The 70,699-nt window shown below is 43.9% G+C and overlaps 6 protein-coding genes and 1 pseudogene across 7 annotated transcripts; 6 read left to right on the plus strand and 1 right to left on the minus strand.

Moving 5' to 3' along the window:
* Window positions 1-5,636: 5,636 nt before the first annotated feature.
* Window positions 5,637-39,322, plus strand: sh3bp4a (SH3-domain binding protein 4a). Of its 2 annotated transcripts, XR_008384877.1 has the most exons (6): window positions 5,637-5,722; window positions 19,620-19,895; window positions 19,976-22,332; window positions 32,610-32,798; window positions 33,017-35,206; window positions 35,393-39,322. XR_008384877.1 is itself a non-coding variant. In XM_053616724.1 (5 exons), the coding sequence occupies exons 2-5, from the start codon at window positions 19,775-19,777 to the stop codon at window positions 33,239-33,241; spliced, it is 2,892 nt and encodes a 963-aa protein (XP_053472699.1). In that variant the 5' UTR covers window positions 5,637-5,722; window positions 19,620-19,774; the 3' UTR covers window positions 33,242-35,317. The 2 variants fall into 2 exon arrangements, 1 of the variants encoding a protein (XP_053472699.1); XM_053616724.1 differs by lacking the exon at window positions 35,393-39,322 and having other exon boundaries at window positions 33,017-35,317.
* A 1,590-nt stretch (window positions 39,323-40,912) lies between these two features.
* LOC128602743 (ADP-ribosylation factor-like protein 4C) lies at window positions 40,913-42,958 on the plus strand. Its single transcript, XM_053616725.1, has one exon. It carries the CDS (start codon window positions 41,612-41,614, stop codon window positions 42,188-42,190), a length of 579 nt encoding a protein of 192 aa, XP_053472700.1. The 5' UTR covers window positions 40,913-41,611; the 3' UTR covers window positions 42,191-42,958.
* A 6,376-nt stretch (window positions 42,959-49,334) lies between these two features.
* On the minus strand, window positions 49,335-50,407 carry LOC128602603 (hatching enzyme 1.2-like; the record flags this gene model as incomplete). Its single annotated transcript, XM_053616490.1, has 3 exons — window positions 49,335-49,843; window positions 49,970-50,087; window positions 50,176-50,407. Coding segments are annotated over 3 exons (738 nt in total), but the record flags the coding sequence as incomplete, so codon positions are not given.
* Window positions 50,408-52,136: 1,729 nt separating this feature from the next.
* On the plus strand, window positions 52,137-53,262 carry LOC128603108 (hatching enzyme 1.2-like; annotated as a pseudogene).
* A 5,414-nt stretch (window positions 53,263-58,676) lies between these two features.
* On the plus strand, window positions 58,677-59,054 carry LOC128602604 (keratin-associated protein 12-2-like). The gene has a single exon (XM_053616491.1). The coding sequence runs from the start codon at window positions 58,677-58,679 to the stop codon at window positions 59,052-59,054; it is 378 nt and encodes a 125-aa protein (XP_053472466.1).
* A 1,470-nt stretch (window positions 59,055-60,524) lies between these two features.
* LOC128603171 (hatching enzyme 1.2-like) lies at window positions 60,525-62,016 on the plus strand. The gene is made up of 4 exons (XM_053617423.1): window positions 60,525-60,936; window positions 61,037-61,177; window positions 61,266-61,383; window positions 61,509-62,016. Exons 1-4 carry the CDS (start codon window positions 60,819-60,821, stop codon window positions 61,894-61,896), a joined length of 765 nt encoding a protein of 254 aa, XP_053473398.1. The 5' UTR covers window positions 60,525-60,818; the 3' UTR covers window positions 61,897-62,016.
* A 1,857-nt stretch (window positions 62,017-63,873) lies between these two features.
* Window positions 63,874-65,279, plus strand: LOC128603170 (hatching enzyme 1.2-like). The gene is made up of 4 exons (XM_053617422.1): window positions 63,874-64,209; window positions 64,310-64,450; window positions 64,539-64,656; window positions 64,782-65,279. Exons 1-4 carry the CDS (start codon window positions 64,092-64,094, stop codon window positions 65,167-65,169), a joined length of 765 nt encoding a protein of 254 aa, XP_053473397.1. The 5' UTR covers window positions 63,874-64,091; the 3' UTR covers window positions 65,170-65,279.
* Window positions 65,280-70,699: the final 5,420 nt, after the last annotated feature.

Raw genomic sequence — 70,699 nt, forward strand, 5'->3', positions numbered from 1 at the left:
ACTTAGCATACTGATGGTTAGCCACTAGCTAGTTAATATGTTTGCGACTCATCTGATGTTTAATTCTATTGAGCTAGCTAAAGGATTAGCATCTCACAAACTAAGCATGCTGGATGCAAATGAATACTAAGCTGTCTAATACTATGTTGCCATTTTAATTACTAATTCATTTCTTTATTTTTTTACTAGATATTTAATATTATGTAAATCATTCCAGGATGCTTAAGGATGCTGAGGAAGTTAGCTATAACGTATAAGTTCAACTATCTCAGTAATACGACTCGTTTCAAACTCTCTGGAGACCAGTCTAGCATTGTTGCTGTTCAGTAGTGTAGCTGAGGATGCTTGCTAGTTAGCTAACAATTTGTTAACCATCATCTATCTATCATCACTAGGGAGCTAGGTGAAGGATTAGCAAGCTCACAAACCAAACACTGCAAACATGGAAAATCTTTCTAGCTAATTATGTCGTGTCACTTTTTTGTGTGTGCTAAATATGATGTAGTCCAAAATGATCAAGGCAACTAGAGCTAATGGCTAGCTTTATTACACATAAACATGCAGTTCGAATCACTGCTATTCTAAACTGAATTAAAATTACCATGTTTTTTTTCCTCATATAATTTATCGTTTCAGTTTATTAGGTTTGATTTGAGAGAGAGCGAGAGAGAGCGAGAGAGAGCGAGAGCGAGAGAGAGAGACACACATAGAGAGGGAGAGATGTGAATCTTTAAAGCTTGTCACAAAGGCCTGTTTTATGTGCTTACTTAGACATGACTGTTGCCATGTCAACCTGACCAGGCTTCCCCTTGATCTGAGTGTTGAGTGTGTGTGTGTGTGTGTGTGTGTGTGTGTGTGTGTGTAATGATGTCTGAAGAGTCTTGCTAGAGTGAGCACTGTAGGTGGAATTGATAGACAGAGTTGCTTCCTCTCCAATGCTAGCATTTACGTGTAGTCAGCATTCCTATGAGGTCATCACACGATGCTGGAATCGGTTATATATCGTGACAAGAACATGTTACTCATAATGCACTGTGAGCAATTTTTCATGAAAAGACGTATAAAGTTATCGTGATTCTCAGACATTTAAGAAGTGTGTTTTTAAGAAGCAGCACCCTGTCAGGATTTAGCTAAGCATCATCCTTTACAGTATGCAGAACACTAATCATCTACGCTAAGCACTATTTAGCAGATGAGCAAAGTGATTGATAGCTTTAGCTCTTTTCGAGAAAACTCTATCTTTCTCTCCCGGACAGTGTATTCCTTGCATTTCTTTTCCTCAGCGGACGTTGCTTGTTAGCGTAACTTTCCTGTCGAGCACTAACCTAGTGCCTGTATTTATTTAGCATCAGAACTGTTAGCGTAGGTAGAGTAACCTGCACCTTAGCTAAATTAGCTAACTAATTTCCTCTAAAAGCAGCTAGAGTAGCTTGCTAGATTAGACTGTTGACAAAGTCTCTAAGCAAAGTAGTTTGTCAGGTCAGTAAATCATGTTTTCGATTAGCCTGTTAGCGTTGAGTAGGTTGACTAGCATGTTAGCATTTCATTACTGATCCTCAGTGCATTCATGAGAAATGAAAGGGTACAGCGTATCATGAGCTGATAGTGAGACTTTTTTTTTTTTACATTTTCTAAGCTGTTAGAAACACTGTGTGTGTGTGTGTGTGTGTGTGTGTGCGCGCGCGCGCGTGTGTGTGTTATGGAATAATAATAAGCCAGTCGTGGTCACACAGGAGCCGATACTTTCTCTCTTTCTTCAGGTCTTTTATAGAAGCAAGTCGAGACTCAGAGGAGTTAAAAGTTTTGTTGAACCTTTAAGTGTGTGTGTATGTGTGTGTGTGTGTGTCCTTTAAAACTGTCACGGCTGTCGATGAAACTTTAAACTGTGTGCAGAGTTTCCTAAAGGGAGACGAAAAAACCTCTGTTTTCGCTCTCTTTATATTTTCTTTTTCTTGGTCTCTCAATGTTTTCTCTTTCTTCTTTTGTGTGTGTGTGTGTGTGTGTGTGTGTGTGTGTGTGTGTGGGAGAGATAGAGAGACAGCGAATACCAATGTTTATGCAAGCAGGTTTTTTTTCCCTGTATAAGGTTTGCATGCAAAGAGCCACAGTGTGTGTATGTGTGTGTGTGTGTGTGTGTGTGTGTGTGTATCAGTCTTTCCACTGCCCCTCGTTTCATTTGCATATGAACAGAAGCCAAAGCCAAATGAGGGAGCTCGTCTGCTCAGATTTGTTTCGCAGTTTACATCCGACCACACACACACACACACACACACACACACACACACACACACACACCATCACTTATCAGCTCTTTATCAGGATTCTGATGTGTGTCTCTGAGTGAATCACTTCCATGCTGAAACTCACTGTGTGTTTCTGGACTGTTCCTACTGTCTGTATCAGCACACACACACACACACACACACACACACACACACACACACACAGCATAACTCTGCCAGTAGTGATGTGAATTATGTAGTTCATGTTATTGCTGATTTTGAGCAGCAGGAGAACTTTTAGTACTGGAGAATCGCTGTTCTAGTGTTCTGATGTTAAAAGTTTTGGCACCTTCTTCAGTGACTCTCGGATTCTAGTTATTCAGACTGGTGTGTTTGTATTATTATTATTATTATTTTTACACATCTCATTTTATACGAACACACAAGATCTAATCTAGTTGTTTACCTCCTCGTTCAGTGAGCGCCGTCTCCGTGTTCTTTGTACTCAGGTGATATTTGTGATTTTTAAACGCTGCCGCGTCATAGGACAGTGTAACACACACACAGAGGACAGTGCTATCCGCCCTCTTCCACATACATGAGCTCACGATTGGCTAGTGTTGCTGGGAGTATGCCCCTCCCACCGACAATGCACAGCTCAGACTTCTTTCACCGGATTACTGTGGCATCGCCGGGATCCAAGCTTCCGATCTCTGGCAAATACTTTTCTGTTGTGCCATTCGGGAACCCAGCATTTTAGGGTGCGTCTCAACCAGCTCCCTAGTTCGGTAGTCCGCTCACTGAGCAAGGAATCGCCCGTTTTTAAGGGCTGTCTCAATCGCAAAATCTTTCCAGTGCACTGGAACTTTTGGTCCCTGTAAAAAATCCCACAATGCACTGGAAAAACCAGGAAGCATCGATGCTCCGTATATTCCCTTTACTGGAAAGGAAATGACGTCATGATTCGTGAAGCCTCTCAGCTCTGAAAAATAAAATGGTGGACGAACTCTCAGCCAACAGTGTACAAATGTAAGCAGCTTGTTGTTATAGTTGCAGCTCTTAAATCACTACCTACGTTAGCGAATTTTTACGTTATTTGCCGTTCTAGATAAGGTTTGTTTGAGTCTTAACAACTTTTAAGTGATGGTTTCTTTAAAAGGTTAGCCACTAGCGAGTGAATATGTGTGTGACTAATATTTATGATTACTCATCTGTCTATCTATCTATCTATCTATCTATCTGTCTATCTATCGATCTATCTATCTATCTATCTATCTATTTAGCTAGCTATCTAGTTCATAAGAACCAGTGGTGCTAAGAGGAAACCGGGTTTTTTCTTCGCAATATTTGGGCAAACATGTTATTCATTAACTTTAAATATTTTCCATTCCTGATGAAATCGAATGAAACACTTTCTTATCAGAGGTCACGCCACCTTTCATTCACACCCCTGAGCCCAGACTAAGGGAGTGGGAGTCGGCGAGGGGCTGTGTGTGTGTGTATGTGTGTGAATGAATGACTGACTGAGAGGCTGAATGAGAAGTGAAGCTCTTTCTCTCTCCTTTGCAGCTATATGAAAAGCAATACAGGTTGCCAGGTTTCAAATTTTTCATCTTTATTTACCAGATAAAAATGAAACGATAACTTCCATATCCATATTAAATAAATATGAATGGTTTCAGTCTAATTGATATGACATACTTCAATATCACTATACTCTGACAAACCTGATTAGAATATATTTAAATTCGACAGGGGGAAATCGGACAATCTGGCAACACCTGCATATTAACCATGTGAAATAAAGGCTATTTAAATCTGGAGTGGTGTCTTGCTCTCTCCCATTATCTGTCTGTCTATCTGTCTTTCTTAATTCCTCTCATTATTCTCTGTCTTTCGTTTATTCCCACTCTCGCTTTTTTTCATCATAGTCTCACTTTTCTATCTATTATTCTCCTACTCTACCTGTCTCATACTGTTCTCACTCTTTATCTTGTTATTTTTATTGTCTTGGTTCACTCATTATTCTGTGTCTCTGTTTCTCTCTTTTATATCATTTCATGTCACATCACAGATTGTTTTTATCTAGAAGACCTGTGTTATTAATCAGACGTGTAATATGTCTTGATATACTGTTTTTACTAACACTTTAAAAACCGTTGTTTGTGCAGCATCGGTTTTGGTAAAACGCATAACAGGACAGGCTGTGATTGTAACCGAATAGCTAACGTTAGACATTTAACTAACCAGCTAGTTATGTTAGTTCACTTGGGCTTTAGTACAAGAGCTAACTCTGCATAAAGCACCATGTTGTATTTGTATCAACGCTAATAAGTTAGCAAGAAAACAGGCGCTATGTTGCCATGGTTAAATTTAGCCAACAGAGTCAGTTAGTTAGCTAGCTCTGTTGTTTTTTAAAACATTTTATGAAAGCTAAAAAAAAGTGTTTGTCTTGTCTTAAACTGTGGCAATAAAAATGTGAAAAGTCAAGAGTACTATGTTTATTTAACTGTTTTTGTATATCACGACCATTTTCTGAAACGGAGCGACTTTAAAGAAGGCTGTAAGCTCCGCCCATTCATGATCACATTGTCATATATCCCTGTAAAGCTTGTTTGCCGATGAAATATACGTGTGTTCCTGTGCCATTATGACAACGTTACGTCAACGTTATAAACCACACTGATTTGAATGGAAATGTACTAAACTACTTTTCATTCTTCCTCAAAATATTTGTTTCTATGTTCAGAACCAAAAAAATCTCAGAGGAGCTTCAGTCATGAAATTTTCTATGTTTATCCCCGCCCCTAATTAGAAAGATATTACAGAGAAATTTCTCGAGATCATCACAGGATTTGATACTGAAAAAGGACCAAAAAATATATTTTTTATAACAACGTATGGAATGTTCTTGAATAAACCATACAGAAAAGGATTTCAGACATTTCTTCTTTCTGTCTTGGCACAGTGTGAAGTAAACCTTTGAATTGGTTTTATTATCTATGTATGTATATCTTTTATTTTTGCATATTTGATTAAACAAGTCCTCATTCGCATAAATACATGGAAGTTATTTCGGAAAAAAGTTTTATTACAAAAAACAACAACAAAAAAAACCCATAACATCAACAATCATCTGGTGCAGACAGTGAGGTAATATTCTTCCCTCACAATAAAATTAACATAAAGCAGAATTATTATTTTTTAAACATAAAAAAAGTTTTGTTAACTGCAAACAAACAAAACAGACGGTAACACTTCCATTAGCTTCTTTCTTAGAATTCAACAGTTGATGCTCATCTACCAGAAACAAGTGATTCGCCCCGCCCCTTTCTTCGTGACGTCACCCAGTGCCTGCTTTGCTTAGTGCGAGAGGAATCGGCTCGAGATCCTACAAAGGAGTGACCGACCAGAGTGGGATCAGGTCTCTCTCTCTCACACACACACACACACACACACACACACACACACTGGCTCTTCTCTCTCCAGAGCATATCAGGGTGAGTAAGCGAGCGTTTCTCTGCCTTTTATTCCGTTTTAGTTTGTTTACGTGTTTGTTTGTTTGCTCTTTATTTCTTTAGTAAACGAAAAGCGAACCGCGCACGAGCTCTTCTTTCCTCCTTTGAATGAAGGATATGCGCGCGCGCGCGTGTGTGTGTGTGTGAGAGAGAGAGAGTGTGAATGTGTGTATGAGAGAGTATGTGAGTGTGTGTGGCTTCATCAGGTGAAATAACAGTGTCGCGTGAAACTTTTACAGCGAGTTTGTAACTTGAAACCGAAATGGAGACTTAAACTGGAGAGGCATCTTAATACACACACACACACACACACACACACACCTACAATCCCGTGTTAACTACAAATATATCAGTTATTCTTCACTAAAGTATCAGGTTTGGTTGCTTATTTATTTTTGCATCACTATAGCGCGCGTGCGCATTGAAATCGGACCGTTATTCCCGGCGACCGTTCAATAAAAACCGTTTCTTTAATCAACATTTAAAAATTCAAACCTACAGCTTGTCGGTTTGAATTCATTCATTTCCTCTGGAAGCAGCTGTACTAGCCATGTTCTCTGTCTCTCTCTCTCTCTCCCTCCTCCTGCCCCAACCCCAGCCCTCTGCCTCCCACAATGCACTGCGCCTTGAATCCACCACCATTTAAGTGTGGATCCGCAGGTTATTAATGAGTGAGAACTCCTCATGTATTGGCTGGGGGGTTAGTGGAGTGCTCTAAAGGCTGTGTGATACGCTTACAAACATCATACCGGGATATCGCTGTACCATGACGTCGTGTAGGATAGTGTACATTAAACCGAGGGATTGATGCACGGGATTAAAAGTACTGCATTATTTGGCAAACACACATACACACACACAAATAGGGTTATGTGCGTAATTATTATTATTATTATTATTATGGATATTGATACTGGATATATCAGGTATCAGTCCAATACTGTGGTTATTTACTTGTTGTCATAAAATCACGCCAAAATACAGACATTCGATACCACGTGATACAACGCAACATACTCCCAGTGTGCGTTTTTGCGCTAGTGAAACATAACAAAAACAGCTCTTCGCTGTTTACGTTATATATATATATATATATATATATACACACACACACACACACACAGGTATTACTGGTCCTGTTAGTGTATTATCAGTGTAAACAGACCTGTTGTGATGTAAATGTCGAATTTGTATACAAGGAATGGACTCTGCGGACTCGGGACCGCGTACTACACCTAATAACACACGTAATGCACGCATCGTTCTGTTTACTGCGGGAAATTCCTACAGTAGCAAAACACATCTTTTTGAAAAATTCAGTTTTACAGAAAAAGCACTGCAGACATAAATGAAATAAAGTGTAAATATATTATATGATAAAAATCAATCCTAACAATATATATATATATATATATACATTCAAGTCTCATTGCTGTTCCAAAAAAAAGTCTTCTCCAAAACCAGATCCAATCATTATAATTTGTTACAGGATCCAATCAAATTTTTTGCTATTTTTATTATTTTATTTCTCCACCAAATATCTGATCCGCCAATTTTTGCTGGGTATCCTGGGAATCGGATTGGATTGGCGCAGTCTCTATTTCGTACACGTCTGAGAGTTCAGAAACGACTAAAGAAATCACGATTGACCATGAGTTCGCTTTCCAACAATACGACGGCCACGGGCGGTGCTCTCTGAGTGGGGGGGGGGGCGTACCTTGTCAGTCAAAGCAGCGCTAGCCAATCACGGGCGTCCGTGAGCTCGTGTATGCGGGAGAGGGCGGATGGCGTTTTCCTCAGAGTGTGAAGTTCTGTGTTTTTTTTGTTTTGTTTTGTTTTTTTTTTGCTGTGAATTCATGACTTCCTGTGGGCCTGCTCAGTGCTTTCATTTTAAGTTCCGAATGAAATGACGTGAGAGTTCAAACTCGGCGGTTAATGAGCATCGTGTCAGATTGAGCATCAGCAGCGAGAGAGATCGGCGTGACGCGGGCTTACAGGATTATGTTGTGATTTGAATATTTAAATATGGCTTTGTACGACTGAATGTGGACAGAAAAAAAAAACAAGTTTTGAGCGTGTCCCAGGTTTCCGTGTTTCACGTTTCATCGTTTAAGATAAACGAGTGTCTCTCGCTGTGTCTGAGTTCATAACACGCCGTCGGCCCGGCGTCGCCGTGTCTCCAGCATAAACACTCAACACTGCCATTGTGTAGCTGCGCTTGTGTGGAGCTAAAAAAGTCTGATTACAGACTCTCTCTCTCTCTCTCTCTCTCTCTCTCTCTTACACACACACACACACACACACACACTCTAACCTGGAATTATTCCCTTTAGCCACTTCCTGTCTGACTGACTGTGCCCAGCTCTGTGTGTCTGTGTGTGTGTGTGTGTGTGTGTGTGTGTGTGTGTGTGTGAGAGAGAGAGAGAGAGACTGGGATCAGGGAACAACAGATCTAAGAGGATTTAATCCACTCTATCCACCTCATTTACTTCACAAACACAGGCTTTTTTTAAAATATAATTGCCGTATTTATATGAGTGTAGGTTTAAAGCTAGACCTCATAGTCATTATTATTATTATTATTATTATTATTATTATGATCATTATCATTATTATTATTAATAATAATAATGATAATAATAATAATATAATAATTATTATTGTTACTATTATTATTGTTATTATTATTGTTATTATTATTATTGTTATTATCATTATTATTATTGTTATTATTATTATTATTATTATTATTGTTGTTGTTGTTATTATCAGATTTTAGGACAGATTGGATTTTAATCAGCTCTTAGACCAGATTTTTTAAAACCAACTTTGTGACTTTTTTTCTTCCTTTTTTTTTTTTTTTTTGTTTTTTTTTGTTTTTTTTTGTTTTTTAGATTGGGGAAAAAAAAATATTTAAATAAATAAAAAGGTTATTTCTCAAGACATTAAATGAAAGTATGATCATTTAAAAATGAATAAAATGCAGCACCGTTTTCCTGGTATATAACTATATATTGGGATGTGTGTGTGTGTGTGTGTGTGTGTGTGTGTGTGTGTGTGTGTGTGTGTGTTAGCATTGATGTTGAACTGCATTCCACACGGTCAACAGGAGCCACAGCACAGATACCAGAGAACTGTGTACAGGAACAGCAGAAACTACTCATCACCCAAGCATTTCCTCTCTCTCTCTCTCTCTCTCTCTCTCTCTCTCTCTCTCTCTCTCTCTCTCTCGCTCGCTCGCTCGCTTGCTCTCTCTCTCTCTCTCTCTGTGTGTGTCTCAGTAGGAAGCAGATGATCAGAGCAGGTCTGAATGTTAATGTGTGTGTGTGTGTGTGTGTTCTGTTGGACGTTTGGTGAGACTGCAGATTTAGATACACTCTCTCTCTCTCTCTCTCTCTCTCTATTCCTCCGTCTCGGTGTCTCTTTCTCTCTCACGTCGTTATCAGTGTTTTTGGGCTTGGGGAAGTGAGCCTCAGGCGACGCACGGTTGTTGATTGTGTTCTCCGAGCGTCTTGGCCCGTCATGAAAGGTTCCAGATAAATCGTCTCCGCCCCGGGAACAACGAGGCCTTCGCGGGGGAACCTGAGCACAAGACGTCCCGCGTACACGTGACCTCCCGGACGCCCGTGTCCGGCCTGCGTGTCTCTAAAAACACACTCGGAGAGTAAGGGGCGGGGCTAGTTCTGCCCTCTTTATCTCCTCGTGGTATCACCAGGATGTGAACCTGAGATTGAGTTTTACTGTACATCGTCCTAATACAGTGTGCGAGCGTATAACTATAACCCGCTGCTTCTCTTTCTCCCTTCCCCTTTCTATCCTCATCTCTCTCTCTCTCTCTCTCTCTCTCTCTCTCCTTCTACATCCCTCTCTCGCCCACTCCACCTCTCTGCCATCTCAGGTCTAATTTCCAAACGGATTTTCATGACATGGTTTGGAACGGGTTTCAGTGAGGTTCCTGCCCTCATTGCTTAGCTCTAACTATGTGGAGAATTGAGCTTTCTTTTCTCTCTCTCTCTCTCTCTCTCTCTCTCTCTCTCTTTCTCTCTCAATTAATTACATGTATTCGTCTGTTTTCCTCCTCTCCCTCTCATTGTCACGCTCTTCTTCTTCTTCTTTCTGTGTAGTACCATCCTGTCTCTAGACAGAACTGTACTGTAGCCTATTCTTTTTTGATCCCCCGTTCTTCCTCTCTTTCTTGTCCTGCCATCCCTCTCCCTGTGTAGGGGTGGTGCGGTGTGATTGATGTGAGGGCGGCGGCGTATTTGCTGCAGTCAGCAGGTGGCTGTAATTGGGCCGATCGGGTTTCCTCGTGGCGCAGGAGCGAGCGAGGGATTTATTCCTCCTCCGAGCGACCCGCAGCGATGCGAGAGATGAACACGTCAGCGGGATTAGTGGGGTACGATGAATGTCCTTCAAGAGAAATAAAAAAAAAAGACATTACGTTCAGCGGTTTAAAGTATAAGTCCGGGCGGACTGCGGCGGTGTCCGAGTGAATGGTATAAACATTACAAACTTGTACGTCCATACGGCCCTTCACCCCTTCACACACACACCGAGCTACCCCACCATGCGTGAGACTGCTTTCTGTTTTCGTCCCCACGTCGAGCGCCATGCTCGCTCCTGATTGGCTGAGCAGAAAGTCCACAGCTACTAGTGCAGAGCACAGAAAAGAGTAAAAAGACACGCTGTGGGAAAAGTCTAAAAAGTAGAAGCAGGCTGTAAAACTCCCCACAGTGACACGCACACACACACACACACCTGCCATTCTGGTATTGGAGTCAGTTCCCGAGTCCCAGCAGGCGAGCAGCGTCTGACAAAGAAACACATCAGAGACTTGAGAGAGAGATGACTGAACACACACACACACACACACACACACACACACACACACACACACACACACACACGCGCGCGCGTGCGGGCGGATGTGTTTTCTGACTCGGTATGACACACTGTTATCTATAAACATGGAAAAAAGGACATTCACTTCCATAAACATTGGTGTCGTTCCAGTCCACACCAGTATGACTCAGTTGGGGGGCGTGGCCTAAAGTCTGAACGAGGAATTGTATTTTAACTCGAGTTGTGAGATTCCTAGCGTATGCCTCCGTGAGCAGGTCGTACGCGATGCCAAAACCGCGCGTCTCGACCGCCGCCGGCGTACCTGTAGCTGTAGCCTCCCTCCCGCTGGCGGCTTTTAGACACGCGACTGACGAGAAGCGTTCGCGCTTCCGAGAGTTTAAATCAGGAATTTCTCACGCCGACACAGCTTTATCTCTGCTCGCAGTCATGTCCACACCTGCAGTCTGTAACCCGACATCCACGTTTATAATCCTGATCACCAGAAGGACAATTCGCAGACTTTACACGTCCACCTTACATGTCCACGTCACTGAAAGGTCGGGACGAATAACTGAACATGATCAAGTCTCTTTTAGAGTCTCTCTTTTTTAGAGCCTCTCTCTCTCTCTATTTCTCTCTCTCTTTCTATTTCGCTCTTCTTTCACACTGTTGTCTGTAAAGGTCTGAGACATTAGACCCTCGCGGCTGAAATTTTAAGGAACCGAGCTGAGAGGAACAAGGGCTGAATTATAATCTCTCTCTTTCTCCCAGTTGCTCTCTCTCTCTCTCTCTCTCTCTCTCTCTCTCCTGTCCTTGGCCTCTGTTTGAATCCGTACATCCCACACATTTTTAAAATGACTTGGGGCTGATGGGATACTGGAGGACTGTCAGTAGGATCTGAGACAAGCCCAAACACCATTTCCTGCCTGAAAGAGAGAGAGAGAGAGAGAGAGAGAGACCTCAGTCAGACAGCACATTGTTATTATTATTATTATTATTATTATTATTATCATTATTATTATTATTAGTGCCTGCACTTGTTTTTTTGTTGTTGTTGAATCTGCTGTGTTTACTCGTGAAGTTGACCTGAGACATTGGGAAAAACAGTGTATTTGTGTTTATTCTGTTTACTCATGAATATCATTACCATACAAACATCTTTCTCGACAGCGTCACACTGCACATGTATTTCATTTAAAGTTCACCGTATATAGAAAGTGCGAGTGCAGGATTTAACATATGCTGTGACCTTCACACTTAAAAAAAAAAAAAAAAAAGAACGTTCGAGACGCCAAACACAGTGAGACGTGCGGGTTCGCGTTTTTGTAGCTGAAATGTCTCATAGAGTCTCACAGAGACGCAAAGAGTCTCAGAGAGTCCCAAAGAGTTTCACAGAGACGCAAAGAGTCCCACAGAGTCTCACAGAGACCTAAAGAGTCCCAAAGAGTCTCACAGAGACCCAAAGAGTCTCATGGAGACCCAAAGAGTCCCAAAGAGTCTCACAGAGATCCTAAGAGTCTCACAGAGACCCAAAGAGTCCCAAAGAGCCTCACAGAGTCTCACAGAGACCCAAAGAGTCTCACAGAGTCTCACAGAATCCCACAGAGTCCCAAAGAGTCTCACGGAGACCCAAAGAGTCCCACAGAGTACCAAACACAGAGTCCCAAAGAGTCTCACAGAGACCCAAAGAGTCCCACAGAGTCCCAAACACAGAGTCCCAAAGAGACCCAAAGAGTCTCACAGAGACCCAAAGAGTCCCAAAGAGTCTCACAGAGTCCCACAGAGACCCAAAGAGTCCCAAAGAGTCTCACAGAAACCCAAAGAGTCTCTCAGAGTCTCACAGAGACCCAAAGAGTCTCACAGAGTCCCAAAGAGACGCAAAGAGTCTCACAGAGTCCCAAAGAGACCAAAAGAGTCTCACAGAGTCCCACAGAGACCCAAAGAGTCTCACAGAGTCCCAAAGAGACGCAAAGAGTCTCACAGAGTCCCAAAGAGACCCAGAGAGTCCCACAGAGACCCAGAGAGTCTCACAGAGACCCAGAGAGTCTCTCAGAGATCCTAAGAGTCCCAAAGAGTCTCACAGTGTCTCACAGAGTCTCACAGAGACCCAACGAGTCCCACAGAGACCCACAGAGTCCCAAAGAGTCTCACAGAGTCCCAAAGAAACCCAAAGAGTCTCGGAGTCCCAAAGAGTCCCACAGAGAGCCAAAGACTCCCAAAGAGTCTCACAGAGACCGAAAGAGTCCCAAAGAGTCTCACAGAGTCCCAAAGAGTCCCACAGAGACCCAAAGAGTCTCACAGAAACCCAAAGAGTCTCTCAGAGTCTCACAGAGACCCAAAGAGTCTCACAGAGTCTCACAGAGTCCCAAAGAGTCCCAAAGAGTCACACAGAGTCTCACAGAAACCCAAAGAGTCTCTCAGAGTCCCAAAAAGACCAAAAGAGTCTGACAGAGTCCCACAGAGACCCAGAGAGTCCCACAGAGACCCAGAGAGTCTCACAGAGACCCAGAGAGTCTCTCAGAGATCCAGAGTCCCACAGAGTCCCAAAGAGACTCACAGAGATCCTAAGAGTCTCACAGAGTCCCAAAGAGCCTCACAGTGTCTAACAGAGTCCCAAAGAAACCCAAAGAGTCTCTCAGAGTCCCAAAGAGTCTCTCAGAGTCCCAAAGAGTCCCACAGAGAGCCAAAGAGTCCCACAGAGACCCAAAGAGTCCCACAGAGACCCAGAGAGTCTCACAGAGTCTCACAGAGTCCCACAGAGACCCAAAGAGTCTCTCAGAGTCCCAAAGAGACCCAAAGAGTCCCAAAGAGTCTCACAGAGTCCCAAAGAAACCTAAAGAGTTTCACAGAGTCCCACAGAGACCCAAAGAGTCCCAAAGAGTCTCACAGAAACCCAAAGAGACCCAAAGAGTCTCTCAGAGACCCAAAGAGTCCCAAAGAGTCTCACAGAGTCCCACAGAGACCCAAAGAGTCTCTCAGAGTCCCAAAGAGACCCAAAGAGTCCCAAAGAGTCTCACAGAGACCCAAAGAAACCTAAAGAGTTTCACAGAGTCCCACAGAGACCCAAAGAGTCCCAAAGAGTCTCACAGAAACCCAAAGAAACCTAAAGAGTTTCACAGAGTCCCACAGAGACCCAAAGAGTCTCTCAGAGACCCAAAGAGTCCCACAGAGACCCAAAGAGTCTCACAGAGTCTCACAGAGTCTCACAGAGTCTCACAGAGTCCCACAGAGACCCAAGGAGTCCCAAAGAGTCCCAAAGAGTCTCATAAGGTTTCACAGATGTGGTGAAATTGTCGCACTGTTGATCCCTGCTGTGGGTTTAAGGCTCGTTGCTGTGACTACGGTTGCCGAGCGAGAGACGCAGGTAATTTCCCCCATTCTTTATGTGAAAGTGTACTGAGAACGGAATTCTGCCGTTTATAGCCTGCTGTGTGAGAAACGCTTTATTATTATTATTAACGTGTGATGCTCTTTAAAACCAGTACTGACAGCATCATAATGAACACCACCACACACACACACACACACACACACACACAGACTTCTATACACACACACCACTACACACAGTGCTATCTGGGACTAAAATTCTTCACTTGTTTACACAACTTATCATCAGACATGAAGTGCACACATACGTGGCCTATTATTGTTCCCAATCCCCTTTATGGGCTGTGTAAAGCTTCACATTCCGGTGTGTGTGTGTGTGTGTGTGTGTGTGTGTGTGTTCTCACTCTCTGTGTTTATTTAATCCCAGGCCACATGGGGTGTTAATTGTAGAACAGAAATCCAGCGTAGCGTTAACACACTTCTCGACAGCCCGCTCTACACTGTGTGTGTGTGTGTGTGTGTGTTTGTGTGTGATGTGGGAGGGGGCAATTAGGTTACGATTACCATGGTTTCGGTTGGCTTAGTCACAGCTGGCTCCTCCCACCCCAAGACCTCAATAACCACCCAAACAGACACCACACACAAATGCACTCACTCATATATAATATATATATATATAATATATATCTATATTCATAAAGAGCCAAACATAGAATAATTACAGCACAGACACAAAAGTGCCTGTATTTAAACACAGTCCTCCATCTCCCTCTCTCTTTTTCTCTCTCTCCCTCCCTCCCTCTCTTTCTCTCTCCCTCTCTCCCTCCCTCTCTCTCTCTCTTTCTCTCTCTCTCCTGCCCTCTCTCTCTCTTTCTCTCTCTCTCTCCCTCTCTCTCCCTCTCTCTCTTTCTCTCCCTCCCTCTTTCTCTCTCCCTCTCTCTCCCTCCCCCCCCCTCTCTCTCCCTCTCTCTTTCTCTCACTCCCTCTTTCTCTCTCTCTCTCCCTCCCCCTCTCTCCCTCCCCCTCTCTCTCTCCCTCTCTCTCCCCTCTCGCTCTCTGGGTCAAAGTGAATTTTTTGCCATTACACAATATATTGATGAAGTCTGCAGACATTCCTGAACTGAAATCTGTTCCTGTGTTGCGTGTTTCCCCAATCAGAAGTAAAGTTCCGGAAGGAAGTGACAGCGCAGGAGCACGGCGGCCGTTTTGACAGCCGCGATCCGATTCCTAACCAAATCGATCAGACCGTTGTGTGTTTCACTGCAATTTTCCGGTATTCCGGAATGGGCTTTCCCAGACCGACGCGCATTCGCCTAGCTTTCGTAACATGACTGTCCCACATATCGATTAATAACAAGAGTAACGAAATGTTGGGAGCGTGGCCCGAGAAACTTGTGTAATTATACCTGTTGGAGTCATATGACACTGGAGGAGGAGGAGGAGGAGGAGGAGGAGGAGGTATTTCTGTCTGCTTCGTTGTAATGATGAGACTGTGACCTCTGAACCTGGTGGCCATTGGGTGTGCACCTGCTCACTATCCGTGTCTCTCTGCGTTCTGTGTTCCTGACAGCGAGGAGACACTCGTCCCGTCGGTCCTGTCCTGTCTCGTTCTCGTAACGCTTCCTTCCTTTTAGCCTGTTTCGTATCCTATCCTCATACGCACCTTCACAGCCTCTGACCTTTAATTAACCGAAAGACAGAGCACCCCAGGCAGCTGTACGGCGTTTAGGAAAAGTCGGCGTGTGCTGATAAAAAAAAAATCCTCCATAAGGAACGTGTCATTTTTTTTCCAGAGGTAATATTTTTAACATTTCCTCATTCCAATCCTCTAATAAAGGCTCTTTGCGGTTTTCTAATTCCACCCACATGCCCTTGTTTGGTACTCTCGGTACCCTGTGTGAAGCATGAAGGATGAAGGGGAAAGCTAATGAGTCGTCTTGGCAGTGAGGAATAACGGCGTGTAGGATTTGTTGGCGTATTGCGTCACAGAGCGCAGCGTGGTGGAAAAGCACTACGACTTAAGTTTCACTTCAAATGTTTCCCAAATATGAGGGACTTTGCTTGATAAGCTGGTGTAAAACCATGCTGCTCTGAGACACTGACGTTAGTGGGGCCTCAAGCAACCTCTCTCTCTCTCTCTCTCTCTCGCGCTCGCTCTCGCTCTCTCGCTCTTGCTGTCTCGGAGAACAATACTAAGCCTCAGGCAGCAGCGTTTGTGTTTTTTGGTCTCTCTTGGGACTCGGGCCCGAAACACGCCCTGTCTCTGTTTTCCTCTCTCAGGAGGCTGGTGTAAGGCTTAAAACAAAAACACACACGTCATCGTTTTTTCTGGTTGTTTTTGTTGTTTTGTTTTTTTTTGCTTTTCAGAAAGCTGCGTTCCATTCCATAATTAATGGCCACTCGGGGCTAAGTCCAGTCCACAGTAATCCTCCCGGCAGCGTCGTCAGGGCAGCGGGGTGGGGCTTGCTTCTCAACAAGACTGCAGGGTTGGAAAAGTGTGTGATGAACAAGAAAGAGAGAGAGAAAGAGAGATGTGGTAGAGGTGTGAACCGCAGTCTCATCAGCAGTGCATTATGCATCGCTGGTAATTCTGCACACTAACCACATCATCAGATTTAGACCAGTCCAGTATGATGTAAAGAGATACATGGAATTGCAATATTTAAGAGACATTGCAGAGAGAGAGAGAGACAGATCACTAATGAGAAGGTTTACCTGCCACTGAAGGTAATTCACAGTTAATTTGTCGACAGATTGGATTAAGCTGCCGTTAAATCAGATCCTACCCTGTGTGTGTGTGTGTGTGTGTGTGTGTGTCAGTGTTGAGAATTGAATAGCAGTTCGAATAAACCGTCTCGGATAAACTAACTCCGGTTCATTTCTCACACTGAGGGTGATACCTGACCGCCGTGAGATCACCGTCTGGACGTACGCCGCGAATTCGTACGCTCTCTGCTGTAATGGCGGCCATGTTTGCACGTGTAGCAGCTGAGAACACACTGCAGTTGTTAGAAAGTTCCCTGAAGCGAGCGTGTGGTCTCTGGTGCAGAAGTGAGCACACCGTGTTTAACCCCCCCATTGCATTGTAGTTTTGTGTGTTTGTTGTGTTCCTCGTATCAAGATGCGATCTAAGAAGATATAAGAATCGGATCTTTTTGAAGGTTCCGCAGACGTCGGGAATCGTGACAGAAGAGCACCAGTGATGTCTCTTTAAATGCTTGGCAGCCATGCTTTTGATCGTGCCTTAATTATCAGACATCGGAATAAATATTAGCGGCATGGATTTCCCACTTTGTATCACGGATCCCGTGGCAACAAACGCCACGTTCTCTGCCATCGGTTTGTTACCTGTTACCCTAGTGTGTTCACCTGTTCTGTGTTTGTATACCCTGTGTGTTTCTTTGCAGCGATACGTCCAGGCCTTTCTCAAGTTTTCTGACTTCCGAGTCATTGTACGTCCCGTTTCAACATTCGACAGATTACCTTGTTTAACTTTGCCTGTATTTTGACCTCCGGTGTATACATGCATATATATATATATATATATATATATATATATATATATATATATATATATATATATTCTTACTACAGTTCCTGGATTGCTTATGATAAATATCTCGCTGAGCACTCGCGCTCTGCTCACCACACGTATCAGTATTTATTTATTTATTTTTTAAATACTAAATCTGATTCGGAGTTTATGGATGCGAACAATCCAAACAGCTGCAGCATTACAGCGATCAGCTAGAACTGCAATCGATCTGCAACCGCAGCAGCTCTTTAACTCGATTCTCTTCATCACTTACACTTTCTGCGCTCAGCACTAACGCTAATGAAATATTCAGCCTCGACAGCCACGATGTCTGCATTAGTGCTGTACCACCAACAATAACAACCACAACAACATGCACATCACAATGTAGGAAACTCACCACTCACCACTTTCTTTTCCTGTGTTTATAGAGCCGAGTTTCTCTTCGGCACGAAACTTTTCTCGCAGCTCCTCAAAGTCCAAATTATGAATCATATATGAACACCAGAGGAGTGCTTTTGGGCCGCTCTTTAAAAGACGCGTGCGGTTCTTCTGACCTACTTCGCATCCATTAATGGTCCTGCACACTCTAAACCTATACCTGCGTATTCCTGCGCTCAGGGTTTTTATTTTATTATTTTTTTTATGAGAAAGCTTTAAAAGAAACATGCCTGATAGAGGCACTTTCTTTGAAGCTCCTGAGTGCAAAACAGACAGATGAAAGGCTTTTCATGTCTTTAAATCTTTCATCTAAATGTAAATGTGATATTCAGGTACATAACATTTTAACTAAACTTCCATGGGAAAGGTGGTGATTAAAACAACAACGGAAAAGTTGGTCAGTATCGCAAAGAGGAAGACGCTGCGCGTTTTGGTCTCCTGAGAGCCGGAAGGCAATTTAAGAACATATGTCTTCCTATTTAGGAGAACTTAAAGTGAGAACAATAACTAAGGTTCAACTATAAGCAAGAGGAAAAAGTTCGATGTTGTCGCTGTGGTATAAGAGGAGTAAAACACTTGAAACAGCTTGAAAGTGGAAACAGTATCTCCAGTTCATCACACCACCATGCCAGTCAGTATTTCAGTGTAACGTCTCATCCCATCACGTTTTATTCCTTACTTAGTGCTTACTTCAATATACCATTCACAGGCAGTTTGAAGTTATAATATTGTCCACAACGTATCATTCTTAACGTACGTCGGGATCTCAGTCGAGTTCTTGCCACCTGAACGGACCCTTGGCATCGCCGTGACCTTGGACGAGCAGGCCGCTGATTTAGCCTGGCTAATTATAGCCTGCGTTATGTTGCGTTAGCGTTTCTGCATGTCTGTCACGTCAGAGCCAGATTAATAATAACGCTGATCCTCTCAGCCAGAGGTTGAAGCAATCACGCAGGAAAGCCGCAAGCTGTTCCTCCCCGGGGCCAAACAGCAGCTTACGCTAAAAGCTTGTAAATCGTGACAAGCGTGATGATGCTCAGAACCTGCAGCGGACTCACTAATGCGCCGGGGTCAGGAGAACAGCGGCCGAAACGTGCTGATGCAAAAAAAAAAAGTGTGCTGAACGTCATTAAAGATAGCAATATTTTCGATTTCTGACCCTTTTAATATAACAGTACACACAAAATAAAGACGTTGCACCAGCACCAGCAAGATTTTTAGAGACATGACAAACGTGTGAATATAAACGAAAACTCACATTCCATTTAGATGTTTATGAGACGAAGAGCAGCGCTCACGTTCGTTATTAAGATTTACCGTCTCATTTTATTCCTCATTAAAATGTAAAGAAGGAGACTAATGTTCCAGACAGGATTTGTAAGCCAGGGTCGACGCAACGCCTTTGAACGCGATCGAGATAAACAACTTTATCTTTGATGGGTCGTTTTAACAATGATATATCGGAGTTCACAGCTGAATGATGGATACGTTTAAGGGCTTTCCCTCTGTTCTTGAAAAAAAAAAAGGGCAGACAACAAAGCCAAAGGAATGCGCTGCCAAAACGAAAACCAATTAAGTGATGTGATCTTTTGCTCTCTCGCTCCCATCCGGTAGCACCGCCTTCATTATATTATATCGTCCCAGGTTGTCTTTGAAGCAATACTTCTAATTTCCCCTTCTGAAGTGTTCTCATCTTAATGACCATCTATCCTCACTGTGGCTTGTCTCCAGGGGTGCAAGCAGCGACGCCAAAAAAAACAACCCTGTCTTGGACTTTGGTTTTGTGCAGCTTTGTGCAACTTAATATGGACAGCTGCCAATGACTGAACTACACATCTGGGGCAATGGAATGAGTGTGAACAAATCAGAGCAAGGCTAGTAACAACATGGCTGCTCATCGCATCCGAGTGACCAACAACAACAACGTCCTCCCGCGATGCAAGTCAGAAGGCACGCTGATCGACCTCGGCGAGGACGTGTCTGAGGCCAGTCTCACGGAAGTCAAAGGTCAGTTTAAAAACTCACGAACTTGTCGAGTATACATGCTGTAATAATAATAATTTTCTTATCCCATCTGCTTGTTTTAGTGCCTTCACCCAGTGCCTTGCGGTTGGACACCACTGCATCTTTTGGGACCGCGCAAGAAGTAGTCGCCATCAAGGACTACTGCCCCTCCAGCTTCACCACGTTAAAGTTCTCCAAAGGAGATCGCCTGTATGTGTTGGATACATCCGGAGGAGACTGGTGGTACGCGCACAACAACACCGAGATGGGATACATTCCCTCTTCGTATGTCCAACCTGTTGGCTATCGGGACTCTTGTTTCAGTGACAGCGGAATGATCGACAACCTAGGGGACTCCTCGGACGAAGGCGTGAAGGAGTTAGACCTGCTCGGAGAGTGGACCGGAATGTCCCTGAAGCTCCCTTCACCTTACAACAGCAAAAACAACCCATTTTCTACAAATCCATTTCTCAACGTGCAGAACCAGCTACAAGACCAGAACGGCGCGCAACACAACAGCGTCGACCTACTTCTTTTCGACTCTCTGACTCCATCTGCTCCGATGTCCACTACCAGCAGCAACAGCACCAGTAACGGATATGGAAGTAGCATTTTTGACGGCACGCCCACCAGCCCTAACGTAGAAACCTTGCAAGTGTTCCGCAAGGACAACCCATTTTTCCGGAGCAAAAGATCCTACAGTTTGTCTGAGTTATCGGTCCTACAGTCTCAGTCAACTCCTCCTTTGCCACCATCTGAGTTCTTTACAGGTCTTAAAGCGCCGTCTCCAGAGCAGTTTAAGAGCAGAGAGGACTTCAGGACGGCTTGGTTGAACCATAGGAAGCTGGCACGCTCGTGTCATGACCTCGATTCTTTGGGACAGAACCCGGGCTGGGGTCAAACACAACCAGTTGAGACTAATATCGTTTGTAAGCTGGACAGTTGTGGTGGGGCGGTTCAGCTGCCAGACACTAACATCAGTATTCATGTTCCAGAGGGTCACGTCGCAGAGGGAGACACCCAGCAAATCTCCATGAAGGCCTTACTGGATCCCCCACTGGAACTAAACAACGATAGATGTACCACAGTCAGTCCTGTAGTCGAGATCAAACTGAGCAACATGGAGATAAAGTCGTTCATAACCTTGGAGATGAAAGTATCTGTAGAGGTGAAGAAAGAGAGCAGACAAATGACGAAGGTCGTTTGCGTGAGGGGTGACAGTAAAGATGGCCCGTACGTCCCGGTTCCTCAGGCTTATATATACGGTGACACGGTTCAGGTTCAGCTGGACAGCCTGGAACCGTGTATGTATGTCGCAGTTGTGGTCCAGTCCCACAACATCTCCTTTAATTTAACAGTTTGGGATCAAGTGGTGAAGAAAATCACGTTGGGCCTGTACGGACCCAAGCACATTCACCCGTCCTTTAAGACCGTGGTGGCTGTTTTTGGACACGATTGTGCGCCCAAGACGTTGCTCGTCAGCGAAGTCGGGAAGCAAGCTCAGTCTGCACCGCCTGTCGCGCTCCAGCTGTGGGGGAAGCACCAGTTTGCCCTCAACAGGCCTCAAGACCTTCTAATAGGCATGTACTCGAATATGAGCAACTACGAGGTGAAAACGAACGACCAGGCCAGGGTGGTCCGGGGCTTTCAGGTAAAACTCGGCAAGGTGAGTCGGCTCATATACGTCATCACGTCTCGGGACGCGCAAGAGTTGTCCGACTTCACCTTACGGGTCCAGGTGAAGGACGATCAGGACTGCATCCTCGCGCAATTCTGCGTCCAGACGCCACAGCCGCCTCCCAAAACCGGAATCCGAGCCAACGGCCAGCGGAGGTTCCTGAAGAAGAAGGAAGTAGGGAAAATCCTGTTGTCCCCTTTGGCCATCACGACGAAATACCCACAGTTCCAAGAGCGCTGCGTCACCAACTTAAAGTTTGGTAAACTGATCAAGACGGTGATCAGGCAAACAAAGAACCAGTATTTGCTGGAATATAAGAAGGGCGACATCGTTGCCTTGCTAAGTGAGGAGAAGATCAAATTGAAAGGACAATTGTGGACCAAAGAGTGGTATATCGGTTACTATCAGGGAAAGACCGGACTTGTGCACGTGAAAAACGTGCTCGTCTTGGGAAAAGTAAAGCCCATATACTTTTGCGGCCCAGACCTCACGACCACGATGCTGCTGGAACAAATCCTCAAGCCGTGCAAGTTTCTTACCTACATTTACGCCTCTGTGAGGACCATACTAATGGAGAACTTGGGCAACTGGAGGGCATTTGCAGATGCCCTGGGTTACGGTAATCTGCCCTTGACTTACTTCTGCAGGGCAGATATGGACAGTGAGCCCGAGAGAGTGGCTTCTGTGCTGGAGAAACTCAAAGAGGAGTGCAACAACATGGAAATGAAGGAGAAGAAATCTTTTCAGAAGGAGCTCATGATGGTAAGTTGTAAATATTCCAGGTGTGTGTGAGTGTGTGTGTATGTGGGAAGACGTGCGTGCATTTCGAATTTGATTACCATCGATTGCATTAACCGTGTGCAAGCTTTGCTTCATACGAGCGGCAGTGTCTCTGGATAACCCGGGATTTAAACCCGGCTTATTTGAAACCCCTTATCTGCCTTGCGCTGATTAGTGCTAATGGCTAGCAGGCTAATTCTAATAAGAGTGCTGCTCTGGTCTTATCTTGCACAGCTGTGGGAAACCTGCAAGTGCAGCAGCAGTGGCTTTTATTTGCTGGCTCAGACCTTAAAGGGAAAAACTTTAATCAGCCTTGCCCATGTTGGTGCTCTCGGTGTGCGCTGAACATTTGGGACTAGCAGTATGCTAACTCTGCGTTTTTTTTTTTTTTAATCTACAGAAAGAAAGAAAAAAACCCTAATCATGGCAATAGAAGTGCTGGCAGCTAAACAAAGCCACCCAAAGAGCACTCTGAGCTGTTCTCAGTACAACACAGGGAGAGAACGTGATGCCGTTGCTATTAACCGCCATAAACAACATGTTTGTGTTTTTAAAACATGCGTTTAGCTCAGGTTTCTTAGATATGAAGAGGCCCACACGCACAGAAGAGAGACGAGTTATAATACGCAGTCATTCGGTATCTCTGGCCAGGCTTTGATGGTTCGCAGCCTCTGTCAGTCGGGATAAAGAAAACGAGCTGCCGCAGTTCACCGTCGTGCACAAACTGCATGGAAGAGCTCCTCTGCTCTGTGTTGTGATCTCTGCGGACGCATTTAATTTGGAGTATGAAAGTGAAGGGCCTGGTAGCGATTCGATTTTCAGCGTCGCATTAGGGAATGACGTCACTGGAATGAAAAAAACAAAGATGAAACGATTGTCAGGTTTTGTGTGTTTCTCCACAGAGCACGCTGCCCCGATTTACCCTTGAAACGCCAACAGACCAGTCTACCCCCACCACACCCCACCCCCCCCTTCCAACAGACATAAGCCAACAGACACCTGTGGAGTTGTTTTTTCTTCTCTGATATTAACTGACTACCTTTGATGTCCCGACCCCCTTTCACCCTCTAATCTCTCATTAGTAATCTCTCATCTCGAGAGTTTGAGAGACGTAGAGCTTCAGAGTCTTCCGTTTCTGTCATGGTAAACGGAGAATGTTTTGAACTGTTTTGGAGGGCTTTTTAGGTTTTCTGAGGGTTATTGGAGGGTTTCAGAGGGTTTCGGAGTGTTTTAGGTCTTCAGACTGTTTTAGGGTTTCAGAAGGTTTTGGAAGGTTTTCAGAGGGTTTCTGAGTGTTTTCGGGGTTCCGAGTGTTTCGGAGTGTTTTAGGGTTTCGGAGGGTTTTTGAAGGTTTTTCTGAGGGTTTTGGAAGGATTTGGAGGGTTTCGGAGGGTTTTTGGAACATTTCGGGTGCTTTAAGCGGTTTTAGGGCTTCCGAGGATTTCAGGGGGTTTCAGTGTGTTTTAGGTCTTAGGAGTGTTTTAGGGGTTCGGAGGGTTTTTGAAGGTTTTTTTTGAGGGTTTTGGAAGGATTTGGAGGGTTTCAGAGTGTTTTTGGAGAATTTTGGATGGTTTCAGCGGGTTTTAGGTCTTCAGAGGGTTTTAAAGGGTTTCAGAGTTTTAGGTCTTCCGAGTGTTTTAGGGTTTTGGAGGGTTTCAGAGTGTTTTAGGTCTTCGGAGTGTTTTAGGGTTTCGGAGGGTTTCAGAGTGTTTCAGAATGTTTTAGGTCTTTGGAGTATTTTAGGGTTTCAGTGTGTTTTAGGTCTTCGGAGGGTTTTGAAGAGTTTCAGAATTGTAGGTCTTCGGAGTATTTTAGGGTTTCGGAGGGTTTTGGACAGTTTTGAGTTTTTTGTACCTCCGATGGTCTGGATGCCAAATATGATGGTACACAGGGCAGTGGTAGCTCAGTGGATAAGATGTTGAGCTTCTGATTGGAAGGTTCAAATCCCAGGTTCTGCTCGGCTCCTGAATGTCTTTTTTTTGTGTATAAAATGAGATAAATGTCTAAAATAAATAAAAATTGGTCGGGATAAGGGCATCTAACAAAAGGCGCAAATGTAAACTAACTAGACACAAGATCATCCAATTAAATGTTACCGAGAGCGTATATGCCCCGCCCCTCAGGGGGCGTGTCATGATCTACAGTAGCAGCTCATTACACGGTTAGTTGGTGTAATTTTTTTTGCCTGTGCGTCTTCCCTATTCTACACTTTTCCAGCATTTTTCCAATCACGGTTAAGTGATAGGCACGTTTTCGGAGGTGTTCCAATAACTTTGTCAGAATGCTGCTAGCTCAGACACTGCAAGAACGCGATGCCGTCTTTATTCCCCACCCTGTTGTGGCTTCTCTGTCAGTAAAGAGGCAGTAAAAGGCTTTTTGTGAAATTCTTCCCTCTTCTCCTAGCTCGCTAAGCTACTGGCAGGTTTGTTTAGAAAGCGAATAAAGGCCCCGGTCTTTTAAGACTCGGTCAGTAATCCTCCCCAGGTTTTCGCAGCCTCAGACTCAAAGCATGGTTAGCGCTTGTATTTGATCTGCTATCGAGAGCAGTAATCTCTCTGTACCTACTATCAACTTATTAACCCCACTGGTGCTGTAAATGTTCCTTTTCATCCAACACTGCCTCCGTATATCACTGCCTCGATAAGGAAATTACGTTGAGGAAGCTTTACTCAGACTGCTTTATGTGTGTGCGTGTGCGTGAGACAGCCTTTAACAGTTTTTTAAAAAGCCGACCACTCTGGCCGATTGAGTTCAGCGTGAGATGTAGCACGGCGCAGCGAGACAAAACATCGTCAATAATTCGTCAGTCCGGGAGACGTCACGTGATAGCCGTGCGCGTGAAAGGGAGCTGCATCATCCGCAGCGTGTTTTCAGTGGTTTCAGTGTGAGGACATTTATCACGACGAGACAAAGCGATTATTCTTGCAGTCCCGGTGCCGACGTTTTTAAATGGATTTTTTTTACATTGCAGCTTGCACACCCTCGGAACGACACGCATTAGTCTGTGTCCTTCGGCGATAGCTTCATTATTAGCTCTTTGCCCGTGTGCGCGTTCTCCAATAACATGGCCAGTCTTTGTTCCGGTTCCTGAAGATATTACAGAGACGTGAAAATGACGAGAGGTGGCCGAGTTTAGAGTCATTCCTGTCTTCACCTGACGACGCGTAACTAGTGATGCGCTAGCATGTCGTACGTTTATAAATAAACCCGATTCGAGACGTTCCACCATGTTTACTTCGTTTTGATTACCTCAGGGTTTATTTCCAGCACGCAGGAGCTCTTTTATTCGGTGTGTTTACGTGTTGTTCGCTGGTCCACTGGGAGATCATGATCTGGCACGTTTTTTTGGACTGTTTATTTCCAGTGGCTTAGTTTAATCATTTCATTAATTCTCAGCTCGGAGCTCGGGTCGAATTCTGCGTGCTCGTCTCCGGGGTGTTGGGAATCAGGATTATATCGGGTAGGGATTATCCACAAAGGTTTGATGCCCTTTAGCCAGATGTTCTACAAGCGTAAACACATCAGTCTGTCCACAGTAGACAACTTCATAACACACACGACCAGCTGCACTACTGTCAGAGCTGCTTCTATAGACAATGATAGAAACACCTTCTGACCAATCAGAATCCAGAATTCAGCATGGTGTAGGAAGCTCAGCGGTTAGAAGCTCCTCCTCTTCGTGGTCTCTTCGGATCTGCTTCACGGTCCCCGGAACAACAGCTCACTCCGTTCCGAAATGTCATTACAGCTTGTATTGTTTGAATAAAACCCATTCCAACACGCTCAGCAGCAGGTCAGCAGAGGTCACGGGTTTCTCGTGTAGCCACTCAGGGTTTTGTTTTTGTTTTCTCGTTTTTGTTGTTCGGTACGGCTGGTCCACATCCGAGCAGAGCGTGAGGAAACACCTGAGGAATTGTGTCCGGTTTCCATCACACTGACCTGGCCACAGTGAGTCTCCGAGCTCCATTCAGCAGAAATGAATAAGAAGGATCCATTATAACTCTGTACGCCCTGCCGAGCTCCTTCTAACGTCCGTCTCCTCTGGGAAACGACTCTGGGATATAAAAATCCTCCTGCTTCCACTCAGGGCCCCGTGTGTCCAGACCCATATCATAACCACAATGCAAACGAACCACTATCTTTCCATTCCCATTATATATATATATATATATATATATACATACACACACAGTATATTGTGGTATTCATTCACACCAGCATGTCAACTGACATGTCACACATGTCAATCTTCTAGCTCGTCTTACACCACGATAACGCAGCTTTAGACCGATGCGCAGCTTCCTGAACGTGCCGAGTTTGCACACGGAACCTAAAGATCATGCCCACATACCTGTCTCTAACCTGTCTGCTTCCCTGTATTTAATGATCAAACCCATTTAATGATTATAAAATGGCTGGGATCGTCACCACTGTTATTATTATTATTATTATTATTTTTTAAAATATTATTATTATTATTATTAGTATTATTATTATTGCCACGCGGTTCTTACGGAAAATCAATTCGTCTGCGATTTTAATAGCGATAAAAACGGCAGCTTATCAGCGTGAACCTGCCGTCTGCACTGAGCTGTAAAATCCTGGAGGCGGTGTGCGTGCGTGTGTGCGTGCGTGTCTGATAGCAGAGAGAGTTACGCTGCCCAGCTCAATTAGCCAGCCTTTCGCCCCGCAGCCTCCGAACACTTTCAAAGTCACGGTAAACAACGTCACACGCGGAGGACCGACCGATGCCATGTTTTATGTGTGAATGCCAGCGTTTTATTCAGCAGTAGCTCCTCACGTCTCTCTAACAGCCTGGGTGTGGCGGGAAACGTGTCATTTAGTGCGACTGCTTTAGAAATGGATTTTCAGGGGTTTCGCAGATGTGGTTAGTGTGGAGTTATACGCGCCGTCACGCTTGGTGGAGCCGGAGTGTGGGTTTTTGTTTTTTTTCCACTTTAGGGCTCCTGGCCTGAGGTGACGGTGATGACACACACCGCACTCTGCTCACGGATTTCTTTATAAGGTTATTATAGCGGAGATGTTACTGGCTTTATGTCCCGCAGCCTTCGTCACACTGACCTTCTCGCACTGGCATTTTCCTCGCACGAATTAAATAACGCGCTAATCAGCATTAAAAATCGATCCGTTGTGCGATTAAAGGTGTTATCGATCTCGGCCGCGACTTCCCTCCAAGCTTTCGTTTGACTGGAGAAGATCCTTCACACAGTATTTCTCTGCAAGCAGCAAGAAACTTTTTCATTTTTCCTCTGCCGAGAGTGAAATTCCAGAACGTTCCGTGCTGCACATCAGTTTGATGTTGTGTCTCGGGTTTGCGGAGTGGAGCAGGTGTCAGTTGTGATTTATCTGAGGGGGCGTAGGTGGAGATCAGACGTCGCTTGGCTCCTCGGCGCCGCACAGCTGGCGGATAAACGACGAGCCGTCATCCTATGCCGCGAGCCCCGCTAACGGTCCCCACCTGAGAGCTAAACGCAGGACGACGATCGGGTGCTGATTGTACACGCGCACAGATGTCTTTTTAATGGAAAGCTGTCAGGATGAGCAATAAACACCATCGATCATGTTATACGGAAGGGTCGCGAGGCGATCCAACATCAGGATAAATTACGTCTCGGGACGCCTTCGACGCTCCCTTGCTCTCCTCTGGCTGCGTTTTAACCGCTCCATACTCGTAGCTAACGAGATAGCTGGAGACCGAACGTAACATAACTCAGCTAAACTGGCATCATGTACATGGAATAGCGGACTTGTCTCAGGAGCACTTCCACACAGTAATGTGGCCTACCTAGGGAACCTTCTTCAAGGAGTGTAATGAGAGTCAGTACTTCAAAAACGAACCATTCTTTCATCTTAGACTGTATTAACGCACTTAACTCCCTAACTAGCCTGTGGTACTTTATTATAATCATCTTAGCTACCGATTTTAAGCCTTTAAGCGGCAAAAACACCCGACCGAACCGGACTATATACTGAATAAATGAACACCGTATGGGTAATGTGCTGTGATCTAATGACAACAACTGCTACAGGATGCAGTGAGTGTGTCTCACCCCCAGTGTGTCTCACCCCCAGTGTGTCTCACGTCCTGCTGTTTTGTCTGCATTGCATTTCTCTTCCTCGCACGGCAGAAACGCAGACACGTGTGAAGAGTGTAAGGAGATAAACACGCTCTGAGCTCCCGAGCACGCGGGTCAGTTCCCCCCATCGCTCGCGCCTGTCAGAGGGGAAACGCGCTGACGCTGACGGACCGAAACGGCCCAGCAATCCCATTTGGCCCAGCGTCCATCATTTCCTCCTGTCTCGCCTCCTATTCATCTGGCTGTAATGGAGCGCTGAGTGATTGGGGGGACGGCCTGCGCCGAGCGGGATTGCTTTCTATCTGCCGCCTAGTCGGAGAGCAGGATCTCTCGGAGGGTCTGCGCGCACTCCGAATTGCTTTCACATGCTAATAAAGCGCTTCAGATGTGCAGGGCTTAGGGATCCTTCTATCCATCCGCCCTTTAGCGCGGACGTTTTCCGAAGGATCGAGCTCTGTTTGGCGTCAGGAAGGAACGACGAATCCTGCCTGTCCCAGCTCTAACACGCGCGTCAAGAAATTGTCCCGGTGTCATAATCAGACATTTTGAGACGGTGATAAGGCGAAAGGAAATATCCGTGACGTGAATCTTCAAACAAAATAAGACTCGTCCTTAAAATCTCGTACACTGCGAGCGTTTTTTCACGCCGCTGAAAGACCGAGCGGCTGTGAGGAAAGACGACGGCGTCGTTCTGTACCAAACACTAATAATAATAATAATAATAATAATCTGATAAGCGTGACGGTGCGGGTAAGTAAATGAAAACGGCTCCGTGATGTATGCGATAGGATATGAACGTGTCGTGCACTGAGAAAGCAGGCGACAGAATTGCAGACTCGTATTTCATGTTTACGCATTTAAATACCAACTCTTTAAATAATCCGGACGGATTTGCAGTCTTTATTTTTTCGCAGGCGCGTTAGTCGTTTCTGGACGCAGACCAGGTGAGTGCTGGACTATTTATAACCGCATTACTCAGGCTCCTGATTCAGCATTCCGGCTCCGTTAGTGCACTCACACACCGAGCAGGTGGTCCGGCGCGCTCCCGCTGCTCCGGAATAATAATTTCATTAAGGAACCTTCGTCAGGGCCTTTCTGTCGTTCCATTCCGAGGTTGTGTTCACAGAACATGAGCGTGGGGTTCACCAGATCAGGAGGAATGTCAGGAGATACAAAATACACCAATACACACAAGCTGATTAAGCTTATAGCTGTATTAGCCTCAACGCTCCAGAGCAAATCTAAAGGAACCGCAGAACCCGAAAACGCCACGACGAACTGCTCAGTACATCAATACAACACGCCACGACGTACTGCCTTGGTGTAAAGGCGGACGTTTTATTTTCGTCCGAAATCCACCTTTGACGAGGTGTGTAAAGTAGCGGTTGAGCCGGAGTTCAGCTGGATCCTGAAGGCGAAATCTGATCCTAAGCCATCTCATCGCTCACTCTGACGAGAGCGGTTAATACGCTCGCCTCCTCCCGGCCACGGAGCAATTTCAGCAGCATTTTACATCAAATATTCATAAACCACTTTCACGTCTTGACACAAGAACAAATCCGTGGCTGCAGCTCGGAGTCGTAAAACTTATTTCCAATTCATTTAACCAGGACATTCCGCATGACACGAGCAAACTCGAGTCGGACAAACGGAGAGCGTGTACGTGGACACGTTCTCAAAAGGGTTGAGTTAACGATAAGCGCCGTCTCTGATTGAGACGCGTCCTCCGTGTTGACAAACGTGTTGACTTTAAGGAGATGATGTTATTAATAAATTAAAAGTATTTATGTATTTAACGTTGCTCTCGAATAGTTCTTTTTTGAGTGTATTTACATCCAAAACATAAAGATATACATTTCAGCGTATTGTTGTCACGTCAAACTGTTAAGACACGGCGGCGTTGAACTTAACGCCGCGCCTCGCTCGGGTATGACTGGGACACGCCCATGTTTTAGACAAACCCCCCCCCCCCCCCTTTCCTATATGCAACTGAAAACCGATGCGTGTCATTTCAGTGTTAAATCCTCGCCGCGCACTCTGAATACAAAACGTTGTTTGGTCGTGATGTTAGCGGCGCCGCATCCCAAACATTAGCCGTCGGCTCCCCCCCAGGCTGCTGGCAGTGTTTCACTCCATCCTCTCGGTCCTCGCAGCGGGCTCGTCTGGCCCAGACCCAAACACACCATTAGCAGAGCAGAGAAGAAAGCGATCGCTCATCTTGGGAACAAACGAAAGTGTGTGTGCGTGAGGCAAAGCGAAGAGTCGGATGGAGCACAGAGACGGAGGGAATCGTTTTTACGTTAATTGATAGCTTCTTCGCGCGTTAAACCGACGAGTGTTATTATAAATCTCTTCTGTGAAGTTTATAGACGACGATTATTCCTCCAATCACGCAGCATTAACCACGAGCAGGACTATACCTGCAGCCCGGTCTCATCTCCCTTCCATCAGAACCACGTTAGTAAAACGTCCAAACGACGGAACGTGAACAATTAATTCCAGAAACAACGCTGTAGAGTGCGGCGTGAGAGTTAGTGTTTACGTTACCGTTAAAAAAAACTGGAACGCAGTGATCGGTTATCGGCAAAAATCCACACCCATAGTTTTGCCATTATGAAGTATGAGAGCGCCCTCTGGAGGCAACATAAAAACTATCGCAGACTAATTTTATTATTTGAAGTGTTTTTTTTTTATTTGGACGTCTCGATAATTGTTTGTTATTTACAGCGTTAATTTTTGGTTCGGTTTGGATAGATATCTTTTATTTACTTTAATATTCCATTCATTAATCATTATATATTTATTTCATTTTTACAACGTACTTTTTTTACTAGAGTATTTTCTCAGTGCGGTCGGTACTGTTTATATTTTACTTTGAGTGTCAAGTTTTAAGTGTTAATTCTCCCACACTGTACGTCAATACACGAATAAAATACAGATTGTTCTAAACACAATTCCTTCCACGTCCCCGCTGTGATTGATTCGTCTGCTTGTCTCCGTCTCCGTCCCTCTCCGTCCTGCTGCACGGCGGTTTATCGGAAGAACGCGGCTGTAAAGGCGGCTAACGTGTCACCGCCTCCATTTGACTAACATTCCTCTAATTGCTGACTAACGCGGATGTTAATTCCACTTTATTCTCCTATGACATCTTACTGTACAACAGCCCATTATTAAACACGGCGTTTTAATCCATTAAACGCTAATATGCGCAGAGTAACGTATTTAAAGTGCGACCGTGCATGAATATGCATAAGTATGCAAATTCGGATACGCAAATTCAAAACTCGTTAACACAAGCGTCCTCGGATTTCTCATCCGGCCGACCGTACGCATTACGCTACCACGACAACCAGCCGCACTGCTCACCAATAACGTTATGTAAGATAACTAATTTGCATATCAGATACGATAGGTTATTGTGCGACATCACAAAAAAATGTGTTTATATGTAAGCCCCGCCCCCGAATCAGAGAAAGCTTTTTTTTTATTAAAAAAAAGTCGAGTTTAGTGATAAAAATCAGCATACAAGAGGAGTTTATACACACACACACACACATACTGTACACACATTATGTCATCTACTTCACACAGAGGAGTGGGGGATTTACTGTAAATCCCTACAGACCCATTCTTATTCCAAATACGGTGTTCTGTGAGTGTGTGTGTGTGTGTGTGTGTGTGTGTGTGTCAGAGACAGACAGGAAACAGGGCTGGACCCCCCATGCGGTGGAGGATGCAATTATTTACCCCTGGTGTCTACTGAGTGGACGCAGAGGAGACAGAGACAAAGAGAAAGTGAGACAGGAGCATGAGAGAGAGAGAGAGACAGAAAAATGAGACAGAAGGAGGAAACCGAGATAGGGACAGGAAATGTGAGAAAACCACAGAGAAAGATGAACAGAAAGGAGACAGACAGAACAGCCTTGTGTGTGTGTGTGTGTGTGTGTGTGTATGTGTGTGTCCTCCATCAATCACAGATTCAGGAGCTTGTTTCTGATTGGCTGCCTTCATCACCATTACGTTTAAACTTGTCTACCAGTGTGAGTCCAGTGTGCTGGTTTTTTCTCTATGTGCACAGTCCTTATAGTTTTTTTGGAAATTAAGTGTGTGTGCGTGTGTGTGTGTGTGTGTGTGTGTGGGGGGGGGGGTTTCTATGTGCAGGCTCTGTTAAAGATGGACTGTCAGGGTTTGGTGGTGCGTCTCTTGCTGGATTTCGTGCTCTTGACGACGGCGGTGGAAGTGGCTCCTCGCTGGAGGGAACTGGCCGAGAAGCTCTCTCGCGTCTCCAAGCAGCAGATGGACGACTACGAAGCTCCACACAGAGACCGAAACGGAGCGATGGATGCCGAGGTGAGCGAACACACTCCTCGCATGTTCTATGTATACCGTGTAGAAACGAGTCAGTTCCTGTAAACAGTAGTTCCCTCTTTATTCTCTCTCTCTCTCTCGCTCTCTCGACGTTAATGTCCTGAAGATGTCGGAAAACGTAAAAGTTACAGCTTTAATCAGCACCTACTGCCCGGTCAGAATGTAGCACTGAACAGCGCGCTCTGTGTGTCCAATCACAGGCCATGTGGAAACCAGCGTACGACTTCCTGCTGACGTGGGCGGCTCAGATCGGCGACAGCTACCGCGACGTGATCCAGGAGCTCCAGCTGGGTCTGGACCGCATGAAGAACCCCATCACCAAGCGCTGGAAACATCTCACAGGCACACTCGTCCTCGTCAACTGCCTCGACATGCTACGGAGCTCCGCCTTCAGCCCCGCCTCCCATGACGATTTCGCTATCTAGAGCGCGGCGTGGTGCCGATCATCTCTTATTACGGACTGTCCTGCATGTTTTACCTCAGTAGGACCCGTGACGGATCGGACTGTTTTCTCCTCACAGTCTGACCTTTGACCTCTTCTGTCCGTCTCTCCGTCGCAGTTTGAATGAAACGCGCGGAGCCGAAAACACTCTCGCCGGTTCGCTCTCGTTGTTTTTAGCCAGCGCGTTTACTTTTTTATACACTTTTTAGACTCCGCTGTAAATTATTTCCCAAAAATAAAACACATCACGTAACGTCTACTAACACGGCACCTCGCCCCTTTATCTCATCACGTGAAGGTTATCGTAAAGCGTTTTGTCCTTTCAAGCATCCTGTCTGCTCTGCTTATTATTATTATTATTATTATTATTATTATTATTATTATTACTGTTATTAAGACAAACGGACAATCAGATAGAAATGTAGAAATGATGCTAGGATTGCACTCGTTGTGAATTAGCGAGTCGTCTGGATTTTACGTGTGCGTGTGTGTGTGTGTGTGTGTGTGTGTGTGTTATGTGTCTTTTTAAAAATGTCAGTGTCACACGTTGTTTCCAAAAGTGATCAGTTGTTGGAATTGTCGTAAAATGTTTTGTTTCGTTTGTTTCATCTTCTTCGATGAGGCTGAGGCTACTCACGGTAAACTGTCTCTCTAATGACAATTGCCGTCCAAAACCGCTGAAACTCCGCCCACAGTCCGAGCTACAGTCATTCCGCACTCGTTAAGGTAGCCTGGCGATGTTTCCTCTCCGCTCTATGAGGTGTATGAGGCGTTTGGACGGTAAAACGCGTAGAATCCTTCGCAGTTACTGTTATTTTTATGGTGTTTTTACCGTTTCGCGATTGACCATTTCTAAAAAAAAAAAAAACAAAAAAAAAAACCTGTCATGTCGCTACGTCGTGCGTGCTTTTTTTTTACGTGAATCTGATTTTACATGAATCAACTCGAAACGTTCTTTGTTTTTGTTTTTTTTGCTGGGACAGAAAGCGAGAGTGCCCAGTTGAGAACACGTGAGATTCTGGGGAAGAGGGGGCGGGGCTTCCAATACTCACGTACTCCGACATTAAAGCGCAGTGTAATCGCGTCAGAAGTAAACAGTACTGGATATTGTGACGGCGTAAGAAAAAAAACAATTAAACCATCGCACTAGCACCTGAACTTCTCTTGGCCTGTTTCTCATTGTTAAACCTGACACAGTGCATTATGGGTAATAGGCTCTCGTTCACGTCATGTTCGAACCAAATTGTCCAAGAACACTACCGAGCGATCGATCGTACCGTGAAGGAAAACTGATAAAGTGCTTCTGTCATTGCCAAATACTGATCCGTGTTAAGTGTTAAGTGTTCAGTTGCAGTATTATTCACGACCCAGCTCTTCCTGCTATTATTCCCTTCCTTTGTCCTGTTTTTTTTAATACTTGAACGTTTCTACGTGTTGCTCCGCGTGTTGCTCATGAACCCGTGTTGTTGTTTTTCAGTGTGCAGTGTTAAGCTCCACATGCTTCACTTCGCACTCGTCTGCTGAGTCGATCCGATCCGATCCGATCCGATCCTCACTTCCGTCCCCTTTAACAGACGAACTGTGGGAAACTGTAGGCTCTCTCACCCACGTGTTTAAAGACGTGCTGCGTGTACGTTTCCTTCGAATCGAGTCAATAAATGCGCCGTCGCTTTGGAAAACCTTCATGTGTTTCTGGATTTATTTTCCCTCACGTCGCTCTGTGCCAACCAGGTGGAGCGGAAGGAAACCGATGACATCATCGAGATGCCACGAATAAAGACGTGGCATATCGTGACACGTTTTTGCCTGCTTTCTACCAGCTCGCAGGAATTCACAGGTCACCTACTAGAGATAGCGAGCACATCTTCCGCGTCCTTTCCCCTTCAGTGAACCAGCTGGGGCTTCCTTATCGCCATAGCAACAGGATTAGAAGTACTACAGCTAAACTGTAAGTGTTAGCATTTAATCTGCGTCACTGAGTCACTTAATTTTTGTCCTGTGCAATGTTTTAAAAGTTACAGGATTGTCAGTGTGAAGCTACAAATATATATATATATATATATATATAAAATGAATAACTGTAATTCATAATAATAATGTTATTAATGTAGTTCTTTCATTTCCCGGAGCTCAGACGCTGGAGGAGGACGTACACCGGTCGTCTCGTCCTGTTTTTCTTCCCCCCGTTTCTCCTTCGCACTGGTGAGACACTTCAGCAGTAACGGACATCACGTTAGTGACATCATAAGTTCTCCGTTGCCGAGGCAACGGTGACTCGAGGACACTTGACGAAACTCATCCGCGGTCTGAAATTAAGAACCCTGTAGAGTGAACATGTTTTAAACATCAACCCTTACAGCTCCTCCTACAGCTTCAGAAACACTGATCAGACACACATACACACACACACACACACACACACACGCTCGCTCTCTTTCTTTCGATGATTTATGCACCATGCTGACATTTTTTTTATATTTCTACGTTTATTCCTAAAGCTCGCTGTAGTTACTTTCTGGAATCTTCTACACACACAAATGTGAAATCTCGACTGCGTAAATATTGGCACCTTCATTTATTTATTTATTTATTTTTAACTCGTGCGACCAGAAAACGTCAGTTATTTAGCTAATACAAAAGACAAGAAAAAAAAAAAAGAAGTCTAGCTACAGTGTGTTGAATAAAAACATGATTATGAGTCACGGGAGAAATAAGCGGGGAATAAAAAAACACACGCGTGCTGTTACAGGGGAAAACTCCTCACTTATTCTCGCCATACAAACACTGTGTTTAAGAATATTTATAGCGCATTAAGAAAGGGGGCACAGACTTTTGCATTTAATTACGTGTGTGAATACTAATGATCTAAAGAAGAGATCTGCAGTCAGTCGACATTTCAGTCTTGTCTCACACACCTGAGATCACACACACACACACACACACACACACACACACAGTGTGAAATGCAGTGAACTCAGCAGGGGCACAGTTTCCTCCATTACACTGATTTATTCGGCCCAGATAGAGACAGACAGAATGGTGTGTGTGTGTGTGTGTGTGTGTGAGTGTGAGTGTGCGTGTGTGTGTGTTAATCAGTTCATCAGGTTTTTGCTGCCCAGCAGATTCAGAGGAATTGAGCGATCATTTGTGAGGCACTTAGTCCTGAATCACTAATCACACACACACACACACACACACACACACACACACGATTAATAACACCAATAAAGTAAATTTTCAGGGCACTAAACGAGTCGATTAATCTCTGAGTTTGTTGAGGTTATTGGCAGGAAGAAAATAGTCAGCAAGTGTGTGAGAGAGAGAGAGAGAGAGAAGGGGAAAGAAGACAGAAGGAAAAGAGGAAGAAGATAAAGACAGAAAAATGGAAAAGTCACAGAAGGTGAGAGAAAGGAGAGAGAGAGAGAGAGAAAAAAAAGAGGAAGACAGAAGGAGAGATAGAGAGAAAAGAGGAAGACAGAAGGAGAGATAGAGAGAAAAGAGGAAGACAGAAGGAGAGATAGAGAGAAAAGAGGAAGACAGAAGGAGAGATAGAGAGAAAAGAGGAAGACAGAAGGAGAGATAGAGAGAAAAAAGAGGAAGACAGAAGGAGAGATAGAGAGAAAAGAGGAAGACAAGGAGAGATAGAGAGAAAAGAGGAAGACAAGGAGAGATAGAGAGAAAAGAGGAAGACAGAAGGAGAGATAGAGAGAAAAGAGGAAGACAGAAGGAGAGATAGAGAGAAAAGAGGAAGACAAGGAGAGATAGAGAGAAAAGAGGAAGACAGAAGGAGAGATAGAGAGAAAAGAGGAAGACAGAAGGAGAGCGAGAGAAAAAAGAGGAAGACAGAAGGAGAGATAGAGAGAAAAGAGGAAGACAGAAGGAGAGATAGAGAGAAAAGAGGAAGACAGAAGGAGAGATAGAGAGAAAAGAGGAAGACAGAAGGAGAGTGAGAGAAAAAAGAGGAAGACAGAAGGAGAGATAGAGAGAAAAGAGGAAGACAGAAGGAGAGATAGAGAGAAAAGAGGATGACAGAAGGAGAGATAGAGAGAAAAAAGAGGAAGACAGAAGGAGAGATAGAGAGAAAAGAGGAAGACAGAAGGAGAGATAGAGAGAAAAGAGGAAGACAGAAGGAGAGCGAGAGAGAAAAGAGGAAGACAGAAGGAGAGATAGAGAAAAAAGAGGAAGTCAAGGAGAGATAGAGAGAAAAGAGGAAGACAGAAGGAGAGATAGAGAGAAAAGAGGAAGACAGAAGGAGAGATAGAGAAAAAAGAGGAAGTCAAGGAGAGATAGAGAGAAAAGAGGAAGACAGAAGGAGAGATAGAGAGAAAAGAGGAAGACAGAAGGAGAGCGAGAGAAAAAAGAGGAAGACAGGAGACAGAGGAATGGAAGAGTGACGGAAGGAAAGAGGCTGAACGAGGAAGGAAGACAGAGAGACAGAAAAAAGAGGGAGGAAAAAAGAAGAGAGAGAGACAGAACTCCATGTGCACTTTGCAGGTGCTGAAAAACATATCGCTGCTCAGAACTCCTCAAATGACACACACACTTACAGCAAATGTGTGTGTGTGTGTGTGTGTGTGTGTGTGTGTGTGTGTGTGTGTGTGTGTGTGTGTGTGTGTGTGTGTGTGTGTGCTCAATAAGAAGCTATTCCAGTCACTCCAGGTGTCTTGTCTCCTGCTCCTTACACACTTCACTCTCTCTGAACCAAGTGTGTGTGTGTGTGTGTTGCATGTGGTGAAGAGTGATGGAGTGTGTTTGGGGTTTAATAGCGGCAGGAAAAAAAATTATCACTTGTTAGTCCACACACACACACACACACACACACACACACCTTCCTTCCTGTTTCCTTCCATCTTCACAAGCAGCAGAATCGCTGGAACGTTGCCTTTTGTTTACTTGTTTATCTCCAGTCTTCCTTCCTCCTCGAGCTCTTCGTAATGTGAGCGTAGAGATTTCAAACACACCACGAGGCGTTCTTCTCATCATCATCATCATCATCATCACCATCATCATCATCTCCAGTGCTATTAAACAATCTCTACATAATCACTTCACAATTTAACATTCTCATGATCTTCAGTGAGTGCCGTGTCCTGGTCAGGAAGCCGGATATAGAGTTTATCCCGGGAATACTTGCTGTGAGGCAGGAATACACCCTGGATGTTACACCAAACACACGTTCACACACTCGTCCACACTTGTCACAGCCAACCCTCCTACCCGCACACTTGTGGGAGGAAACCAGAGAACCCAGAGGAAACCTACACACAGTAACTCGAGCTCAGGAACCAACCTGGAACCCTGGTGCTGTGAGAACACGCTACACACTGCCATGTTTATTCTCTCTCAGTTTTCCTCCAGCGCTCATCTACACTACACGCTGTTACGCTGCTCAACGCTGCCATCTTGTGGCTAAACACCGACATTACACTTAACATCCAGTAAAAGATTTCATCCTCAAACACTTGTGTTGGTTTCAAGTGATATTAAAGCTGAATCCCTTCGTGTTAGGTGTGTGTGTAAAGGTGTGTGAATCTCTTACAGTGTTCAAGAACATGTACACGTACACACAGATTTCTAAAAATGTGTGTGAAAGTGCGTAATTGTATAAAATATGTGTTATTATTATAAACAGTCTAAAATACATCATTTTAATATGCAATATAAATAAGAGAGATAAGATAGATGAATCAGTCACACACTGTTAACGATGTTAATCGATGATGATGATGATGATGAGCAGCTGATCTTTGTGGGTATCCTCATTAGTGCTGATTGAGTGCATTAGGTTTCCATACGTGACTGTACTCCAGTAAGTGAACAAGGGTTTCAGGTTACTAAGCGTACCAGTTCCCTCGTGCCCTATTGTCCTGGTTTCCTAGCACTGTAGTTTGGGATTTCCCGAATGTCCCAGTTCCCAACTGTTCTAGCTTCCTAGTCAATAAGCGTCGCAGTTTCGTCGACTTGTTTTTATTAGCTCACTAGTGGCCTTGTTTCTTCATTCCCTCGGTCCCTACAGAACACTGCTTTTCAGCTAATGTCCTCATTTCTTACCCTTTACTTTCTTTCCAGGTACTTTCGTATTCTAGTTGTTCAATAACGCAGCGTCATGATTCCCCAACGTCCCGTTTTCCTCGTTATCTGGTGATTTCTTGGTAATTTAATACTGTAATTCAGTGTCCTAACGTGTCCTAACGTTCTAGCTCCTCGGTAATCTGCTTCCTCGGTTCCTTGATGTCCTAATCTCTTCACTTTATTGAAATATCCAGTTCAGGTCCACTAAACATAAAACTCCAGAACTAACTGATGATGACTTTTCTGTTGCTCTTCTCGGGATCCCAGTCCAGTCTTTAAACCTTCTTCTAAACCGTCTTTCATAAAACTCTCCTCTGTCTGAGCAAATATGTCTCGCTCTGTGGTTAGTCCCGGGGCTGATGGGTTCCCGATGAGCCAAATTGTCGATAGAAATGTGTATGATTGAATGAATTGCTATAGTTGTTTACTTTACTGTGTCCATGTCCCCATGTCTCACCGTCTAGTCTCCTCGCTTTCTACTTAGCACCATAGTTCCCCAGTCTCCTTTGTTTCTGGCTTCCGGCTGAAGGTGTTCTGTGGTATCTGGCACCAACACAAGCAAGTCCTGTAAGTTGCGAGGTGGGGCCTCCATGGATCAGACTGGAGACTCATTTCTCCAGTGTCCTGGACCCCTAATGTCCTACTAATTGTGAATAAGTACGTTATGAATAATCAACGTTGACTACGATTACATGGACAGCAGTAATCTAATTATCGACCTTATTCTGAATAAGACATTCTGATTAAGGTGTTTACATGAGTCGCTTTTAGAATATTTTACATGTTATAGAACATAGTTCAATTAACAGCACGCGTCGTTACGTCCCCACGCCACGCCATCCGACGTTCCCTGCAGAATTTCACGTATGGATGTACGTTATGGAACCGTATACAGTTTCATTTTTAATTTTACGAAAGCTTCGAGTGCGGTTAATTAGTTGTCGCGCTATACGTGCGGATAGACGACTGTTTGAAGCTGTGGGCTGTGTCCCAAACTGCGTAATCACCTAACTACATGTATTTCGCCTACTACACAGCAGGTAAGGACGCGGTTTGGGACGCAGCCGTGCTCTCTTGTTTGTCGTCAAACGGTGTGTACGTGTCCTGTCTCTAAATGCGGTGAAAACTCCCACATGGCGTTAATAATGGGATTAAGGTGTGTACATGTCTGTAATGCACTTCGATAATGCGACTAAAACAGGAATACTCCACACGTCTTAATTCCATTCTTTCTGTATGACTTTAGTCAGATTAAGGTCATCAATAATCTCTGTTTACATGCTAGTTTCTTAATCAGAGTATCATCTTAATCGGGTTAATATCGGATTATTGTTGTCCATGTAAACGCACTGAATGTACGTACAGGGGACATGCTGAAATATCCATTATTTTAAGATTACTGCCCCCTCGTGGCCACGCCTGCGGCGTGCAAACTAACAACGCACAGTGGGACGATCCGTTTCTATAGAAACACGTGCAATTCAAATTCAAATTTATGCGCATGCGTGTGCTGCACAACGAGATAAATAAATGTTTCTCTCTCTCTCTCTCTCTCTCGCGCGCGCGCGCGCGCACACACACACACACACACACACACACACTGTTCAGTGGTCCAATCAGAGCTTTATTATAGGCGGTTTACGATGAAAGCGTCATCGTTTGTGGGCGGGGTTTCGGGACAACCTGCAAAACACATAGGCAGGTTTGTACCGGTCAGTTCAGCTCGCGGATGCAGGAGACACAGGAAACGCGCGCGCTGTCCACACCGGACCGAGATTAAAGTAGAAGGTTGATTTATTTTCCTTCACGCGGACGCGGAGGTGTGACTGCGGGATGTGCGCGCGAGTCTGTTGTGCGCGGGATCACGTGTGCACGCGGGAGAAAAACACTGATCCACCTCCATGTCACCGCACCGGCTTTGGTGAGCTTTAATGTGCGACACTTTTATATAATGATCCAGTTCAGTCTGATGTAAACCGAGTAAGAGCTTTCTGAAATGGTAAAAAAATAAATAAATAAATCTGCACGTGTAGGTAAATATGAGTGCTGGCAGTTTTGTAGCACGAGGAGCTTTATAAGAAAATAAAGCAACAAACCATGATGTAAGAAAACACGAGCAATGAAGCAGAGAAGGATCTCGCACCTTTGGCTTTGGTGTCCATTACGACTTCCACTTTTCTCTCCTTCTGACCTTCTGACGATCAAACCGCTGCGGACTCGTCTTCATCTTCGACTCTGAGGCCTTTCGCTCGTTTCTCCACGTGCGCTCCGTAAACACGGCATGGGGAACGGATTGTCCACGGTGGGACCGTTCCAGTCGCTACACGTGGTGATGCTCGGGCTGGACTCGGCAGGAAAGACCACGGTTCTGTACCGCCTCAAGTTCGACGAGTTCGTGAACACGGTTCCGACCATCGGCTTTAACGCCGAGCGCGTACGTGTGAACAACGGCGCCGCGCGGGGGATCAGCTGCCACGTGTGGGACGTGGGCGGCCAGGAGAAGCTGCGTCCGCTCTGGAAGTCGTACAGCCGCTGCACGGACGGCATCGTGTACGTGGTGGACTCGGTGGACGCCGAGCGGCTGGACGAAGCCAAGGCTGAGCTTCACAAGGTGGCACGACTCACCGAGAACCAGGGAGCGCCTCTGCTCGTCATCGCCAACAAGCAGGACCTGCCCGGCTCCCTGCCTGCCGCCGACATCGAGAAGAGGCTGGGGCTGCGAGAGCTCGGACCCTCCACCGCGTACCACGTGCAGCCCGCCTGCGCCATCATCGGTGAGGGGCTGCACGAGGGCATGGACAAGCTGTACGACATGATCGCCAAGCGCAGGAAGGCTCTGAAACAGAAGAAAAAACGATAAACCCCTTTCACATTTACTTTCATATCTGACTGCAGTTTTTTAATATATACTTGCATCTATAAATGTAAGCGTGTTTATATATAACTAACCAAATAAGAGCTTCACATAGGATTCATTTCAGGTGCAAAAAAACAACAGCTGCTGCTGGAATTCTGCTGTGTAAGAAAGATAACGCATGATAACGTCTTATTACGATTCATAAATCACATACTAACGTAAACAAACCAAACCGAATTTGCACATGCCAAAAAAAATCACAGTGAAGAAGACGAAAAAAGCGAAGATGATAATCCAGGGAATTGAACGGATTGTGATGACAGGATTCTGGAAAAGTACAGAATATAAAAGCACTCGGTTCCAGACCTGACCTTCAGAATCGCTCGTCAAAGTCCCCAAGACGCTGAGATTATAATTCTTCAACGTTATAATGATATTAAAGGGCGGGGCAATAAGGGCGGGGCAGTACGACTATATAATACCGCTATTGTGATAGCGATGTCACGACACGCCTTTTTCCCAGAGATGTCGCGTGTAACAGATAGAAATTTCGAGGAGGTGTTAAATTTGTACTTTTTAAATTTGTATCTTTAAAACCCTGTAAACATTTGATAAGAGTTTTTATATCTTCCCCTTCATTTTTAGGTGGTTTTTTTTTTTTCGTATCGTTTTTGTAGGACATCAAATTAAAGGACTTCACGTGTGTTCTCTTCATGAAAAGTTCAGGAATTAAAAAAACAAACAAACAAACAAAAAAGACCTTCAAGAAGCAGCCAGAACATTATTGTATTATAAGTTTAAATCTAATAATAATAATAATAATACAAATAAAAACTAGCAAGAAAACCGAAAACAAAAAGTCTGGAGAGTTTTAAAACAGATAAGTGTGTGTGTGTACGTGTATATATATATATATATATATATATATATATATATTTAACTCTTTTTTGACTGTATAAATTGGTCCGATGATAAAAATAACAGAACTACAGACTAATGAATATTTCAGTGAGTGCGTATAAGTATATTATCAGACACAGTTTTATATCGCAATCGCAAAATAGACTGTGTTTAGCGCCTGAAAGTCCTGATTACTCTTCTGAGTAAGAAAGAATGTGTAATAAGGAAGACGTGGGCTAATGATAATAATGATGATAATAATAATAATAATGATAATAATGATGATAATAATAATAATGCCGCAAATCTTGAAACATGGTTTAAAGATCCGGATAATTAACTGTAGCACCTCTATCTATAATGAACTGAAGAACAAGTTTGTCTCGCGCACAAAGCTGCTGCTGTGTCAGGCGAGAACAATTCCATGTTCCTATGATTATATAATATAATATAATATTTCATTTCATTTTGCAGGAAGAAACACCACTAATCGGAGACGTGAAAGAAAAACAGGCTGGCTCCTGTTGTGTAGCTGCTTCACCTGTTTCTCTATAAACTTAGCTTTTATATGATTCCCACTGACGCATAGATACAACAGGGAAAGGTAAACAGAGCACTGTTTTTCAAGCCCTATTTGGACGGGATTGATTTCTCGGTAAGACGTGTGTAACATGTTTACTCTTTACCCGTACCCTTCTGCGCCGGTTAAACGAACTGCTACGGCTTCGTTTTCCCTGCGAGCGTGACCGATCGCATGCCGACACGTCAGAGGTTGTAATGCCGAGCATATGATCGCTTACAGGTTGGTTTGTTTATTTATTTATTTATTTGTCAGCGACGTAAAGTGGTTTAATTTCCGTCGCTGTCGTTAGAAAAGCTCCGTTAATCCATCTGCGCTCTTCTGATCGAGTGGATTTAGATTATTATTTCTTTTCTCCCGCTAATGGTCTGCTAACGTGGACAGAAAGCGCTACGACGCTTAGCAAGGAAATTGCTGACAAACGGTGGAATTACACAAGTCCAACTTAATCCCGTCCACGTAGGGCTTTAGATAAAAGTTCAACGTTGATATTAGCACATGCCTTGTGCTTCTAATGCACTGTTTAATCTGTAATCTGAATTCTCAATAAATGAAATCAAACTAGTGAAGAATCGTGTGTGTGTGTGTGTGTGTGTGTGTGTGTGTGTGGAGTCAGTAATGAGCTTGGTGTGATTTACATTGGATATTATTAACATGTCACACTTGTTGCGTAATTAGCTAAACCGCTTTAAGCCTGTGTAATCCCACAGACACTTCTGATATTTGACTTTTTGGGACTATTGGGCTAAAATAAGCTAATGAGCTAACACGCTAGGATAATTATCACCCGACCTCTCGCTGATCCCTCTTCCTTTCATTCTCTCGGAGACCGGCCTATTTTCGGCACAGCGGGTAATAAAACATTTCTATATCAGACTTATAGAATTAACGCTGCACCCCGAAGAGGAGCTGGACCAAGGTCAGTGCTTACAAGCGTTATGCTAACAAGCGTTCATGCTAAGTGTAGTTCTAATGCAATTTTAAAAATACAAAAGTGTGTGGGGTTTTTTTTACTGTGTTTTACCGGCACATCTGAGGGAAATGTTGATGTTCCTGATCGTTCTATTTCAGGAGTGAAACGTAGAACACGAAGGTACGAAGACTCCAAATGTAAAGCTGAGAGAAAATGAAATAATCTTTTTAATATATCATTAATAATCTCGGCTGTAGATGTTTCCTCCACAGAACGAAATGCTGTCCTGGCCCAGTCGCAGTAAAACAGGCCCAACCCACCATACGATACCACCACCATCATGCTTCACAGATGGGATAAGGTTCTTACACTGGAATACCGTGTTTAGGTGTTCACATACTTTTGCCACTCACAAATATGTAATATTGGATCATTTTCCCTCAGTGAATAAATGACCGGGTATAATATTTTTGTCTCATTTGTTTAATTGGGTTCTCTTTATCTACTTTTAGGATGTTTTTGGTCATATTTCTGCAGAACATTCTAAAGGGTGCACAAACTTTCAAGCACCACTGTAGGGACACATATGGCCAAATGTATGAATAGTGTGTGTATAGTAGTCATGGCACACACACACATGCACAGGTCATCTCTGATGGAAATACTGACAAGGAGAGGAATGTAATGTGTGTGTGTGTGTGTGTGTGTGTGTGTGTGTGTGTGTGTGACATGTAGTTTGTACAATGGATATTATGAGTATCCTAAAGTTGTTATTACACACAGAGAGAGAAAGAGAAAGATACCTGGTTGCTAAGCAACTATCTGGAACGTTGCCAGCACTGAGAGCTTAGACACTCATCATGAATCTATGCTTGTGTGTGTGTGTGTGTGTGTGTGTGTGTGTCCTTAGGGAAGTGCTGTTCATATTTAACAAGCTTATACACACTCAGTTCAGACACTATCATTTCTCTTCTGACCTACATTCCACTTTCTCTCTCTGAGTAACGAAAAGTTTCTAGGTTACTCGGCTGCCTTTGATCTCACACACACACACATGCACTCATAGTGAAAAACTTCATCCAGTGTTCAATTCTGCCAGCGTGTAAAACAATTTCCTTTACAAAGTAAACTGCAGGTCACATCTTCACACAGAGATGAAAGAGAAGAAAGGCTGTAAAAAAAAGGGGGGGCAGAGCTAAAATATCACAAAGGAGAGATGGGGCGGGGTTATGGTGTACTTGAAAACAGATGTCTCTTTTAATGAAAAAGGGCAATAAGAGAGATGAGAGACACACACACACACAGAGAGAGAAAGACAGACAAAGAGAGAGCGATAAAGAGAGATGAGACGTCTAATTCTTATTAATGGCCTAATATGGGCATTGTGTGTAAGCTTCAGTTATTGTATATGTGAAGTTTTATTAGCTGTTGATACTATGTGTAAGTTATTGTGTATTTTTACTTGTTCTGAATCTTTTCTTAGTAATCCAGCAACACACCTGAGGTAAATGTTGATGTTCTGGATAATTCCGTCACTCTGTCGTTTACCTGATGTGAAAAACCTAACAGCTACATGCTAGCTAGCTAAATCAAGAACTAGCGCGGTGTCTGAAGCTATGGCTCATTCACTCTGTGGTCCCATAGTGATGGATGTGTGTGTCTATGTGTGATTGATGTGTTTGGGGAGTGTGTGATGGATGTGTTTGGGGTGTGTGACAGCTGTAATGATGAGAGCTGAGGGGAAGATCTCAGCAGGAGCGCCCTTATGCACACAGTGTGTATGTTTAGTTAATCCCTCTGCGCCCACAGGGAGACTTCTGTGTTGTTTAATAAGGCATCTGTGATCCATGTAGGAGATCAGACTTTTCTCTGATCATTCACTACGGGGTGTCTGTCTTTCTGTCTGTCTCTCTCACTCTCTCACACACACAGACTAAGACTAAGGTTATCTAAGATAATATATCCTGGTTGCCCTGACGACCGAAATCTGTTGTGCTTTTTTGATACGAGATCATAGAAATACGCATTTTCCTTCAGCGCCAACCTCTAAATATGTGCGTTAACCCGAGACATCGTTCTGAATTTAGTGTGTGGAATTGCGAAATGTACACATGAAGAAGTTTGGGGATTTCAGTTTCTAAGAAGGACACATGCATTGTGCCAACAAATCGGAGTCTGAGAGTCCAAGTCCAGTCCAATTTTCACAGAACTTGCATGCTGCGGTGATCAAGCGTCACTAGATTCCTTCATCGACCTCTCTACGCTCCAAAAGACCACAGGACACTTGTGGCAGCCATCTTGGGTTTGCACAGTTAAAAGCCAGTATAATCCTGGTTGAACTGAATAAAGGTTAAGGTCACTAATGTGTTAACAAGACTGCCAGCTAACCAGTTAATACATTTCTACAGTAAACAATGCAGGGTAAACACAAGGCACTATTTGGCTGTAGGTAATGAACCAGGAGTCTGATTGCATAGTGAGTTTGCAGTCTTTGATTTCATATTGTTTACATTTATTTGCTTGAGGACAGGAGTGAATAGAAAAGCCTGTTATTTATACTTTTAGTATCCACTCTCTGAACACGAAATGACTTGAAATACAAAGACAAAGCACCATCCAAACTATCCAAACTGCAGAGTACACACGGAGTTTATGTCAGTGTTTAAGCATCCTGTTTCTGATTAAACCGAGACAGGAGAACAGTAAAGACTGACCACATGCGGTGAAGCAGTAAAACCGCAGTGCACAGATGGCACAGTGAGAGGGACTCACTAGTTACTGCACGATTACACCGAAGCTAAAAAAAAAGAAAACCCATCGCTCTGCCTTATGATGACTATTTGAGTCGTTCCAGAAGTTTCCGTAAATTCACGTCCGTAAACTAGAATGAAACCATCAAGGCTGTATGTCCAAGAAGGTGCTTCACAACTTTGCCCATGTTCTACCATCATACATTTCATCTTCTCGCACTTCACCTTCCCCCCTTGCTGTCAGTACTCTCGGTCTTTTTTTCTCTTTTTTTTGAGCTCAGACATCTGCAGAAGCAAGCACCCGCAAATTTATATCTGAGAACATCTGGGTGGTCTTGTAAAAATGGTGCCGACGGAAAAACTGCACAGCTCAGAACTCTAACTTGTTCACCGAAGCTAACTTAGGAGCCCGATTTCAAAAAGTCAAGCCTTAGGTCTGTGATGTATCTTCCACTGGTCACTAAGATTAGTGGGAAAAAATTGTGTACTAAAGTATCTTTTGGCCCAAACAGACGATCAACACCCTAAAGCAGAGCTTACAGTTCAGTCTAAATTGAACCACTATCCTCAAACCTGTGTTTTAATATTTATCTGTAGTGATAAGTGGATGAGTGCCGGTCTAAATAATATTCAGTACAATCACGGTACATGTACAGTACGCAGTTTTGAACATTGGTGGGGTGACAATACTTGAATTATATTTCAAGAGATGTGGAATCCTACTATCTGTTTTTGGTCATTAATATCTAATCTTTCTTGGTGTAGATCATGTGATTTTTATCCAAAATGTATGCATATCTGTTGGTTTTTGCTCCAGAGAAGCAGCACCTGCACCTAGTACTTGCTGGAGAATCCAGCACAACTTTTCCCCTGCTTTGACTCCACCCTGTCTTATCACTTAGGTTCCACCTATCAGAACCCACATGTCTTTTTCCAGAAATTTGGAGTCACAAGAATCTAAACTCACCCCAGAATACAGGCACTCAAGCTCAAAGACTGTACCACCAGTGTGTTGGGGAACTAAACCTATCATCAGGAGAGAACCACAAACGGAGCCACACCTGAACACCAATCTACTAGGATGTTCTTTGATTCTTAAAGTTATTCAATTACTTCTAACACCTCACCCACAGAGTATGCAGACAGTGGAGTTTCTAAAGAAACAGTTTTAATGCCCACCATGGAGAGGATTTCATGTCTTTAGTAGCTACCTGAGGTACCTGTACCCAAAGCAAGGAATACGTGGTGAGAAAACACCATCATCTTGGTAACTGTGGAAAGGATTTCTAAACCATTTCATTTTGTGTCTCTATCCAAGCTATCCTCAACTTAAACTGCTGATATAATATAATACTACCTCATGTCCTCCATTTGCATGGTCTCCACGGGATATTTCTGAGTTGAAAGAATGTTTTGTACACCATTTTGGTGCATCTCTAATCATCTCTTATCAGTTTCACCATTAGTCCCTTGGACTGTCCGATAGGTCCATCCATCCATCTTCTATAGCGCTTTACCCTTATAGGGTGAAGCAAAATTCATAGACCGCATTAACAGTTCTCCACCACAACTCCCTGCGGTAGTCCAGTCTTTTGAGACAAATATTTGAATAACATTCTAACAACAGAGCCTGATATATTAGGATTTTCTCACAGGAAGTGATTTTCTTGCAGCGGAGTTAAAATTTGATGATTATCCTCAAAGTTTTGTTTTTACATTTATATGTAGTCATACATGTCTAAGTGCTGGTTCAATTGTACCAAATGATATTCACTAAAATTGTTGTATATGTATGATATGTAGGTTTGAACACTGATGCTGTGACAATACTTTTTAAATCTTTTTTTGTAGATTTACAAATCTGGGTTGACAAAAATGGTTTCATGTTGTATATATATATATATATATATATATATATATATATATATATATATATATATATATATATATATATATATATATGAAATACATTATTAAAGCACACGCTAAGAAAAACATGCTTGTAGTCATTTTATTATATGATTCTATATTTTGATTAAACAGCAAATTAAGTCATCACTACATCCTCTATCATTAACAGTTCTACAATATTAAAGCAAAGTTAAATCAAGCCAAAAGACCAAGTTCAGCACTTGTAGAGAGTGTTGATCCTCAGGATGTCGATGGCGGACAACTCATTTCTCTGTCCAATCTTCACTGAAGGATCAGGGATAGGAGTGATGGTGTCCTGACCGTTGATGGAGAAAGCTGTTTTCCCATAGTGCATCACGGAGGAGTAGTCGTACAGCGTGTTGAGGTTGTTGGTTTTCTGTAGGTTGAAATTAGACTGCATTTCTGGTTTGATGTTTTCCCAGTTGATGGTGACGTACTGATCACGGTCACTCCTAGTATGCTCGTGGTAGAAACCGAGCGCGTGGTTCAGCTCGTGCTCGACGATGCCGTAGTAAACACAACCCAACCTGTTGAGAGAGACCACCTGAGCACCACCTGTTCTGCCCAGATTAGAGTAGCATCTGATTGAAAAGAGAGAAGATTGACCATGTCACTGACATCAACATGTGGACACTGTGCAGTAAAAGCGAATTAAAAAAATGTCGAACTCCATTTACAGGTACAGGAAATGTTTCGTTGGTTCTCACCCGTCTTTGCTCTTGATGCTCAGGTAGTCAGTTTGATTTGTCCTGGGAACAAAACTAATGCAGGTTTTGCTGCGGAAGGTGGCCATGGCGTTGGCAATTACAGTCTTGTCAGAGGAAGCTGTAAAGAAAATGGCCAAAGCATTCATAAGAAATAAACAGAGACGTGTCATAATTGGACAATGTGAATAAGGAACTCTTTCACTTACAGAAAACACGGCTCAGTGTGAAAGGCACCTCCACTAAGCCATTTGAGGACTTCTTCCAAAAGCAGTTTTTGGTGGCGCAGACCAGAGCGTTCCTGCTTCTTGGCAAGAGTATGTCTCCCTCCAACAACAGTTCACTGGATCCTTCATACAGAGAAACAAAAAGGGATAAGGACAACAAAACCAATAAGCAGTAGGATAATGATGCTGGTGTAGTGCGGTTGAGATCAGCGAGTTATCAGACCGTTGTTGGTGGTGAGAATCTGTGTCGTGATGTCCACGTGCTGAGGTTGGTCGAGATGGAGAGCTTGAGAGAAGCCAAGCAGCAGGGCGAGAACGGAGAGAGACGCTCTGGACTCCATGATGCTTCAGGGTGTGGAGATGATCTGGATGCTCCTTCAGCGTAGCTCTGTGACTGCATACTGTCATACCTGGCTTTTTATACACACGGACAAATACAGAAACAACTTGGTGTGGTGTTCTGGGGATTAACGCTAGGCGTTAGTGTCCACTGTCTAATGTGTGGAACTAAAGGGAGGATCCTCTGCACTCAACACTTACTCTAATACCTTTCTGAATCAGAGCGGGAGTCGGGAGATTGTTTGGATATTCTGTACTAATGGATGGACCGTAGCTCTTAATGTTTGTTTATTGATATACTGTATGTCTCAGGCTTTATTTTAGGGAGGGACTTGTATATTTAAAGGTCTTACTGTTTAACCCAAGATAAACAGCCTGGGAATTCGACTATGTGTTTTTGGTCATTAATATCTGATCTTCGTTGATTTAACTCAGGCAATTTATATCCACATTTTTTGCTAGAAAGGCAGGCCCATATTCAAATCAGACTGAAGACCATTGCTCTATATTATCATTTCACATCAGATCCTGTCCTGCTTTGACTCCACTCTGTCTTATCGCCTAGGTTCCAGCTATCAGAATCCACGTCTTTTCCAGAAATTTGGAATCAAAACTGTCCCTAGAATAAAGTCACCCAAGTCCAAAGACTGTGCCACCAATTTGTTGGTAAACTAAACCTATCCTCAGGAGGGAACCACATGCACACACACAGAAATCCTATGGATTCTATGACCTGATATACACCAACACAAAGGTGTGTTTAATTCTTTAGAGCTTATATAGCATTGGTAAGCATTCTGAGTTGAAATGGTAAATGAGAAGATGGGTCAAATTCATCTAAACCAAATACGAAACTACACCATCTATTTTTCACTGGCAATTTAAATGTTTTTAGTTTAGAATGGTATTAAAATGAATTTTAATTATTTCCCATTTACTAAGATTTATGTTTGCATGCAATATTCTGTTATGGTCTAGGTTATGGTATTTTATACTGGAACCTTACAATACGATGTTTATTCTTCTACATTTGAACATAATGATATGTATAGATACTGCATTGCTTTTCCCTGATTATACTGACTAACTAATCTACACAAGTAGTAGTTTCTCTTTTCTCAACAGCATAGATCTTTTCATAAACAAAGAAATTCCAGTAACCACTTTTAATCATCACAGAAACAAGAGAATAATTCAGAGTTGTTGATGGTTTAGATTCATAAATCCAAATAGAGTGTTTAATACATTTTTTTCTATCATAGAAATAACTTATGTCAGTGGACCACTGGGAACAGGACAACGTTGGGCCAGATCTAATTACAACACAGCACAGTGGCACTGTGAAGAAAAGATTTATAAAGTTTGCATCTACTCCCGACTGCCGCTCTGATTCAGAAAGGTATTAGAGTAAGTGCTGAGTGCAGAGGATCCTCCCTTTAGTTCCACACATTAGACAGTGGACACTAACGCCTAGCGTTAATCCCCAGAACACCACACCAAGTTGTTTCTGTATTTGTCCGTGTGTATAAAAAGCCAGGTATGACAGTATGCAGTCACCGAGCTACGCTGAAGGAGCATCCAGATCATCTCCACACACTGAAGCATCATGGAGTCCAGAGCGTCTCTCTCCGTTCTCGCCCTGCTGCTTGGCTTCTCGCAAGCTCTCCATCTCCACCAACCTCAGCACGTGGACATCACGACACAGATTCTCACCACCAACAACGGTCTGATAACTCGCTGATCTCAACCGCACTACACCAGCATCATTATCCTACTGCTTATTGGTTTTGTTGTCCTTATCCCTTTTTGTTTCTCTGTATGAAGGATCCAGTGAACTGTTGTTGGAGGGAGACATACTCTTGCCAAGAAGCAGGAACGCTCTGGTCTGCGCCACCAAAAACTGCTTTTGGAAGAAGTCCTCAAATGGCTTAGTGGAGGTGCCTTTCACACTGAGCCGTGTTTTCTGTAAGTGAAAGAGTTCCTTATTCACATTGTCCAATTATGACACGTCTCTGTTTATTTCTTATGAATGCTTTGGCCATTTTCTTTACAGCTTCCTCTGACAAGACTGTAATTGCCAACGCCATGGCAACCTTCCGCAGCAAAACCTGCATTAGTTTTGTTCCCAGGACAAATCAAACTGACTACCTGAGCATCGAGAGCAAAGACGGGTGAGAACCAACGAAACATTTCCTGTACCTGTAAATGGAGTTCGACATTTTTTTAATTCGCTTTTACTGCACAGTGTCCACATGTTGATGTCAGTGACATGGTCAATCTTCTCTCTTTTCAATCAGATGCTACTCTGATATGGGCAGAACAGGTGGTGCTCAGGTGGTCTCTCTCAACAGGTTGGGTTGTGTTTACTACGGCATCGTCGAGCACGAGCTGAACCACGCGCTCGGTTTTCTACCACGAGCATACTAGGAGTGACCGTGATCAGTACGTCACCATCAACTGGGAAAACATCGACCCAGAAATGCAGTCTAATTTCAACCTACATAACACCAACAACCTCAACACGCAGTACGACTACTCCTCCGTGATGCACTATGGGAAAACAGCTTTCTCCATCAACGGTCAGGACACCATCACTCCTATCCCTGATCCTTCAGTGGATATTGGACAGAGAAATGAGTTGTCCGCCATCGACATCCTGAGGATCAACACTCTCTACAAGTGCTGAACTTGGTCTTTTGGCTTGATTTAACTTTGCTTTAATATTGTAGAACTGTTAATGATAGCGGACGTAGTGATGACTTAATTTACTGTGGAATCAAAATGTGGAATCATATAATAAAATGACTACAAGCATGTTTTTCTTAGCGTGTGCTTTAATAATGTATTTCACCTAAACAACGTGAAACCATTTCTGTCATCGCAGAATCACAAATCTCAAAAAGATGTATTGACATTTTCAGGAAACACACAAGTGCTGGTACTCATTGGTTCTATTAATCGTTTCAACCAAGTCAAAGACGTGATCCAAAAAACATGCAAAGGTCAGGGAATGTGCAAACACCAAAAAACAAGGGCAGACAAGAGAAAAAACATACATGAATAACAGGTACTAGATCAAAACCAGGTACGCAAACACAATCTCAAGGCTTGTTATAGACTGGCTCAATGACACAGCGCGTATACTTTGTGATGAACAAGGCAACACGATGGCCATAAATACGCAAACTAATCAAAAGTAAACACAGAACAGGTGAGAGTAATCATGACACATTAGGCAGACAACCAATCACAAGACAAGGGTGGAGACAAGACATGGACCAAAACAAAAACACACATGGCAATGTAAACAAACGCTAGGCACTGTGGAAGTGCGCACAGTAGCGGCGTGAGCCGCTATTTTCCCTGACAGACATCACCATTGTTCAAACAAGCACCATGATTTTAATGAATATCATTTGGATCAGCACTCAGCCACTTATCACTGCATACAAAAATAAAACAAAAGCTTTGAGAATAGTTATCAAATTTATAGCTTACTGCAATAAAGCAGTCTGTAGTAAAAATCCTAATGCACCAGGCTCTGTTTTTAGGGTGTTGTTTGTATATTTGGTGCACCAGATGTGACTGCTCCAGGGACTTCTGTTCCTTCTGCCGAAGTGGGACCGCCCCCCAACCCCCCCCCCCAACCACACACCAAAGTCTCCATAAAACAAGGGAGACAGCAGTGTTTCCCACCAAGAGTTGTCCACAATGTGAAAACAACTCAAAGAGTAAGCTGAACTAACAAACAATTACCTAAACAAAAAAAATTCCAGTAAGAGAAAAGTCCCCTACTGACTTCAAATCTGATAAATAGTCTGCACACTTTAACAAATATAATGTCCTTAACTTTTAAAGACTTGTAACAAATAATATAACAGTGTAGCACGTAAAGTTGAGGAAATAGCACTAATAAAATTAAATAAACAGAAACTCTAACCCGGTCAGAGCAACAAAACAGAGAAGCACATTAATACAGAAGTAGATTTAAGAGGAGTAAGTCCACAAAATCTAGACGAAGTAATGCATCGACAATATCTTCAATAAGAGTCCGAATTCTGTAGAGCTGGAAGGCCGAGTGCAAAAAAATAATAAAAGAAAAGTAAAGAACTACTCCACTATATAGGTGATGCAGTTCACCCCGATATCAAGAGTTTAACATAGTCTCCTGCTTCCTCCGCTGAAATAAAGTCCTTCTGAACACCGTTATATGTAATGCGAAGCCGAGCTGGGTGAAGTATTCCATAGCGAGCTCCCTCAACACCACGAAGTTGACGCCGAACCTCGTTAAATGCAGCCCGGGCCCGGGCTGTCTTGGCTGTGTAATCAGGAAAAACGGAGATGGTCAGATCCTTCACTTTAATCCGCTGGATCTCTCTCGCACGGCGTAAAATGTCAACACAGTCACTGTGATAGTGGAATCTGCACACGATAGCTCGTGGTCGTTCACCAGGCTTGGGCTTCGGCTGAAGGGTCCGGTGGGACTGGTCCAAAACCGGCTCCTTCTCCAGACCAAATGCCTCTTTTAACAAGGCCGCTACAGCAGCAGTTGTAGATGTGTCAGGGCCCTCTGGAACTCCCACTATCCTAACGTTATTGCGCCGTGACCTCGACTCCAAATCCTCACATTTATTCTCTAATTGAGTCACGGTCGCAGTGAGAGACTCGATAGTAGTCTTCATATGAACTATGTCATCGGTGCAACCGGAGAGCGCGTGCTGCATTTCCCCAACACTACCTTTCAGTGTTGATATGGTAGCCTCGGTAGCAACTTTATCACTAGCCTGCTGTGTTTTCACGGCCTGCAGTTCAAGCTGGATAGTAGACAGTACATCCCTGAGAATCTCCTGGAACTCTCATTGTCTATCGGCAATCTCCTTCCTCAGTGAAGCCAGCAACTCAAGCTTGAGTGCGGTGAAGTCAGGGTCACCGCTCGGCAACGCGGATGCGGATTCAGAGGGAGAAGGGTGCTCGCTCGCGGCGCGCACCCTAGACCTCAGTTGTGTCTGAATACTACCACGGGTTTTCGTGTTTTTTCCAGACATTTTAACGAGCCACAAAGTTAAAAGTGCAAACAAGGAAAAGAAGTAGAATAAGTCAAAATATATTATATGACCAAAAAGCGCTAATTAATTTCAATTTTAATCAAAATCAGCAGGAGACTCCAAATTCGCGTCCTACTCCATCGAACTCCGAATTCGAACCCCCAGGCTCTGTTTTTAGGGTGTTGTTTGTATATTTGGTGCACCAGATGTGACTGCTCCAGGGACTTCTGTTCTGTCTTAACACCACGTATAAATCTTGGTTCACCCTGTTACGCTGTTCAGTAGGTTTTCACCCTCATCCCTTGTGCACAGAGATTTCTCCTTATTCTCAGAATCTTTTGATGATATTATGTACTGTAGATGACGAGATTTACATTGAGGAAGATTATTCTGAAATTGTTCTTGGAAAGAAGCAATCGCTAAGGTTCCTGTTTGTCATGTATCAGGAAACTCTGGACTCCAGTTCCCATCAGCCACTGTACTGCACTACATGTCACATGACCACCTGCACCTGATGCATCAGGATGCCACGCCAACAGGAGGGGGAGTCTGTGGACGGGGCTAATATAATCTCCCACCCTCCCTCCCCTATTATGGATCTTGTTCAGCCTACCCGCTCGTCTGAGGACGTTGCTCCGTCTCCTGCCGGACTCAAGTACTCCCCTCTGTTCTACAACCCCGCACTCAATGCCGCTGTGCTACGACAGCAGCAGGTCGCCAGGAATTACCTGGCCTTCAACTCACTGCCCATGTTTATGAAGGACTACGCCATGCCACGCCAACAGGAGGGGGAGTCTGTGGTCGGGGCTAATACCATCTCCCGCCCTCCCTCCCCTATTATGGATCTCGTTCAGCCTACCCGCTCGTCTGAGGACGTTGCTCCGTCTCCTGCCAGACTTAAGAATTCCCCTCTGTTCAACAACCTCGTGCTCAATGCCGCTGTGCTTTCCTGTTCAGCTAAGGACGCTGCTCTGCCTTCCTGTTCAGCTGAGGACGTCGCTCTGTCTTCCTGTTCAGCTGAGGACGTCGCTCTGCCTTCCTGTTCAGCTGAGGATGTCGCTCTGCCTTCATGTTCAGCTGAGGACGTTGCTCTGCCTTCATGTTCAGCTGAGGACGTCGCTCTGTTTTCCTGCACCACCGAGGACGTCGCTCTGCCTTCCTGCTCGGCTGTGGACGTCCCTCTGCCTTCCTGCTCGGCTGTGGACGTCGCTCTGCCTTCCTGCTCAGCTGAGGTCATCACTCTGCCATCCTGCTTCACCGAGGACGTCACTCTGCCTCCATGTTCCGCTGAAGATGTCGTTCCTCTTCCTTGCTGCGTGCAGTATGTCACTCCCCCTTCCTGCTCCACGGAGGACATCGTTCCCCCCTCATGCTCCGCGGAGAGCATCGTTCCTCCCTTGGGCCTCGAGGAGAACCTCGCTCCTCTCCCTGGCCTCGTGGAGAACCTCGCTCCCCCCTTGGGCCTCGCGGAGAACCTCGCTCCCCTCTATGGCCTTGCGGAGAACATTGCTTCCCTCTCCTGTCCTGCGGAGGAAGTTGTCCCGCTGTTCTGCCACACAGGCATCACTCCACTTACCTGCCCACCGAGGACGTCGCTCCACTTTCATGCTCCGCCAAGGACGTTGCTCCGCTTTCATGCTCCGCCAAGGACGTCGATCTGCCTCCCTGCTCTGTTATGGAAGCCGCTCAGCCTCCTGGTTTTGCTGGGGACATTTTGCCCAGGGGGCCCAGTGTGCGCCAGTGTGCACAGCTTCTAGCAGCCATGAGATCCAGGGGACTGGAGAATGTCACTCAGTTTGTTAGACTATTCATGATGATGTTCGGCAGTCCAGAATCCAGGGCAGTCCTTGAGGATCTTTTGGGGGAGCCCTGCTCAGAGATGAACCTGATGTGCCGTTCATCATTAACTATTATGAGCAGGCAAACTGGGTGATCTCCTACTCAGAGCTCCAACATGAGACTGTGGTCTCATCTGCCGAGCTCCAGCCGGAGGTCAACGTGGCAACCTCAGTCGCAGAGCTCTAGCTCGAGACCTACAAGGTTGTCTCATCTCCCGAGCTCCAGCATAAAGTCATCGTCCTGCTAGAGGTTAACGAGGTGACCTCCTAAGCCAAGTTCCTGTCAGAGGTCAAAGAGACGACCTTTCAAACCAAGTTCCTGTCAGAGGTCAAAGAGACGGCCTCTCATACCAAGTTCCTGTCCAAGGTCGAAGAGACTGCCTCCCAAGACACGTTTCTGTCTGAGGTCAACGAGGTGACCTCCCAAGCCAAGTTCCTGTCAGAGGTCGAAGAGATGACCTCTCACGCCAAGTTCCTGTCAGAGGTCGAAGAGATGACCTCTCACGCCAAGTTCATGTCAGACGTCGAAGAGGCGACCTTTCAAGCCAAGTTCATGTCCGAGGTCAAAGAGGCAACCTTTCAAGCCAAGTTCCGGTCAGAGCTCGAAGAGATGACCTCTGGAGCCAAGCTCCTGTCTGAGGTCAAAGAGGTGACCTCTCAAGCCAAGTTCTGGTCAGAGGTCAAAGAGACGACCTCTCAAACCAAGCTCCTGTCCAAGGTCGAAGAGGCGGCCTCTCACCCCAAGTTCCTGTCCGAGGTCGAAGAGGCGGCCTCTCACACCAAGTTCCTGTCCGATGTCGAAGAGGCGGCCTCTCACGCCAAGTTCCTGTCCGATGTCGAAGAGACTGCATCCCAAGACACGTTTCTGTCTGAGGTCAACGAGGTGACCTCCCATGCCAAGTTCTTGTCTGAGGTCGACGAGGCGACCTCCCACACCAAGTTCCAGCTAAAAGTCAACGATGTGATGTTCCTGTCTGAGATCGATGATGTGACCTTCCACGCCACGTTCCAGCCCGAAACTGACGTCACAACCAACCAGCTTCTGCTCACACCTGACACCAACGTCACGACCAACCAAGTTATGCTCACACCAGACTCTGTCGATATGACCAACCAAGTTCTCCTCATGCCTGAAACCGACATCACGACCAACCAGGTTCTGCTCACACCAGAGTCTGCTGACACGGACAACCAATTTATGCTCACGTCCAAGTCTGCTGACACGGACAAACAAGTTCTACTCAGGCCTGAAGCAGACATCATGACTAACCAAATTCTCCTCAAGCCTGAGACTGACGACACGATCAACCGAGTTCTCCTCATACCTGAGACTGACGACACAGCCCACCAAGTTCAGCCTGCAAAGTTCATGGAGAACGATGCTCAGACTCTCTGTGTGACTGAGAACGCTGCTCAGCCACCCTGTTCTACAGAGGTTTCTTCACCTCCTGTTGCAACCAAGAGCTCCATTTTGCTTCCCTACTCTGCCGTGGATGCCACTACGCCAAGGTTCTATATGGACGTCGCTCCATTTTCCCATGTCACTGAGGACATCGTTCTGCCTTCCTGCTCCGCTGAGGACGTCGCTCTGCCTTTCTGCTCTGCTCAGGCCATCGCTCCACCTTCCTGCTCCACTTAGGACATCGCTTCGCCTCTTTGCCCTGTCATATCACAGCAAACCAGCAACTCCATTTCCCAGGATGCACCACCAACACAAATACGTTCACCTTCTCCAGAATTCTAATCACACACACTTGTTGCCAATCTCATAGTCACTCACTCCACGCTATATAAGAAACTGTTCAAACACTTAGTCTTGGTGAAGTATTACCTGAGTATATCTCATTAGCAAGCGGATGTTCATTGTTTCTCTTTTTCATTCATGTTTTTGACCTTGTTTCTCGTTTCACGTTTATGATTCTAGCCTCGCCCAGTTCATGCCTGTTTGTATATCGCCTGACCTTTTGAATGTTATTAGACCACGCTTCTGTATCACGATTTGGATTTGTCTGCCTGTCTCGCTCTTTAATAAACATCTTTATCTGCATTTGCATCCGTCCTCAACCTCCCTTAAGTCCCGGAACATGACAGTTCCACAATTTGTAGACATTTTTTCACAGATTAGTGAACCTCTGCCCAACTTTACTTCTGAGAGACTCCACTTCTCTAAGATACTCTTTTTATACCCAATCACGTTACTGACCTGTTGCCAATCAACCTCCATCTGTTTCCTTTTAGAAACACTTACTTTTCCAACCTTTTGTTGCCCAGTCCCAACTTTTTTGAGACATGTTGCTGCCATCAAATTCAATATTACATAATTTTTCCCCTTAAAGTGGTACATTTACTCAGTTTAAACATTTGATATGTTTTCTATGTTCTATTGTGAATAACATATGGGTTTATGAGATTTGCAAATCATTGTATTGTTTTAATTTACATTTTACCCAGCGTCCCAACTTTTTTTGGAATTGGGGTTGTACATTAATAAATGTTTTGCCTGTCTGTACTGTCCATTTCGAACAGCTGGAAGGTTGTAAGTAATGTGAGGTGCAACAGTGGTGCTAAAATTGGTGCAAGACAAATGGTGCAAGAAAAAAGTGCCACTGCACCAGTGTGGATTGAAACCAATCCCTGACAGCCAGAGTCCTGCTGGGGTCCATATAAATGTAACTTTTACACATGGCGAATCCTGAGGAGATGCTTAAATTATGAAACTGAAACATCACTAATGTGTAATTAGTGTGTAAAGAACAGATGGATTTTCAAAGAGCTTTGTAAAACCTGTCTGAAGTGCAGGACATGCTCATGAGGAGATCATGAGATGAAAATGACAGAGCGGTACACAAACACAAAATGGTGTGGGATCTCTATGTTATCATCCCTGAGGACACAATTAATGAAGACTGTTTTAATGAATATGAAAGAGTGCAAGAAAATTCCAAGCCAATTGTCTAGAATCAGTTGTTACCTTCCATTCCTTGTAAAAACAAACATTACATTACCAAAAACACATAGTAGGATTTCCGGGCTGCTTATCTTGGGTTAAACAGTAAGACCTTTAAATATACAAGTCCCTCCCTAAAATAGAGCCTGAGACATACAGTATATCAATAAGCAAACATTAAGAGCTACGGTCCATCCATTAGTACAGAATATCCAAACAATCTCCCGACTCCCGCTCAGATTCAGAAAGGTATTAGAGTAAGTGCTGAGTGCAGAGGATCCTCCCTTTAGTTCCACACATTAGACAGTGGACACTAACGCCTAGCGTTAATCCCCAGAACACCACACCAAGTTGTTTCTGTATTTGTCCGTGTGTATAAAAAGCCAGGTATGACAGTATGCAGTCACCGAGCTACGCTGAAGGAGTATCCAGATCATCTCCACACACTGAAGCATCATGGAGTCCAGAGCGTCTCTCTCCGTTCTCGCCCTGCTGCTTGGCTTCTCGCAAGCTCTCCATCTCGACCAACCTCAGCACGTGGACATCACGACACAGATTCTCACCACCAACAACGGTCTGATAACTCGCTGATCTCAACCGCACTACACCAGCATCATTATCCTACTGCTTATTGGTTTTGTTGTCCTTATCCCTTTTTGTTTCTCTGTATGAAGGATCCAGTGAACTGTTGTTGGAGGGAGACATACTCTTGCCAAGAAGCAGGAACGCTCTTGTCTGCGCCACCAAAAACTGCTTTTGGAAGAAGTCCTCAAATGGCTTAGTGGAGGTGCCTTTCACACTGAGCCGTGTTTTCTGTAAGTGAAAGAGTTCCTTATTCACATTGTCCAATTATGACACGTCTCTGTTTATTTCTTATGAATGCTTTGGCCATTTTCTTTACAGCTTCCTCTGACAAGACAGTAATTGACAATGCCATGGCCACCTTCCGCAGCAAAACCTGCATTAGTTTTGTTCCCAGGACAAATCAAACTGACTACCTGAGCATCGAGAGCAAAGACGGGTGAGAACCAACGAAACATTTCCTGTACCTGTAAATGGAGTTCGACATTTTTTAATTCGCTTTTACTGCACAGTGTCCACATGTTGATGTCAGTGACATGGTCAATCTTCTCTCTTTTCAATCAGATGCTACTCTAATCTGGGCAGAACAGGTGGTGCTCAGGTGGTCTCTCTCAACAGGTTGGGTTGTGTTTACTACGGCATCGTCGAGCACGAGCTGAACCACGCGCTCGGTTTCTACCACGAGCATACTAGGAGTGACCGTGATCAGTACGTCACCATCAACTGGGAAAACATCAAACCAGAAATGCAGGCTAATTTCAACCTACAGAAAACCAACAACCTCAACACGCTGTACGACTACTCCTCCGTGATGCACTATGGGAAAACAGCTTTCTCCATCAACGGTCAGGACACCATCACTCCTATCCCTGATCCTTCAGTGAAGATTGGACAGAGAAATGAGTTGTCCGCCATCGACATCCTGAGGATCAACACTCTCTACAAGTGCTGAACTTGGTCTTTTGGCTTGATTTAACTTTGCTTTAATATTGTAGAACTGTTAATGATAGAGGATGTAGTGATGACTTAATTTGCTGTTTAATCAAAATGTGGAATCATATAATAAAATGACTACAAGCATGTTTCTCTTAGCGTGTGCTTTAATAATGTATTTCATATATATATATATATATATATATATATATATATATATATATATATATATATATATATATATAAAACAACATGAAACCATTTTTGTCAACCCAGATTTGTGAATCTACAAAGAAAGATTTAAAAAGTATTGTCACAGCATCAGTGTTCAAACCTACATATCATACATATACAACAATTTTAGTGAATATCATTTGGTACAATTGAACCAGCACTTAGACATGTATGACTACATATAAATGTAAAAACAAAACTTTGAGGATAATCATCAAATTTTAACTCCGCTGCAAGAAAATCACTTCCTGTAAGAAAATCCTAATATATCAGGCTCTGTTGTTAGAATGTTATTCAAATATTTGTCTCAAAAGACTGGACTACCGCATGGAGTTGTGGTGGAGAACTGTTAATGCGGTCTATGAATTTTGCTTCACCCTATAAGGGTAAAGCGATATAGAAGATGGATGGATGGACCTATCGGACAGTCCAAGGGACTAATGGTGAAACTGATAAGAGATGATTAGAGATGCACCAAAATGGTGTACAAAAGTTTCTTTCAACTCAGAAATATCCCGTGGAGACCATGCAAATGGAGGACATGAGGTAGTATTATATTATATCAGCAGTTTAAGTTGAGGATAGCTTGGATAGAGACACAAAATGAAATGGTTTAGAAATCCTTTCCACAGTTACCAAGATGATGGTGTTTTCTCACCACGTATTCCTTGCTTTGGGTACAGGTACCTCAGGTAGCTACTAAAGACATGACATCCTCTCCATGGTGGGCATTAAAACTGTTTCTTTAGAAACTCCACTGTCTGCATACTCTGTGGGTGAGGTGTTAGAAGTAATTGAATAACTTTAAGAATCAAAGAACATCCTGGTAGATTGGTGTTCAGGTGTGGCTCCGTTTGTGGTTCTCTCCTGATGATAGGTTTAGTTCCCCAACACATTGGTGGTACAGTCTTTGAGCTTGAGTGCCTGTATTCTGGGGTGAGTTTAGATTCTTGTGACTCCAAATTTCTGGAAAAAGACATGTGGGTTCTGATAGGTAGAACCTAGGCGATAAGACAGGGTGGAGTCAAAGCAGGGGAAAAGTTGTGTTCCTCTGGTTTGGAGACATTTTAGATTTTGTGGCTTCTGGATATGAGCTGGGTTTTATGGTTGGCCCAGAGCAGGACTATATGTTTGGTGTCCTCTAGCCAGCACGTTCAAAGCCAGCTTGACCATAAAAAAAATTCTGGTGGGGTGTCAATTAATGAGTCGACGATGGACAAGGGTGAAGCTCATCATGATTCAATCACTGACACAGCACAGCTACAACCCCAACACCTGACTCTTCCCAAATCCACTATGAAGGCTAGGTCAGGGTCAGGAAGTGCTAGGACAGGGGCTGATGTGAAATGATAATATAGATCAATGGTCTTCAATCTGATTTGAAAATGGGCAGTAATTCTGCAAATTTAATTCCAAGCAAAACAGCAACTCCACCTCAATCTACCTGATTCATTCATTTATCTGGATTCTCCAGCAAGTATTAGGTGCAGGTGTTGCTTCTCTGGAGCAAAAATCAACAGATACGCATACATTTTGGATAAAAATCACATGATCTACACCAAAAAAAGTCAGATATTAATGACCAAAAACACATGGTAGGATTTCCAGGCTGTTTATCTTGGGTTAAACAGTAAGACCTTTAAATATACAAGTCCCTCCCTAAAATAGAGCCTGAGACATACAGTATATCAATAAGCAAACATTAAGAGCTACGGCCATCCATTAGTACAGAATATCCAGACTATCTCCCGACTCCCGCTCTGATTCAGAAAGGTATTAGAGTAAGTGCTGAGTGCAGAGGATCCTCCCTTTAGTTCCACACATTAGACAGTGGACACTAACGCCTAGCGTTAATCCCCAGAACACCACACCAAGTTGTTTCTGTATTTGTCCGTGTGTATAAAAAGCCAGGTATGACAGTATGCAGTCACAGAGCTACGCTGAAGGAGCATCCAGATCATCTCCACACACTGAAGCATCATGGAGTCCAGAGCGTCTCTCTCCGTTCTCGCCCTGCTGCTTGGCTTCTCGCAAGCTCTCCATCTCGACCAACCTCAGCACGTGGACATCACGACACAGATTCTCACCACCAACAACGGTCTGATAACTCGCTGATCTCAACCGCACTACACCAGCATCATTATCCTACTGCTTATTGGTTTTGTTGTCCTTATCCCTTTTTGTTTCTCTGTATGAAGGATCCAGTGAACTGTTGTTGGAGGGAGACATACTCTTGCCAAGAAGCAGGAACGCTCTTGTCTGCGCCACCAAAAACTGCTTTTGGAAGAAGTCCTCAAATGGCTTAGTGGAGGTGCCTTTCACACTGAGCCGTGTTTTCTGTAAGTGAAAGAGTTCCTTATTCACATTGTCCAATTATGACACGTCTCTGTTTATTTCTTATGAATGCTTTGGCCATTTTCTTTACAGCTTCCTCTGACAAGACTGTAATTGCCAACGCCATGGCCACCTTCCGCAGCAAAACCTGCATTAGTTTTGTTCCCAGGACGAATCAAACTGACTACCTGAGCATCGAGAGCAAAGACGGGTGAGAACCAACGAAACATTTCCTGTACCTGTAAATGGAGTTCGACATTTTTTAATTCGCTTTTACTGCACAGTGTCCACATGTTGATGTCAGTGACATGGTCAATCTTCTCTCTTTTCAATCAGATGCTACTCTAATCTGGGCAGAACAGGTGGTGCTCAGGTGGTCTCTCTCAACAGGTTGGGTTGTGTTTACTACGGCATCGTCGAGCATGAGCTGAACCACGCGCTCGGTTTCTACCACGAGCATACTAGGAGTGACCGTGATCAGTACGTCACCATCAACTGGGAAAACATCAAACCAGAAATGCAGGCTAATTTCAACCTACAGAAAACCAACAACCTCAACACGCTGTACGACTACTCCTCCGTGATGCACTATGGGAAAACAGCTTTCTCCATCAACGGTCAGGACACCATCACTCCTATCCCTGATCCTTCAGTGAAGATTGGACAGAGAAATGAGTTGTCCGCCATCGACATCCTGAGGATCAACACTCTCTACAAGTGCTGAACTTGGTCTTTTGGCTTGATTTAACTTTGCTTTAATATTGTAGAACTGTTAATGATAGAGGATGTAGTGATGACTTAATTTGCTGTTTAATCAAAATGTGGAATCATATAATAAAATGACTACAAGCATGTTTCTCTTAGCGTGTGCTTTAATAATGTATTTATTTATGTATATATATATATATATAAAACAACATGAAACCATTTTTGTCAACCCAGATTTGTGAATCTACAAAGAAAGATTTAAAAAGTATTGTCACAGCATCAGTGTTCAAACCTACATATCATACATATACAACAATTTTAGTGAATATCATTTGGTACAATTGAACCAGCACTTAGACATGTATGACTACATATAAATGTAAAAACAAAACTTTGAGGATAATCATCAAATTTTAACTCCGCTGCAAGAAAATCACTTCCTGTAAGAAAATCCTAATATATCAGGCTCTGTTGTTAGAATGTTATTCAAATATTTGTCTCAAAAGACTGGACTACCGCAGGGAGTTGTGGTGGAGAACTGTTAATGCGGTCTATGAATTTTGCTTCACCCTATAAGGGTAAAGCGATATAGAAGATGGATGGATGGACCTATCGGACAGTCCAAGGGACTAATGGTGAAACTGATAAGAGATGATTAGAGATGCACCAAAATGGTGTACAAAAGTTTCTTTCAACTCAGAAATATCCCGTGGAGACCATGCAAATGGAGGACATGAGGTAGTATTATATTATATCAGCAGTTTAAGTTGAGGATAGCTTGGATAGAGACACAAAATGAAATGGTTTAGAAATCCTTTCTACAGTTACCAAGATGATGGTGTTTTCTCACCACGTATTCCTTGCTTTGGGTACAGGTACCTCAGGTAGCTACTAAAGACATGACATCCTCTCCATGGTGGGCATTAAAACTGTTTCTTTAGAAACTCCACTGTCTGCATACTCTGTGGGTGAGGTGTTAGAAGTAATTGAATAACTTTAAGAATCAAAGAACATCCTGGTAGATTGGTGTTCAGGTCTGGCTCCGTTTGTGGTTCTCTCCTGATGATAGGTTTAGTTCCCCAACACATTGGTGGTACAGTCTTTGAGCTTGAGTGCCTGTATTCTGGGGTGAGTTTAGATTCTTGTGACTCCAAATTTCTGGAAAAAGACATGTTGGTTCTGATAGGTGGAACCTAGGCGATAAGACAGGGTGGAGTCAAAGCAGGGGAAAAGTTGTGATCCTCTGGTTTGGAGACATTTTAGATTTTGTGGCTTCTGGATATGAGCTGGGTTTATGGTTGGCCCAGAGCAGGACTATATGTTTGGTGTCCTCTAGCCAGCACGTCCAAAGCCAGCTTGACCATAAAAACAATTCTGGTGGGGGGTCAATTAATGAGTCGACGATGGACAAGGGTGAAGCTCATCATGATTCAATCACTGACACAGCACAGCTACAACCCCAACACCTGACTCTTCCCAAATCCACTATGAAGGCTAGGTCAGGGTCAGGAAGTGCTAGGACAGGGGCTGATGTGAAATGATAATATAGATCAATGGTCTTCAATCTGATTTGAAAATGGGCAGTAATTCTGCAAATTTAATTCCAAGCAAAGCAGCAACTCCACCTCAATCTACCTGATTCATTCATTTATGAGTTGTCCGTCATCGACATCCTGAGGATCAACACTCTCTACAAGTGCTGAACTTGGTCTTTTTGTTTGATTTAACTTTGCTTTAATATTGTAGAACTGTTAATGATAGAGGACGTAGTGATGACTTAATTTACTGTGCAATCAAAATGTGGAATCATATAATATCACTACAATCACTGTATACAAAAATAAAACAAAAGCTTTGAGAATAGTCATCAAATTTATAGCTTACTGCAATAAAGCAGTCTGTAATAAAAATCCTAATGCACCAGGCTCTGTTTTTATTTTTTTTTCCAGTTTCATTTTTATTGAACATTTCTGCTGAACATTTCTGCTGAACTAAACATTTCTGCTGAACTAAACATTTCTGCTGAACATTTCTGCTGAACTAAACATTTCTGCTGAACTAAACATTTCTGCTGAACTAAACATTTCTGCTGAACATTTCTGCTGAACTAAACATTTCTGCTAAACATTTCTGCTGAATATTTCTGTTGAACATTTCTGCTGAACTAAACATTTCTGCTGAACTAAACATTTCTGCTGAACATTTCTGCTGAACATTTCTGCTGAACATTTCTGCTGGACATTTCCACTGAACTAAACATTTCTGCTGAACATTTCTGCTGAACATTTCTGCTGAACACATCTACCAAACATGTCTGCTGAACATCACCTTTTTCTTCTCTCCTCCCCTCCCTTTCCCAAATATTCCATTGAGAAGAAAGAAAAAAACAAAACAAATTGAGCAACACACAGCAGTAAACATTCACAGGTTTTTTTTCTTTTTATACTAACAAAGGAAAACAAAATTAAAAGTAAACCCACCCCCTCATCATGGCTAGCCAATAACTATCGCTGGTTATATAGATATTGTAAGACCCAACAACAGGCACAAAAATTTAAGTGGGAAGTGTCTGTAACTCCATAAAGTATACGATAAAGGGATGCCATTTATAAAAAAAACTTGTCCGTACAACCCTTCATCGTATACCTTATTTTCTCGAGTTTTAGAAAAAACATCACGTCTTTTAGCCACTGGGAGATAGATGGGTATTTAGCAGATTTCCAGTGCAACAGTAGGGAACGTCTTGCTATAAGGGATGTGAAAGCAATAACATCCTTTTGTATCGAGCTCAATGGAACTGAGTCATCAGGAATCCCAAATACAGCAATCAATGGGCAAGGTTTTAAATCGACCCTGAGAGTAGTGGACATGATGGTAAAAAAACCAGACCAAAAACCATGGAGATCAGGGCAGAAGAAAAACATATGGCCAAGATGGCAGGGAGAGCCATGGCATTTATCACACTTGTCCTCTACGTCCGGATACATCACAGAAAGTCTCGACTTGGACAGATGGACTCTGTTTAAAACTTTGAACTGTATAAGTCCAAGACGAGCACAAGAAGTGGTAGACTGTACCCTCCCTATAGCACGTTCCCAACACTCCTCACTTATCTGTACTCCTAACTCCGTTTCCCACGCATTCCTAATTTTGTTACTCGACTCACTACCTAGAGCCAGAATAAAATCATAAATCCTAGAAATCATTCCTCTCTGATGTGGATTGTTTGAAAACAAGCTTTCCCAAGCCTGTTCAGGAGGTGCAGAGGGGAAATCAGGAAAACATCTAGAAACGAAATTCCGAATTTGAAAATACCGAAAAAAATGCGTCACAGGGAGGTCATAAGTGGATGCCAGATTGGCAAAGCTATCAAACACACCATCGGCATACAAATCTCTAACTTGTTTAATACCCTTGTCATACCATACTGAAAATGTGGAGTCCAAACACGATGGAGGAAATAGATGGTCGTTAACTAAAGGACCCAAAGAGGATGCACCTACAAATTTAAAGCGCCGTCTAAATTGATACCAAGTCATAAGTGTGTTGAGGACAACTAGATTATCAGTATATAGGCAGAGTTTTGTAGGTAAAGAGGAGTAAAGCAAAGCAGGTAAAGAGGATTCCCTATAAGAAGATAGTTCCAATTTAGACCAAGAAGATCCAGGAGATTTAACCCAGTAGCAAAGTTTATGAATGTGCGTAGCCCAGTGATAGAATTGAAAATTGGGTAATGCAAGTCCTCCACTAAGTCTACATTTCTGCAATAAAGATTTACTAACCCTTGGTGGCTTCCCTCCCCAAATACATATACTAATTATCTTATCCAATGACTCGAAGAACGATTTTGGCAGAGAAAGAGGCACTTGCTGGAACAAGAAAAGAAACTTCGGTAATATATTCATTTTGACGACATTGATCCTGCCAATTAGAGAAAGGGGTAAGTTAGCCCAACTCTGAATGTTAGATTTAACCTTTGAGATAAGGGGAGTGACGTTAGCTGATAAAACATTAGATAAAGAACGTGTCACGTTGATTATCCGTCTTCAACCTCCCTTACATCACAGAACGTGACAGAATACTGCACCAAATGCACAGAGACATGAGGGGTTTATATCACAAACGTAATCATGGGTAAATACGGACAGCTGAAAACAATATTGACACACCTTCGGAAAACAACCAATGACTAAACGGGTCGGAGACAGAACATAATCATAACAAACGCACGTGTCCAATGTAAACAAAGTCACGGTCATTGAAAACCAAAAAGTGTGCGTTCGCTACGCGCTCGTATCTGGCTCGCATCTGGCTCGAGAAAACTGCAGCGCTGTCTCAAGGTGAAATTGTGACAGAACCACCCCCCAGGGCACTCCTCCCAGAGCGCCAGAAAACACTCCCCTCCCCTGGCGGTCCTGGCCCTTTGGGCAAAATGACTTTAGCTGAACCAGGAGACTGAGGATGTCGCTCTACCTTCCTGCTCCGCTGAGGACATCGCTCTGCCTTCCAACTCCGCTGAGGACATCGCTCTGCCTTCCTGCTCCGCTGAGGACGTCATTTTGCCTTCCTGCTCCGCTGAGGACGTCGCTCTTCCTTCCTTACCTCCCGGAACGTGACAGAATACTGCGCCTTAACATGGATGCAGCAGGAAGACGGAGGAGATGTCACACAAGGAAAACCAAGCAAACCGTCCCAGCTATGGATTCGATCCAGTTTCCACAGTTGACTATAGTAGATCTCCCAGAGCTGTATGTTGGTTTGTCAGATGATCCTGAATATTTTCTTATGGATTGCCAGATCTGCTTTTCTAGCCTAGACCCCAAGCCCGGCGAGAAGCAATGGCTAGGGTTCCTGTTGTCCCGGTTTTGTGGCCCAGCACGCCAATGTGCACAGCTTCTAGCAGCCATGGGATCCAGGGGACTGGAGAATGTCACTCAGTTTGTTAGGCTATTCATGATGATGTTCGGCAGTCCAGAATCCAGGGCAGTTCTTGAGGATCTTTTGGGGAAGCCCTGCCTCAGAGATGAACCTGACGTGCCGTTCATCATTAACTATTATGAGCAGGCAAATTGGGTGATCTCCTACTCAGAGCTCCAACATGAGACTCACGAAGTGGTCTCATCTGCAGCGCTCCAGCCAGAGGTCAACGTGGCGACTTCAGTCCCAGAGCTCTACCTCAAGACCTACGAGGTGGTCTCACCTGCCGAGCTCCAGCCAAACATCAACGTGGTGACCAGAGCTCCAACCTGAGACCCACGAGGGGGTCTCATCCCCAGAGTTTCAGCCTGAGACCCACGAGGTTGTCTCATCTCCCGAGCTCCAGCATGAAGTCATGTTCCTGCTAGAGGTTAACGAGGTGACCTCCCAAGCCAAGTTTCTGTCAGAGGTTGAAGAGACAGCCTCCCAAGACATGTTTCTGTCCGATGTCGAAGAGACTGCCCCCCAAGACACATTTCTGTCTGAGGTCAACGAGGTGACCTCCCACGCCAAGTTCTCGTCAGAGGTTGAAGAGACGACCTCTCACACCAAGTTCCTGTCAGAGGTCG

This window comes from Ictalurus furcatus, chromosome 27, assembly GCF_023375685.1.
Source record: "Ictalurus furcatus strain D&B chromosome 27, Billie_1.0, whole genome shotgun sequence".
NCBI classification, from domain to species: domain Eukaryota; kingdom Metazoa; phylum Chordata; class Actinopteri; order Siluriformes; family Ictaluridae; genus Ictalurus; species Ictalurus furcatus.

Bases quoted from the DNA above. Each gene is read 5' to 3' on its own strand.
- LOC128603171 (XM_053617423.1), top strand. From the start codon at position 60,819: ATGGAGTCCAGAGCGTCTCTCTCCGTTCTCGCCCTGCTGCTTGGCTTC. The intron at 60,937-61,036 runs GTCTGATAACTC...CTCTGTATGAAG, and splicing joins GATTCTCACCACCAACAACG to GATCCAGTGAACTGTTGTTG. The intron at 61,178-61,265 runs GTAAGTGAAAGA...TTTTCTTTACAG, and splicing joins CACACTGAGCCGTGTTTTCT to CTTCCTCTGACAAGACAGTA.
- LOC128602743 (XM_053616725.1), top strand. From the start codon at position 41,612: ATGGGGAACGGATTGTCCACGGTGGGACCGTTCCAGTCGCTACACGTG.
- sh3bp4a (XM_053616724.1), top strand. From the start codon at position 19,775: ATGGCTGCTCATCGCATCCGAGTGACCAACAACAACAACGTCCTCCCG. The intron at 19,896-19,975 runs GTCAGTTTAAAA...TGCTTGTTTTAG, and splicing joins CAGTCTCACGGAAGTCAAAG to TGCCTTCACCCAGTGCCTTG. The intron at 22,333-32,609 runs GTAAGTTGTAAA...TTCTATGTGCAG, and splicing joins TTCAGAAGGAGCTCATGATG to GCTCTGTTAAAGATGGACTG.
- LOC128603170 (XM_053617422.1), top strand. From the start codon at position 64,092: ATGGAGTCCAGAGCGTCTCTCTCCGTTCTCGCCCTGCTGCTTGGCTTC. The intron at 64,210-64,309 runs GTCTGATAACTC...CTCTGTATGAAG, and splicing joins GATTCTCACCACCAACAACG to GATCCAGTGAACTGTTGTTG. The intron at 64,657-64,781 runs GTGAGAACCAAC...CTTTTCAATCAG, and splicing joins AGCATCGAGAGCAAAGACGG to ATGCTACTCTAATCTGGGCA.
- LOC128602604 (XM_053616491.1), top strand. From the start codon at position 58,677: ATGACTAACCAAATTCTCCTCAAGCCTGAGACTGACGACACGATCAAC.